Raw genomic sequence first — 72,089 nt, forward strand, 5'->3', positions numbered from 1 at the left:
ACTAACTTATAACAGACAAGTTCTAAAATCTCCTCCACAACATCCAAAGCTAAAATCAAACTTGCAGAAAAGTTGACATTGAGTTTTCCTTTGTTTATGCAGCTTTAATAGATGTGTACATTTTTGCATTGTAATAATACATCCTCTCTCCCTCTGTCTAGCCTCTTATCTTTCCCATTCTACCTCACTACCCCAGTTCTGGCACAAGACCATATTGCCTAGAACTGGGATGATGTGACTGTATTGTTCACATGTGCATGCATACATGTGCACATACAACACACACAAATATGGAGTATTATGTACACAGGTCCTTTATTAACACACATGAAACAGTTTGAACTTACATGTAGTATGTGTGTTCGTGTAAGTGGTTAGAGGAGGGCAGACATCCCAAGCTCTGAGGTCCGTGTAAAATTCAGCTAAATGAATTGCATGCAGGAGAGAAAATATGTGGGGCTGGGGAGATAGCAGAAACTAGGATATGGGGAATAGGTTAAAGGGCAATTTTGTAAAAAAACAAAACAAAAAAACCCCAGAACACTGAATATCACACATCAATGAAGTAAACTAGTAACCTTTGCACCACCTAATTTTCCCACAGTACTACAGGAGAGTTTTTCATCCTCACAATCCCTTGCAAAACTTGCCCAAAGTAGGAATGCCATACTTTCCTGCAGACTTTTGCAATAGGTCAAAAGAGGATTGGTGCATATTTTTCCTCCCATGAACATTCTTGTGCTTCCCACTGCATCCTGTGATTCCCATTTGAAAGGTGGGAATCAGAAGTCAGATAAATAAATAGTAAGGAAATAAATGAATGAATGAATACCACTGCCACCTTTTCAAGCTTTTGCTAAGCATTACTGTCCAAGATTCCAACTTTCTTTTATATTGTACTTACTTTCTTTTATTCATTATTCATTTCCTGCCATTTGCAGCTATTCCTGCAAGGGGCACTAGTTCTCTTTGCCCCTCTCCCCTCCTCCCAAAATCCTTTACACTGGATTCCCCCCACAGATGTTCCATTTCCTTCCTGTTCTGATTCACACTGTTCTCGCTGGGAGGCAAACAGGGCATCTGCAAGGTCTGGTTAAAAAAAAGGCAAGATGGAGTATGCAGCAGCGTGATCAAAGCTTGGCCTCCATCTTGACTTTTTTGACCAGACCTTGCAGATATGTCTGGAGCCAAACAAGAAGAGGAGGCTCATGGGACAGAATGCCTACCGGGCATAGAGCGGCTGTAGATGCACACACAAATGTTGAAGGAGGCAAGAGGAGCTTTGGAGCAGCGTTCTTTGACCTTGGCAACTTCAAGAGGTGTGGATCTCAACTCCCAGAATTCCCCATGCTGGCTGAGCAATTCTGTGACTTGAAGTCCACAGCTCTTAAAGTTACCAAGGTTGAAAAACGCTGCCTTAGAACCAAGACAGATGAGGTTGCCTAACTTAAAGACACAAAGAGGGAAGGGCAGGGAAGCTCTCCCTGTGTGCCATCCCCTCCTGAGAGTTTTTCACCATTCCTGTATTTCCCCCTGCAGAGGAAAAGCCCTTTTCTCTCCATTAACCTTCCTTTCTTTTTGCTTGTTTGCTTTTTTTCCTCCACCACTTTTGTGCTCATTGCAGTCGTGGCCAATACTGGGCAAGATCAGAATCCCCACCTGGGACTTGTACAGGAACTGACACTCCTGGAGAGATCAACCCTAGAAAGAGAGACAAAGCCGTTACAGAGTGCAAAATTCTGAACCCAGGATTTTCAGCTCAGCAACTGTAGGAAACACAGCAAACTGTAGGAAGTTGGGGACAAGAACTGAAACAAGTTGAACAATCCTGTTGCAATAATGTTCCCTGTACACAGACTGCCAAGGCTATTTCAGATTCCTTAAATAAAATACCTCTAGAAAAGGCAACAAAAAGGTTGCTTCTTTAAAGGCTAGAGATTGGCAGAGCCCCAGAGACATTTCTGGCCCCCTGGAATAATGTGTGTTCATTGTGGTTACTACCGTTGCATTCTTAAGAACGATTTAAGAGAATGGGTAGACTGTTTGCATAAAAAATAGACATTTGTAAGAGCCTCAGCTTTTGCAAAACAGAAATACTCTTGCATTGATCCCTATACATGGATACTAGTATAGAAGCAGGCTTTCCACTTAGCTTTCACCACCCAGAGGAGCAGAAAATAACATCAAGATTAACATTAGACCAACAATCATGAAATAAACAATATCCTCAACAAGGAACTGCCAAACAAACTAACAGTAAACAGCCCAGCCGAAGAATCATCATCATTTCCATCAACACTGACAGGGCAAGCCACTAGAATATAAAAAGAAAGCAAAGCCCATTCTTTATTAGCACTGATGATGTTACCAAATTTGGATAATGAAACATCTGCAAGAAAACAACCAAGCTCAGAGGGCACCAAGGCCTCCCACTTAATTTTATCCCCTTTCATTGTCCCCCAAAGATGCTATACTATTACTAGTATAATTTAGTAATGAGTTGAAAACAACATGAAATGGGCAATGCCTGTTGGGATGAAATACTAGCAAATCTGTTTGTAAACATAATTTCTTTCTTTGTCCAATTTCTTTGGCAGATTTTGGCATAGCTTTTTCACTTCTTTTCTTTATTGTCTTTCTTGAGGCTGAAAGTGGCCTTATGGGTCTGTAAAGGAAGACTCTGACACCCAATATGGTAGTTAAAATGGTGCTTGATGAGTAAATATTGCCCTTAATGAAAGAAAAATGAAACTAGCACATCCAATTATTTTTCCATGAGGCTAGAAAGAAGCATCTTCTATTTTGTTTTCAGAAATATTAAATGAAATTCACACAAGTGGACATCTTCTCCCCACCACAGCGTAAGAATTAATTCCCATGTTCTTCACTTGTATTTGCCATGACCATTATAACAGAACAACAGAATAACAGAATTGGAAGGGACCTTGGAAGTTTTCTAATCCAACCCCCTGCTTAAGCAGGAAACCCTACACCACTCCAGACAAATGGTTAGAATAGAATAGAATAACAGAGTTGGAAGGGGACCTTGGAGGTCTTCTAGTCCAACCCCCTGCCCAGGCAGGAAACCCTACTCCACTTCAGACAAATGGTTATCCAATATCTTCTTAAAAATTTCCAGTGTTGGGGCATTCACAACTTCTGCAGGCAAGTTGTTCCACTTATTAATTGTTCTAACTGTCAGGAAATTTCTCCTTAGTTCTAAGTTGCTTCTCTCCTTGATTAGTTTCCACCCATTGCTTCTTGTTCTACCCTCAGGTGCTTTGGAGAATAGCTTGACTCCCTCTTCTTTGTGGCAGCCCCTGAGATATTGGAACACTGCTGTCATGTCACCCCTAGTCCTTCTTTTCATTAAATTAGACATACCCAGTTCCTGCAACCGTTCTTCATATGTTTTAGCCTCCAATCCCCTAATCATCTTTGTTGCTCTTCTCTGCACTCTTTCTAGAGTCTCCACATCTTTTTTACATCATGGCGACCAAAACCGAATGCAGTATTTCAAATGTAACCTTACCAAGGCATTATAAAGTGGTATTAACACTTCATGTGATCTTGATTCTATCCCTCTGTTTATGCAGCTTAGAACTGTGTTGGCTTTTTTGGCAGCTGCTGCACACTGCTGGCTCATATTTAAATGGTTGTCCACTAGGACTCCAAGATCCCTCTCACAATTATGATTGTCTACTTCCTCTTGCCAAGTTTTCCTGATGCCAGTTCTGTTTTTTCCCACCCCAAATGCTCTGCTTCCACCTCACCCTCCCCCAATCCCACTTCCCCTTGTGTCTGGTACATTACCAGTAGAGGTCGCACTGCTGGAGTTCAGACTATGAGAGGAGAGCTGGGAGGGTGTGTATGAATCATAACTTCGCACTGACGGGCTGCCAGGGAGCATGCAGGAATAAGACGATGTCTGGCTGGCAACAGGGGGCACTGCCTGCTAATGAGTACCAGAGAATATGCAACAGAGAAAGAAAAAAGGATATTAATATTGCTGGTGTATCAGCATCGGTCATTTGCAACCCCCACTTGGCACCATTCAAGAATTCTGTTGTTCCTTTTAAGCTCACCTGAATAGGGAGGCTGTTGTTGGCCATGGAGAAGGGAGCTAAAGGTGGGAGAGAACCATAGTTGTTGCTGAGGACACTTTCTGTATGGCCCAGCATAGCACCTGAAAAAAAAGGAAAAGAGATTTGTGATAAAGAAGAGCGGTACCCTCCAGGAAGCAAACTAAGAAATAGTCCAAAAAACATTCAATAGAATGAGGAAGTGTGTTCTTAAAAACAGCTCAGCTGTCTCATCAATTTCTGCAATGAATGAATAACAGGCATTCCTCTCCAAACAGGTGATCTTTTAAATCTAGAATCTAAAAATGTCTCATGGCACCAATGTTTCCAAATGGTGCCTTGATGAATTATGCTGCTTGGGAAGACCCCAGGAATAGGTGGGGAATGAATGAATGAGTTTGTTGGGGAGAGGGTCCTCACCTGACCCTATAGGCTGAGGGAGTGACTGGTAGACAGCACTGCCTACAGTGCCAAAAGTGTTGTTTATGATGAGGTGCCCTCCAGTGCCACCTGCTTGGCGCCTCTGGTTCCGCAGTTTCTCTTCCCGACGCCATTTAGCTCGACGGTTGGAGAACCAGACCTGGAAAAATTAAAAAGAGGAACTCTGTTGCCCAAGAGAACAAGGAGTATAATGGTAGAAAGTCTCTGCTCTTTTGTTTCTTGTTAGATGGCTATAAGATCATCTCGTTTACCTGGATCCGGGCTTCGGGAAGATCAATTTTTGCTGCCAAGCGTTCACGGGCAAAGACATCAGGGTAGTGAGTACGCTCAAATTCTGAAGATTTAAGTTACAACATGTAAAGATATTAAAGACATAGCCTCCTCTTTACCAACACTTACAGTTCTTAACAAAATATATTTTCAAGCACTCATACTCTACATATCACATTAGAGGTACATATTTTCCCTTGTTACTTTGATGTTTGGATTCAAAAGAACAGTTCTTTCATATGTGATCCTTCTCTCCCTCTAGTTCTCCTTTAGTGACCAGCAGTAGAATATGTATTTAAAAAGATAATCTTCCTTCAATATTAGATTATCATCTGGTCACTCCAGTGTCAGACTTCCATAGGCATTCAGCAAGACTGCAAATGTTATGTCCAGTGCTATCCATTTACTGTTCACATCAGTCATCTTCTTTCCTTTTTGTTCTAAGAGCCAGATCTTTTGGAAACTCTACAGTCTTAAAAATCATTGCAATGTTTTTTTCAAATTGAGCCAGTTTAAGATGTGTGGATTTCAACTGGGCCACTTTGAAGAAATTCTAGGTGTTGAAGCTTACACATTTTAAAGTGCCCAGTTGTAAAAACAGATATATAATGTATTCTATGTTTTTTGTACATATATGCATTTTGGTATAATGCATGATTTAAAAATGGCATGTCTTATAATGTTCATGACCCAAAAAAAGCAGCTTTGTGCATAGGCTGCAATATAATTTATGGCCACCAGATGGCCCTGTACGTCTTTTCCAGTCCCCGTCTTTGAAATGGGATTTCCAACTCTGGACTTTAAATAATCAGACATCATTAACAGAATGCCTCTAAGAAGATTAAGTTATTGTTACTTTTTATACTATATAAATTGCTATATAAATTATACCTCTCACAGTTATTACACAGCAATATTCTAAAAAAGAGGTTAGAGGGAGTCTGTGAAATTATTATTTATTTATTTATTTAATTTATGCATAATCCAGTGTACTCCACTTCTTCTAATACAGTGTATAATTTAAAAATGGCATGGCTTATAACATGTGGCAAAAAATGCAGTTTCGTACATAGGTTGCAATACTGTTTATGATTTCTGTGTGGCATGACTGCCATCCTACTGAAAGGATTTCCAATACCTTTGGTTTTGCGTAGTCAATATGCAAAATTCTCAGATTTATTTCCTGATATTTCTAGGTTAGAACTGGAAAAATTCCTATGTGAGCCTTGGAGGGTCACTGCCAGCCATAATTCTAGTTTAGATAGAGTGATAATCTGATGCAATAAAAGGAAATTTCCTGTTTCAGAAATCTTCAGGCAATGTTTCTCAACCTTGGGAATATCAAACTATTTCCTCAGCCAGCATGGAGAGCATTCCCATCTGACTGGAGAATTATGGGAGTTGATGTCCAAACATCTTAAACTTCCCAAGATTGAGAAATGTTGTTTTCAGTCTTCACCTGTCAGGTGGCTTCAAAAATAGAGCAACTATGCAACTGGTTCTCTTGAGCTGTGTGTCTGGGCCTGATGAGTTGTCTACATCTGTGATTAGGGTAATGAGTACCTGGAAAGACTGACTAACTAACTACTAACCTCTTCACACATTTTTTATTAAAGGCAACACGCTAGCAAAGTTTTATGTGTTTGTTTGAATCAGTCCCTTACTGCACTGAGCCTGGTGGCGCAGTGGACTAAGTGCTGTTAAAAGTAACACTTAAGTAGCCCCAGTTGCTTGCAATTACTGCGAGTTCAATTCTCACCAGGCTCAAGGTTGACTCAGCCTTCCATCCTTCCGAGGTAGGTAAAATGAGGACCTGGATTGTGGAGGCAATAAGCTGACTTTGTATAAAAAGAACACCACTTGTGGGGGGGGTCAAAAGCCCTACTAAGCAGGTATATACAAAAGTATGAAAGCTATTGCTTAAAGCATTGTAAGCCACCCTGGGTCTCCGGAGAAGGGCGGCATATAAATCGAACCAATAAATAAATAAATAAATTGCTTAGAATGAAACAAGGTGCATCTACATGCTGGTTATAAAAACACTGACATTCCCCACACGTGTCTCACAACTTCCTGCTCAAATTACCCCAGAAAAGAAATTCCACCCAATGGGCCATCACATCAGACAACATCCCTGCTTCCTCTTTGCCTTACCTTTCTCCAATGCCTCTATTTGTTCCTGTGTAAAAGAAGTTCTGTTTCTTTGCAATTTGCGCTTCAGCTGCAAATGGATTTGGGAGTCATCTAGGTCTTGGTTGCCACCACCTTGAGGGTGCTCAGAATCCAAGCTACTTTCTAGCTGCTGACAGCTATCTGAGGAGATAGAGTGGAGAACAATGGGCAGCATAGAGTTAATAACACTCTTCCCCAAACTGGTGCTTGTCAGAAATGCTTGACAGTGACAGATACATTGACTCTGGAATATGGGAGTTGTAGTCCTCCTGTATGACCATAAATTCTCAAATGGTTTAGAAGCAGGGATGGGAGATCATTTCAACACTGCTATTTTTTGTTATTTATTAGCTTTATAGGTAGTCTTTATTTATACGATTCAAGGTGAAGTAGTAATGACTCTCTTTTTATTTGCTCCACAATAACACAGTGAGACAGATTGGGCTGAAAATGAGAGGTATAAAATAACTTAGTTGGCTTTTTGGCCTAACCATTGCACCAAACTGTTTCTCCAAGCCCCTCAGAAACTGATTTATGGTGGTTATCACCAGCACCAGTCTTTACAGGTAGTCCTCGACTTAACGACTACAATGGTTGTAAATCACAATAGTCATAAAGTGGGTCATCATGTAACTAGATGTAATTTTATTATCTTTTTTGGCAGCAATTGTTAAGTGAGCATCACAGTTGTTAAGTGAATCCATTGTTCACCATGGAGCGTTTTTGCTGCAAACTGAAGTAAATGTTGATTTTTGGCAAAAAAAATTTGACAACCACGATCACATGACTGCTGGATACTGCAAACAGCCATAAATGTGGGCTGGTTGCTGAGTGCCCAAAATGTGATCATGGGGTTGGCATCGAAACTTTAAACTGTCACTAAGTGACCAATCGTAAATCAAGGATTACCTATAAATGCCGCATGACCCAACCAGTGCTTCCTTTTGCTGACCAAGAAGAGAGGAAGAAAATCAGCATCAAACTAATCCCCCACCCCAATTGTGGGTCTGTTTTGTCTGACATCAATATTATAGACAAAGTGTAAAGGCTTAGACTGCTCCCACAAGCACTCCAGAGCTTTGCTGGAGATTTGGATTCAGCATGTTTGATGCTGAACTGCACCTGAGATGGAAATAAATGGACTCAGTGCCACCCTAACTACCTTGAAAAATTGTGCTGATGAGAAGATAGTTAACTTTCTTTGCCATTTTCTCCTATTCCAGGTTACTCCTCTCTCCTGCATAGCAATTTGTTCCAATGTTGAGTTGGGGCACCGTTAACCACTGTTGGCCAAGCTTCATGCACTGACCAGTTTGTACAATATCTGTGAGGAAGTGTCTTGTTTGTAAAAGGTAAAAAGGAAAATGTAGCCACAAGGTGCTGCAAGATTAGGAATTCTTTCAAACTCCTTCCATTTCAAGCCACTACTTCTCTTTCCCAGGCTCCCCTTTCCTTTGTAAGATTAGGGTTCAGTTGAGAAATATCCTCCTCAACTTTTGTTCTTATCTAACTCATCAACTCAGACATGAAAGAAATCGGCATAATTTTGCTCCAACCACAGACCGTGAGATTTTAGTGCAGAATGCAAAGCCTTGCAAAAAAAAAAAAAAAATCATAGACATCTTGCTTGGTGTATTTGAAATTTAAAAGAATGGTCTGTGGAAATTCTTAAAAGAAATATCTACATTCAAGGTTGTTCAGCTCTCCATTAATTCTTTGCATGGTCTAAACCACAAGTAACTGGTCCAGGCCTCCATTTCAACTTCCCACAATGCTCTGCTTCGCAGTCAAAATCAATAGGCATAGCCATTAGTTGCTTTGAGTGTGAGGGAGTTTCAGAGCATTATAGGGAATTAATATGGTGGCTTGAGACAACCACTCAGTGCTGCTTTAGAGCACTGCTGTTGCTGTCCTTTGCCCATAATTAGAAAGTTCAGGCTCACAGAAAGAAGATAGACATTTTTATTTGGAGCACATTTAAACAAGTGCAGGAAGTGCAGATAGGAAGCCTACCAGCCAACTTTCAAACCATCAGCAGATATAGGCTGACCCTCTTCCTCAAAGAGTTACAGAAAGGGGACAAAACAAAAATCAAGCCAAAATCTTACAACCTTACATTGCCTGTAAAGATAATCCCTGACTTTGACATATATGCACTGCAATTCTGTGCTATAGCTATAGCTTTCTTTCTAGCAAATATTATTAATCAGAATTCTGGAACTTCCTCTTCCATTAAATTGTGTTCAGAAATCTGGCATGGGGTCTCTGAACCTCATGTGGTGTCATCCCTGAATGTCATGTGTTGTCTTGCTTTGTCCCCTGATGGAAAATTGACATTCTCCTCTGGCATCTTAGCTTCCCCCACCCCGGGCCTTTTCTTCTTCCTGTCTGTCTCTGTGGTGAGACAACTGTTTATTAATAGTTTATAAAGAGTCACTGAATAATGTGTGTTAAGAAATTGTTAATCCATGACTGCACACTCACAGTAGAGATAGATTCTTCTATCTAGTTCTAATTCATTATGGTGGGGGAAGAAGAACCATCCCTGACACATGGCACACAAAATATAATGCATGCATATTGACTCAAGACCAGAAGGGACAACAAAAGGGAAGACATGAAAACAGTCTCGGTCTCTCTGGCAGAAAAGAGGTGGGAGGAGGCAAATGGAAGAAGACTTCATTCCCAGGATAGCGTGTAGGTTTTTTATATGTGGTGTGTATTGCAGGAATCTTGATCTCTCTGAGACAGGAAGTTTTCTTCCTGGTTGGCTCAAAATAGGGGCTGCAGGGAAACTGGTGACAGCTGCTTGAGGCCTTGGAGCCCATGAGAAAGGGATAATGGATGGGTGGCAACTGAGGGTTTCGGGGAACCCACAAGAGCTTAACCTTTTATCCAAGGGGAGCTCTATCCTGAGCAATGACCTTTCCGTGCTTCTGCGAAACCAAGCACTCAGATCTCCGCAGGCAACGCAAAGCCACTGCATCAGCCAGAGTGCCTTAATGTGAGATGACACGGCCTTCTCCCTCCCCCCCTGATTCTTCTAACTGTTTGCAGACCCTGCAGCAAAGAGATCCAAAATGCCTCGTTGGTGAAGAATATTTCTGCTTGGCCCTGGCCCAGATATAGGGCTGTCAGGGTCTGTCCTCACCCCCCATGTCACTTCAACCAGTCTGCCTCTCTTCCTCCTCCCCCCACCCCATTCTCCCATATCCCCCTCAGTTCTATTTTTTGCTGAGATATCTTTGCAAAATGCAAAGGGAGGAAACACGCTTGCATACACCCGAAGGGGAAATGGGGCAGGAGGGCTGGAGTGGTGAGATGGAGGAGAGAAGGGAAATTGGGGAGGGGGGGAGAGAGAGAGAAGGTCTGAACTGTGTCTGAAATCACCACAAATGGAGAAGTTGGTCAGAAAGAGGACCTCCTGCTTTTGTACTTTGGTAACCACAAAAGCTATGGGTCTCTCTGTGGATGTGGGTTATATAAATGGGATCAAGAACATTAGAATACGATGTGCACATATATCACAGCCTTCCCAAACTTGTCAGTTTCCAAGTGTCTTGAGTAGTTATTCTCAGGATCTTCAAGCTGTATTAGCCCAAGGATTCTAAAACTTCTGGTTCCAGGCTGTCTGAATGTTCCAGGTTGGACAAAACATCTAGAATTAGACCACATCCATGAGGATATCTACCCCAGGTTCCAGGTGGGCTGTACAGTCCATGGGCTGTATTGTCCATGGGCCTCCAGGCCAGATCATACAATACAGGCAATCATCAGGCATGTTTTTTTTTTAAAGATAATTGACTAGTCTAGCTTTTTGGGACACAGGGACGCTCAGGGTGTGTAATACGTATTAGGCTTTTTGTCATCAACTACCTTGGAGGGATATCAGGTAACTGGTAATGTCTGGAAACAGAGGTGAGAGAAACAGGATAAGGTTGGCAGGGGACAGCAAAGTTCATGCTGGGTTTTTTTGTTTGTTTGTTTTGCTGTGTCATGGAGGATAGAGAAGATGCCAGCTCAGCTGTGGGGAAAGTCCCCAGTGAATGGGCAGAAAGCCCAATTAGTACAGCACTACAGCTTTTTATTAATTTTTTTATATATTCAGTTCAGCTGTTGAGTGTTGCTGGTTGAGGAAAAGCAATACCATGTGAGTCAACCGCCTCTTAGCAGTAAGCAACAAGGGTTATTGTGGTTTGAGGTGGCGTGGCAGCACCATTTATGAACTGTCTCGCTATGGAGTCATAAGCAACAGGAGCAACCTATTCAATTTTTTACTACCGGTTCTGTGGGTGTGGCTTGGTGGGTGTGACTTGGTGGGTGTGGCATGGCTTGGGCGTGGCTTGGTGGGCGTGGCAGGGAAAGGTTACTGCAAAATCCCCATTTCCTCCTGATCAGCTGGGACTTGGGAGGCAGAGAATAGATGGGGGGCCAGTCAGAGGTGGTATTTACCAGTTCTCTGAACTACTCAAAATTTCTGCTACTGGTTCTCCAGAACTGGTCAGAACCTGCTGAAACCCACCTCTGAACCTATTGAGGTGGAAAGATTTTGGAATATCAGCAACAAGAGTCTAACGTTAAGGTCCATGCTTATCTTAAAGCAATCCCACATTCTGCCCACCACTTTTCCTATGGATTACTCAAGATATTATTATTTGGAATGGGGGGGGGGGAGATTATGGGTTTTTATATTGTGGAATTTTAGAGTCATCCAGAGTCATTGTGGGAGGGCTGGATGGCCCTATAGGTGTGTTTAATAAATAAGTAAATAATTTTCTCTTTTATATTTCATAAAGATAGGTAAGGTTCTTTCAGAACACAAAAACATCTTTTTGAATCTCAGTGGAGACTATGAAAAAGTGGAATGCAAAGAACTGTTTCTACTGGAATGACTATAAGAGGGAATGGATCAAAAATGTCCAGACACTATAACCACACGATGAAAACCCCCCCCACCCATTTTACCATGTGCAAAAAGGAACAGAACTTCAGTGGCATGATCACGACTGCCATCTTGAATCCTCTGACTCCTTCCATGGTTAATCTTGTCTAAATATTGCAAGGAAGCACAAGGCTCAGTTCTAGTAGGCATATTATCTTATGCAGAAGGATCACACTACCTTCTTATCTTACAGTATATGTGTCAATGCAATGCCATTAGCTTTGATTTTGAAGTCAGCAGCCAAAAAAAATGCTGAGGGAGGATGAGGAAATCTAGTGTTCCATCTAAAGTCACTATCTGGAAATAAATGCTCAAGACGGATGAGAAGGTTCAGTGCCCCTGTATGCTCAACTGTCTCTTGCAATGAGAACTAGCAATATACTTTACTGAAAAGTGAGCTCTGAGGAATTCTTAAGAACCAAATAATAAATGGGCGGACAGGTAAGATACATATTAGGTTACCTCATCCATTGGATAATTAGCCTACATTATTCTAATTGAAAATAATTATTATAAATAATAATTATTTAAGGTTTGAAATATAAGAAAATAAAATGAGTCCTAATTCATGGGTGCTCCAGGCAATCCAGGTAAGCAAGCCATGAAAACATCCATTCTCCATTTTTAACCTTCCCGATTGCCTCCAGAAATGAGAATTCAATGACACACCACCTTTGAAGTTCCATTTTAGCATTAAGATTTGCTTTTAATTTGTGATAACCTCTAATAATAATAATAATAATAATTTTATTTATATACTGCCCTTCTCCTGAAGGATTCGGGGCGGTGTACAGCCAAGATTAAAAACATAAATATATAATATCATAGTTAAAATTAATTAAAATCATTAAATCATTTTGGCCAAATTTTAAAACCCAATAATAAAACCCAATTTAAAATCATTCAGTTAGACAGCCCCGCCTGTCAGAACAGTAGGGTCTTGAGGGCACAGCGAAAGACCCGGAGGTCAGAGATGTTACGAATATCCGGGAGCAATTCATTCCAAAGGGCAGGAGCTCCGACAGAGAAGGCTCTCCTGCTGGGTATCGCCAGCCGACATAACTTGGCCGATGGTACCCTGAGGAGTCCCTCTCTGTGAGAGCGGACTGGTCGGTGGGAGGCTACTGGTGGCAGAAGGCGGTCCCGTAAATATCCTGGTCCTATGCCATGGAGCGCTTTAAAGGTGGTGACCAACACCTTGAATCGCATCCGGAAGACCACTGGGAGCCAGTGCAGCTCGCGCAGGAGAGGTGTTACATGGGCGTAATGAGGCGTGCCCATAACCACCCGCGCGGCCGCATTCTGGACCAGTTGGAGCCTCCGAGTGCTCTTCAAGGGGAGCCCCATGTAGAGAGCATTACAATAGTCCAGACGGGAGGTGATGAGGGCGTGAGTGACCGTGAGCAAGGCTTCCCAGTCCAGAAAGGGACGCAACTGGCGGATCAGGCAAACCTGATAAAAAGCCCCCCTGGCTACGGCTGTCATATGCTCTTCTAAAGACAGCCGTGAGTCCAGGAGGATACCCAGATTGCGAGCCCTCTCTGTGTGGGGCAAAGATTCACCCCCAATAGTCAGCGATGGCACCAGCTGACTATACCGGGATGCCGGAAGCCACAACCACTCAGTCTTGGAAGGGTTGAGCTTGAGCCTATTTCTCCCCATCCAGACCCGCATGGCCTCCAGCAGCGGGACATCACATCAAGGGCATCATTGGGGTGGTTTGGGGTGGAGATGTACAGCTGGGTGTCATCAGCGTACTGATGGACTCTCACCCCAAAACCACAGATGATCTCACCCAGCGGCTTCACATAAATGTTGAACAGAAGGGGCGAGAGGACTGACCCTTGCGGCACCCCCAAGCGAGGCGCCTTGAGGTCGACCTCTGCCCCCCTGCCAACACAAACTGCGAACAGTCGGAGAGGTAGGAGGAGAACCACCGTAACACGGTGCCTCCAATTCCTAACCCCCTCAACCGCTGCAGCATGATACCATGGTCGATGGTATCAAAAGCCGCTGAGAGATCTAATAGGACCAGAACAGAGGAGCAACCTCTGTCCCGAGCCCTCCAGAGATCATCAACCAATGCAACCAATGCCGTTTCTGTGCTGTACCCCCGCCTGAAGCCTGACTGGTACGGGTCCAGATAGACAGCTTCCTCCAGGTACTGGGGTAGCTGTCGTGCCACCACACTCTCGACAACCTTCACCACAAAGCGAAGGTTGGAGACCGGACGATAATTTGCTAATACAGCCGGGTCCAGGGATGGCTTCTTGAGGAGGGGCCTCACCACCGCCTCTTTCAAGGCGGTGGGAATGGCACCCTCACTCAATGAAGCATTTATAATCCCCTGGAGCCAGCCTCGTGTAACCTCCCGGGAGGCCAGTACCAACCAGAAGGGACACGGATCCAATAAACATGTGACAGCACTAAGCCCACCCAGAATCCTGTCCAAGTCCTTGGGAGCCACAGGGTCAAACTCTTCCCAGATAATATTCTCAAGACTCACCCCCATCTCCCTCCCTGGACTCACCCAATCAGAGTCCAAGCCTTCCCGAATCTGAGTGACTTTATCATGCAGGAATTGCACAAAATCCTCAGCTCAACCCTGCAAGGGATCTTCCCGCACTTCCACCTGAAGGAGGGTCACCCTAAACAGAGCGGCTGGGCGGTTCTCAGCAGATGCGATAAGAGCGGAAAAATAGTTAGATTTTGCCGTTTATCGCCACTAGGTAGATCTTGATATAAGACCTCACCTGTGTCCGGTCAGATTTGGATTGATTAGTCCTCCAAACACTTTCTAGGCATCTTTTCCGATGCTTCATCTCTCAGCCCCTCGGAGAACCAAGGAGCCAATTGAGATCGGCATCGGGTCAGAGGCCGCAAAGGCACAACGCGGTCCAAAGCCCCTGTGGCCGCACTATCCCAAGTGGCCACCAGGTCTTCAGTCAAGTCATGTGCCAGAGTCTCAGGAAACAGCCCAAGCTCCATCTGGAACCTTTCGGGATCCATCAGGCGCCTGGGACGGAACCATCTAGTCGGTTCCGTCTCCCTGCGGCGGGGGGAAGCGGCTTGAAAGTCTAAGCAAAGGAGCGAATATCTGTCCATGACAAGGGTTTAATGTCTATGTCCCCTCTACCAAGATCATTCAGCCACTGACCAGAGATAAAAATCAAGTCCAGAGTGTGTCCCCCTGTGTGAGTGGGGCCTTGCACTAACTGGGTCAGGTCCATGGCCATCATGGAATCCATGAACTCCCGAGCCACCTCTGACGTCTCACCGACGGATGGCAGGTTGAAATCCCCCATAACAATAAGTCTGGGGGTATCAACCGCCACCCCAGCAATCACGTCAAGTAGCTCAGGCAGGGTCGCCGTGACGTGGCAGGGAGCCAGGTACGTAGTCAGCAAACCCATCTGCACCCCACAACCCCACTTCACAAAAAGGGACTCACATCCGGCTATCTGAGGAACAGTGGCCTCCCTCGGACAAAGACTTCCTCTAATAATTGCCGCTACTCCCCCACCCCTCCCCTGGGCCCTCGACTGATGAAATGCATGGAAGCCTGGAAGGCACATTTCAACGAGGGGAACCCCCCCTCCTGGCCCAACCAGGTCTCCGTAATCCCAGCCAGGTCTACAACCCCCTCCACAATAAGATCACAAATGAGGGGGGCTTTGTTAATTATCAACCTCATAACACATAACATCAGTCGAGGACCCAGGGCCTGAGACTCTGTGCAACCCAGGACACGAGCCACGCTATGGGGGCCGGAGTGCGCAATCACTCGAAGACAGCGAGTGCGCACCCCCTGAACCTGATATGGCCCCCTGCGCCTGCCATACCTGCCTCTCCCACTTATCACTTTGATGGAACTGCCCTTCCTTTCGCCCCCCGGCGCCCCGGTCAGATTACCCTTCTCCCCTACTCCGCTGCGCCCATCCAACCCACCACCCTGCACAGTGGCTATATGGACCACCCCCCCAGTCCATCTCTACAGCCCCCCACCCTCCCGGGTCCCCTTAAAAGCGTCCCTGCTACCCTTTTTTAAAACCCCTCAACCCCCTCTTTTTCACATGCCCTGAATATTGTGGTGTGGTTGTATGCTCAAGAGCACAAAGGAAGTGACACCAAAAAGTGTAGATCTTCAATTTTGGCAGGTATAAAAGCCATGTTACCTCAAACCAAATATCTGGCCAATCTCATTGGTTATTTCACATGTCAGTCAAGCAAGGCATAAAGTACCCCCCTCCCAGTAAGCTTGGTTTAGAACAGTGAGAAGCCACATATGTCCTAATATCCCCACAGCCATCTCCAGCCCCATTTTCAGAGCCTCCAAGGCATCCAAGGACAGACTCTGCAAATCACATGCTTGGGAATTCAAAGCACTTCTTATCTCATTTGCTCCATCAAACACTCCTTCTAGGGAGTTTGCCCAAAATGTGAACCAAGTTTTCTCATGAGTTCTTTCCTTAGTTGATGGAACAATCAATTAATAATTAGACAGATGTGTCTGTGATGCTGAGTGAAAAAAGTATTTCCCTGGCAGAGAGAGGGTCTGGGAATCCCAGATTTTTTTGGGGTGGAGGGGAGGAGAAATCCAAGGGCATTTCCAGCACTGATATTTTAGATGATTTGTAGGTCTGGACAAATTCCCTTTAGAAGCTTACTTGATCAAGAGGAAGTTGGCGGCAGCACCAGAGCATCAGATGGCAACGCAAGCTACCATTTACATTTCTACAAAAGGAGTTGTGTGGTGGCCTAGAGGTGGAGCTCTCGCCTCACAATCGGGGGGCGGGGGGAGGCTGTGAGTTAGATCCTAGGTAGTGGCAGATGTTTCTCTCTCTGGGCACAAAGAGATAATATCTGCTGCGAACTCTGCATTGGTGACAGGAAGGGCATGTGGCCAGTAAACAAACACTCAGCTCCATTCATTTGCTCCAACTCCATCCCGATGCAAGGGATTACATGGTCATTAGAAAAAGGGAAAAAAAGAGGAGGAAATCATTTCTACAATGCTTTTGTTTGACTCTCCATTAGGGCATTGTGAGCAATTGAAATTGTGGCTCAAAATAGACTCCTGCTGGCCTGAGTCATGAGTTAGCAGTGGTCTGTACCAAGGCATTTTTGTGTCCTGGTGAATACCAAAGAACACCAAGTAGTGGTCCTGGAGGTGAAACAAGTAACTTGATTTAGTTGGAGAAAGCTGTGAGCTGATCTTGCCCCACTCTTGATCTTTGCTGGAGAGGATGAGTAATGAAGAAATTTGCAGAGAATTCTAGAAGGCTAGAAGACTTCCAGGCTGGATAGGCTTTATTTAATATTTCTTACCTATAATGAAGCACAGAATTGTCTATTTGGAAGCTAAAAGAAGACATAACAGAGCCGAGGTGGCACAGTGGTTAGAGTGCAGTACTTCAGGCTACTTCAGCTGACTGCTAGCTGCAGTTCGGCAGTTCAAATCTCACTGGCTCAAGGTTGACTCAGCCTTCCATCCTTCCAAAGTTGGTAAAATGAGGACCCAGATTGTTGGGGGCAATATGCTAACTCTATGCTAAACGTCTTAGAGAGGGCTGTAAAAGCACTATGAAGTGGTATATAAATCTAAGTGCTATTGCTATAACCCAGGAAAAGCAGGTTGGAGCAATAGAAAAAAATCCCTTCTGCTTTGCTTCCTCCCTGCTTTCCCAGACTCAGAGCTGGACACATTGAACTATCTAACTTCTAAGAAACTCAAGGGAAAAGGGAAAACATATCCTGAATATGTTTGCTGTACACATATAAACAGGAGGATTTCATACCAGGGTTGAGTTGTCCTGTCACCAAATTGTCTTGGTACCACTCCTGACGACTACTCCATGTGCTATTTTGTATATTCAGCATTCTGCTCTTCTCATACATGCCATCCACCCCCATGGAATGGGGCTGAAGATCAGAGGGACAGGAAGAAGGCTGGTGGAGTCAATAGAAGCCCCCCCACCTGGAGGGTTGCAAGATGCAGTTGCCCACCCTGCCTTGGATAAACCTGTAAGAAGGAAGGAAGGAAGGAAGGAAGGAAGGAAGGAAGGAAGGAAGGAAGGGGAGGGAGGGAGGGAGAAACAGATGCTGGGTCATATTTTCAAACTCCGGAAGATCCATGCTTTTATCACACAGTGCATATTTGGTCACTAAGAAAATATTACTATTTTTATAGTCCTCCTTCATGTTCGCAGTGGGCCTGTAAGTAACTCTGTGAGCAAGTGAGGATTACTCTGAAGACTCAAAGCACCACTTAAGTATAAAGGTCCTGCACTGGTAAATTAGACTATTTCAGTTTAATAATACCTTACAGTATTGTGTCAATTATATGACTTCTAACAGGAGAAGCATGTGGGCTGCTCTGAACTGTTTGAAAGTCCAAATTGAAAAAGAATGGCAGAAATCAGACCTATATGAACCGACAGATTCAATTTATCTAAGCAGCTTTTGCAGTTACTTAGGAAATAATGGACCCTTTCTGATTTCGGTCTAAAGGTCATAAAGTAAAACAGTAGCATATAAATCCTCTTTCATCCACAATCAGAAGAATTAAAAAAAATATTGAATTGTAATCTTAATTATATCTTTACCACTCATTTCCCTATACTCCCTCTTTATACATGGCTACTATTTATTCTGGTTGGTATGTCTGGAGATTCTCAGTCATCCAGGTTATGACTGTCTGAAAGATGCTTTTTCAAAAGGCAGCTGGACTTGGTTTTTCTTTGGGTTTTCCTTAGTTTTCACTTCTCGTCCTTCAGTCAGAACTGAAGAAATTCTTAAATGAGAAGCAAAAGGTCTTCAAGGAAAAATAAAGTCCAAGTTGCTTTTTGAAAAAGCATCCTTAGGATGTCTAGCTGGTATGTATGTGGCCTCACACAAACAAAATTATACCCGCAATAGTTCCCTCAACCCATGAAGATCTATTTGGGGAATCTTGAAGCCCAAGTAACAGCTGTAGTTAGGTACATGAGTGGGGAATGTTGATGCTTGGTCCTTCATCCTGACAACTCCCACCCCACCCTATGCTATGCTGTGAATGGGCCAACATTCTTGCCTTTGGCAATTCTGAGTGTTAGTCAAAGCACACACAGGCACAGGTGCACGCATACACACACACACGTGCGCGCGCACGCACACACACACACACACACACACACACACAGTTAATATTCAGTGTCTCCCCCCAGTTTCTCAAGTTCTCTGCACATTTGGAGTGGAAGTGTAGGGTGTGAAACTTCAGAAAGAAAGGAAACTGCATACATGGCTGGATAAAATTGGTGGATAAGAAAGAGCAAATAGAACAAAACTGCATATGAATGAAACGTTTGTTAATCATGAATGCAGGAGGCAAACATATATCACATAGGTATTCTGAGATCCTATTAATTTCTCCTGGGCATCCATGTTTACCTACTTAGGCATTGAATAATAACATCTGCAACAATCTTTAAAAACTCCACTGTACTGCAGCACTCTGCCATGATTTTTAAAAACTCCCCGTGTGGGTTTTTTTTTAAATTATTATTATTTCTTAATTTATATTCCTAAATCAAAAACTCTACAGGCAAATGAGAAACTAGTTTGACCTAATGTGAGAACAGAACAACAAATCTGTGTCCTAAAGCAATGCTACATTTGACAATGCCACTTTTACATACCTTTCCAGAAGGGAAACCTCTGGACACTTGGAGTGAATCTATCTTCACTGCCTGAAGACAATCTCAATGTGACGTTAAATGTGTTAATTAAGAAAGGAAAGCAAATGCATAGGCTTATTAAAATAAGCTCTTGGGGGGGGGTCCAATTTTTCAAGGAGCAACAACAAATTCCTGAAACTAACTTCCTGGGGAAGGAAACAGTTTTCATGTTGAGTAATAGCAAAGATTATACCAAAGATGAATTGAGTGGATCTTCCTTCATCCTCCACCCACTAGTTATGCTACAAACTAATTGGCATAGATAGAATAGAATGGGATAAAAATAAATCATATGCATTATAAACCTGATATTAGTGAAAATCAGTTGTGATTCTGCTAACGAGGGAAAAGTAATGAATGATTAGCACTAGGAGACTCTTTTCTGAAACCACTCATTGGAAATTGCCTCCTGCAATTCAGCATATAAATTTAATAAATAAAATATTGACCGGCAGCAGATCGTTAAGGCCTTAGTATTGTCAGATATCATTTCTCCTCCAGTATTTATTTATTATATTTGTATATGTCAGATATAAATGCCTTATTCTCCAATGTGTAAATAGTGTACAGACAGGGTATCAGGGGTTAATTTATTCTTCACTTCTTAATGTATTCATAATTCACCACTCCCACATATAGCTCCACCCATTGTATATATAAGGAGCTACCTACACCATTTCCCTTGCTTCTATCTGTGAATATTCAGTGAATATAGAATGCCTAATGTAAATAAAAGAATATACAGTTAAATCTTTAACTCTTGTTGATCTTATTGAGTCTGATCCTGAAAATATTGCAACAAACTGGTAGCAGAGGATGGTTAATTGACTCAATAAAAAGCCTTAAAATGTCTAAGAAAGATAGGCCCAACACCAGGGCCTACAGCAAAGAAATGGAAACGGAACAAGAAATAATCAACGAATCCACGAATGCAATTTCGAGAGAATCCGAAGAATACACCACTGAAGACGAAGAAATAATTGATGACCAGGAGGAAATCGAAATAGAAAATAACGAACTCAGGTCAGAGATATTAAAACTATTAAAAAGCCAGAAGAATGATGAAAGCCTCATCGCGAACCTCCAAGATATGCTAAAGAACAGCGGAGCAGCGAGAGAGAAAAACATCACCAATGAAAAACCCAGAGAGCCAAAAATAGTGAGTAATATGACTGCGGAGAAAATCATTACAAAGAAGAAAAACGATGATCCCGCGCAAAAATTTGAATGGCAGCCATCTTGGTTTCAACCGGCCTCCAAGATGAACGAAGAAGAGCCAATCAGCAATCTCGATTCAAAATTTCTGGCGCGAAAAATATTACCGGACAACGAAAACGAAAAGGAAGATTCAAACACCTCAGAAGAATCAGAACCAGAAAGCGAGGAAGATCCAACAAAACACCAAATAAAATCAGCGATGAAAACGCTCTTTGCTGCATTTGGGCCAAAACTGAAAATTACTAAAAAGACACTAAAAAAGCGAACGAGCAAGCCAATGCCTCAAGACCTGCCCGCTCCCATCCTGACTACTAGAGCGCTGACGCCGGAACCCAGAGAGCCCTGCCGATACCGCCCTACGCCGCAGACCGAAGCAAGCACCAATGCTTTCAATAGAAGAAGAAGAACAGCCACCGTCGCCAGAACGCCCAAAGTCGAACCAGAGACCGACTCATCTGAAGAGGAGCAGAACGAGCGGGCCGCAATGAGGAGAACCTTCCACGACGACGCCGAAGAAGAAATGGACAACGCGCATGCGCGAAACTACGCTGACGATCCGGGAAGACATGAACAGGAGAGAAGATCATGCAGACTCGTAGCGAGCATCCCCATGCCGTTTTGCAATTTTCTGCATTTACGAGACCACGGACTACCTCAGGTTGTAAGTAATGGACCCAATAATGTCGGAAATTTACCCAGTGACTTCCCAAAACTAAGGGTTGATGGCATTAATTTACAAGAATGGTATCAACAGCTCCAGGTTGTCTTTATGAAGGAAAACTTACTGTTTTTTATCACTAGTCCCCCAAAAAGACCTTGGACACTAAAAATAGATTGCTTACACCATAGAGCTTTTTTCTTAATAATATCTAGTGTGTCTCCTGCAATGTATCACAGCATTAAGCCAAATTTGACTGTTTCAGAAATTATTCAATGCATGTTTAATTTGTTTCACAGTGACAGTGTAGCCACCACCACAAGGATATCTAAAGACTTCTTTTCATCTAGGATAAAACCAGGGGTTTCCATAAGTGAACATTTAATATCTTTGAACAAAATAAGAACTGAACTGCATTTAAGGGGGGAAGTGATTTCAGACCAAACAATGAAAAGTGTCATTATCAACTCACTTGACCCATCATGGGACAATTTCATGTCACATTTAGACACAATCAATCTAGGGTATTTATCCATAGAAAGTCTATCTAACAAATTGATAACAGAAGATAATTCTAGAAGGAATCGTTCTAACTATCACACAGAACATAAACCATATAGGAAAGTAGCTTTTCAAGAAAAATATAGTGGAACATTTAAATGTCATAATTGTGGATCCAGGGAACACAATAGAAGAGATTGCCCAAAAGTCTTAAAAGAAAGATATAGATCAGAATACAGAAACAAACACGATTATAGACAGCCTTCCATAGAAAGGCATAGATATAGGAGCCCACCAAATCACAGAGAGAATAGAGGGGGCAGAGACAATTCAAAGGATAGAAAGTCTGGTTCACTGAATGGATTAAATAAACAAGACAACACTAACACACAACAAAGTGAGAACAATAATTGGCTTATTGATTCTGGAGCAACTAATCACACCACTAATAACAAAAGTATATTGTCTTCATTTGCAGAAGATAAATTTGTAATTAAGGTTGCTAACCAAGAAAAGGTTCAAGTATTAGGTAGAGGAAATGTAACCTTGCCTGGTTTAGGAAAAATAGAGGGGGTATTACTAATACCTGAAATACCTCATAACATATTAAGTGCCATAAAACTAAGCAGAGATTCTGACATTAACATTGTTTTTTCAAAAGGAAAGGCAACTTTGGAAAAGAATAAAATAAATGTAGGCACTGTGGTGACTAAAGGAGGACTACCTTACCTAATAACAAAAGAAAAATGGTTACATAACATTGATTCAAATATGGAAGATTGTATTGAAATAGATGATGAGAATGTTAGCAACAGTGACAATGATGAATGTAAAATATCTCATGATCACACAGATGCACACAACGATAAGAAACCAAAGATAGGTAAACCAATTCATGATGAGTGTGCTCACATATTGCATAGGAAGTTAGGACATGCCAGTTTTCCTGTAGTGCAAAAAATGACTGAACACGCAGAAGGTGTTAAAATAAAGAATTGTGAAAATTATCTGGAATGCTCAGTATGTAAATCTACAAAACTAAAAACTAGTCCCAGGCCAAGAAAATCTACCAGATCAACTAACAAAATTTTTGATTTAGTACACATGGACTTAGTTGGTCCATTAACTCCATCAATCACTTATAGGAAACGTTACTTCCTGACAATAGTGGACGATTATAGCCGCTATGGATTTGTTTACACACTAAAACACAAAGATGAAACATTTCAAAAATTTAAAGAATTTTACAAACGCATAGAAACACAACACAACATCAAAATAAAACAAATTATGACAGACAGAGGATGTGAATTCATGTCTAAAGAATTCTCACAATGGTTAAAAGACAAAGGAATGTTACATTACACATCTAGTCCATTTTCTCCGTTCCAAAACGGGATTGCAGAGAGAAAAAATTCCACATTACAAACCATGATTAGATGCACATTGGAAGATGCTGGCTTAAGCAAACAGTTCTGGTCAGAAGCCTTACATTATTCAAATTACACACAAAATAGAACATGGTCCAGCATTATAAATAAGACACCATATGAAGTGATGTATAATAGAAAACCAAAATTAGCACACATGCATATATTTGGAGTCACAGCAGACGTACACATACCTAAACAATTAAGAAGAAAGGGAGAAAATGTGTCCAGGAGACTCAGATTTATGGGATATGAGACTGGCACTAAAGGATACAGATTCATTGATAGTAACAACAAATTTATAGTCTCCAGAACAGCTGTGTTCCATGAACAAGCTAACTGGTCTAAATTACATCTTAATGAGATATTCCCAAATAAACATGAAGATACAAAATCTCATGAGAAAGGGACTATAGAAAAACAAAATACCAACAAATATAAAAACAAAACCAAAACTTGGACAAATAGCCAACTCAAAATAAAGACAGATACACTAACAAAAAAGGAAGCAAGATATTTGCATGATAACGATAGTAAACCAGAGAAAATCATTAGAAACACCAGAAATCAAATGCCAAATAAATACAAGGATTATGTAATGCACATGAATGGTGAACCAACAACACCCAATACATACGAGGAAGTGTTAAAACTTCCTCACGAAGAAAAAGAAAAATGGGAATTAGCAATGAAGAAAGAGATGGAAAGTTTACAAGGACTAAATGTATTTACACCTGCATCTGCACCTAAAGATAAGACAATTATTGGTACCAGATGGATATACAAAATTAAGAATTTAGAGGGAGGAAATACTCTATACAAAGCTAGATTGGTTGCACAGGGTTATGCACAGAAATATCCAGAGGACTATACTGACACGTATTCCCCCACTGTAAGAACAGAGAGTGTCAAAACAGCTCTAGTGGTAGCTTCAGCACTCAATCTAGATGTATTCCAATATGACATACAGACTGCGTACCTACACGCAAAATTAGATAAAGAAATATACGTGAGAGCACCTCATAGTCCATACACAAACAAAAATGAGACTTGGTTGTTAAACAAGAGTTTATACGGGCTAAAACAATCTGGTAAACGATGGTATGATTGTTTAGTAAAAGTACTTAAGACCATGGACTTCAACGCTACCACTGCTGATAATTGTTTCTTTGTCAAGAGGGGTGATGATTACGTTGAATTTGTATTGATTTATGTGGATGACATTTTATACATAGGAAAACATAAGGAAAGAAGAGAAACTTTTGTAACTAAACTAAATGAACATTTCTCATTGAAATCTTTAGGCAAGGTAAACAAATACCTTGGTGTCCAAATTAATAAGACAAAAGGGGGATTCAAACTTACCCAGAGAGATAAGATCATAGATCTTTTAAATAAATGCAACTTAAACAATGCCAAACCTTGTGATACCCCTATGCAAACTGACTTTCTAAGGAATTCTGATGAATCTTCTCCCGAGTTCAAGGATAATACATTCTATAGATCAATCATAGGTTCACTCCTTTACATATCTAATTGGACTAGACCGGACATCACTTTACCACTCAATTTATTATCTAGGCATGTCAGCAAACCAACAATGTACCACTGGGAAGCTGTTAAAAGAATTTTAAGATATTTAAAAGGTACACTAGACTTTTGTTTAATGTTAGAACCTAATGATATTAAAGAACCAAAGCTTACGTGTTATGCAGATGCAGATTGGGCTGGAGACACCTCGTGCAGAAAAAGCACATCTGGTTATGTATTTCTCTTAAATGACTGTCCAGTCTACTGGTACACTGGTAAACAAGAACTAGTGGCTACTTCAACAACAGAAGCGGAATATGTTTGTTTATCCAAGGCCGCAAATAATCTTGTATGGTTTAATGATTTAATTTCAGATGTTTGGAAAAAACCTGCTCTGCCTTTTGTTATGCATGAAGACAATAAAGCAGCCATTGAAATATCTAGATCTGATGCCATTGGACAAAGGTCCAGACATATAGATATAAAATTTAAACATGTGAGACAATTATCTCAGGATGGATTTATTAAAGCAGTGCATTGTGACACTTCAGAACAATTAGCTGATATATTAACGAAGCCTTTACCTTCTAAACAACATAGATACTTAACCTCTAAGTTGTATGTTTTGTATTGTCCTGAATCTGAATGTAACTGGTGTTGTATAACGAATCGGCATTTAGAGGGGGATTTGTCAGATATAAATGCCTTATTCTCCAATGTGTAAATAGTGTACAGACAGGGTATCAGGGGTTAATTTATTCTTCACTTCTTAATGTATTCATAATTCACCACTCCCACATATAGCTCCACCCATTGTATATATAAGGAGCTACCTACACCATTTCCCTTGCTTCTATCTGTGAATATTCAGTGAATATAGAATGCCTAATGTAAATAAAAGAATATACAGTTAAATCTTTAACTCTTGTTGATCTTATTGAGTCTGATCCTGAAAATATTGCAACAGTATAGCCACCCATCTCACAAGAGATTGATTTGGGGCAGCATGCAGCACTAGATTAAGATGACAATTGGGAAAATATATTCAAGTTTTTGTTTCACATTCTTTTGCTCAACTGGAAAAAAAGCAGATGAGAGCCATCTGAAGATCTGTGCTCTTAATCAGTAAGAGCTCTCTTTTTAGTTGCTCTTAACTTAAAAAAAAACCGGAACTCCAACTCCAACTTCTTAAATAATATTGTAAGTTAGTCACTAGAAATCAAAGGCATTTTAATAAAATTATATATTGGAATTTTGCAGCATGCAGTTGTGAAAAAGCAGTTCAACAAAGCAGAGAAATAGCATGCCTGCCAAGTGGATATGCAAATAATTTAAACCACATCTTTAAAAAAAAGACAAAAGAAATCAGATTAACAAAAAGAGGAACATACATGAATAAGGGACCTTCAATTTTAGCACAATAGTCTGCTCGCTAGCCTTGTAAGAAAATGAAAAACCGCAATCTATGTCCTATTATGAAATATGCTCTACTTCCAAATATCTCAAACAGAATTTTTAAAATGGAAACCATAAATTTTGCAGCACCACGACAAGTAATTTAAATTTCATTATACTGCAAAACTACAAAAATCATGTAAGATCTTTAATTAATTATAAAAACTGTTATTAAAATGTCTTTGGTATCAAACAATGTCCTCTTCTTATTGGCATACAATGTATATGGAGTGCAAAAAATCTGCACAATCATTAGATGGTAAGCAATGATGTTAGCATTAGATGTTAGCATTTTCTAAACTGCTTTTCTGCCACCTAACGATTAACCAAATGTTGGAGTCCAGGTTTGTTATGCTTAGCCTTATATACAACAGCAGCAGTGGTGGGTTGCCCCCAGTTCGGACCGGTTCGCAAGAACCGGTAGTAAAACTGGTGGGAGGCCCCGCCCACAGCCCTGGATGTTGTCATCGGCAATCTGTGCATGCGCAGAAGCTTCTGTGCATGCGCAGAAGCAAGGCGTGCACAAACGAAGCGAGCACGCAAGCGCAATCCCGTTGGAAACCGGTAGTAAAGGTAAGTAGAACCCACCCCTGATAGCAGCCTTGCAAAACATCATTCCAAAGAAAAGATGCAGTGGTGGGATTCAAATAATTTAACAACCGGTTCTCTGCCCTAATGATTTCTTCCAACAGCCCGTTCACTAGCCTGCTCAGAAAGTTAACAACCGGTTCTCCCGAAGTGGTGCGAACTGGCTGAATCCCACCACTGATAAGATGCATATATTCAAATATCATTTGAAGCTGTGTCTTGCTTAATCATGGTTTTCCAAATGAACCACTAATTGACTGCTTCATTAAAATTGCTCTCCCAGAAAGCTGTTTACAAGCCATAAGTGCTTGGTATAATTTGAATAACCACTTGGTAAACCTACCAAATGATATTGTGCTTTAGGGGACTATATAAGAAGCTAAAATACAGAAGTGAGACTCCCAATCTCTGGATTTTATTCTCCCTCCCCAGAAAATAAAATTCATACATTAATCGTTTCACTTTTTGTCCATGTAGTCTGCATCTAACCACTGTTATTTCACAATATTTTATAATACCACCACATATATCTAGCAACTTAGTTTGAAATTTAACACCGTTAATCTTTCAAACCATGTATTTTTTGCCAAATCTATTCAGCTGATGTTAATTTAAACCAGGGGTGTCAAACTCAAGGCCTGTGGACCGGATCCAGCCCGTGGGGTGCTTAGATCTGGCCCGTGGGGCCACCCTGGAAACAGTGGACTGGCCCGAGTGCTGTGCCTCTGCTAGGGAAAATGGGCTCCCAATCCCCATTTTCGGTTGGGATGGCCTCCTGCAACCCTCTGCCAGCAAAAACGGAGCTCTTTCGCTGGCAGAGGGTTGCAGGAGGCCGTCCCAGCCAAAAACAGAAGCCCATTTTGGGATTCTGGGAGCCCATTTTCCCTGGCACAGCACTCAGGCCACCACAGGCACCCCTGACCTGGCCAAGGCCCCCCCCGGCCTCCCGAGGTCAGACACAACCCTGATGTGGCCCTCAATGAAATCGAGTTTGACACCCCTGCTTTAAACCATTTCACTGGATGTCAAAATATCAAAATGCCTCAGTTATTGCCTATCTATGTATACCACCAGCTCAGTGGTGGGTTTCAAGATTTTTTGCTACCGGTTCTGTGGGTGTGGCTTGGTGGGCGTGGCTTGGTGGGTATGGCAAGGGAAGGATACTGTAAAATCTCCATTCCTGTTGAATGATGAATGTTGCTGGTTGAGGAAAAGTAATACCATGTGACTCAACCGCCTCTTAGCAGTAAGCAACAGGGATTATTGTGGTTTGAGGTGGGGTGGCAGCACCATTTATGAACTGTCTCACCATGAAGTCGTAAGCAACAGGAGCAACCTATTCAGTGGTGGGTTTCAAAATTTTTTACTACCAGTTCTGTAGGTGTGGCTTGGTGGGCGTGGCAGGGGGAAGATACTGCAAAATCTCCGTTCCCTCCCCACTCCAGGGGAAGGTTACTGCAAAATCCCCATTTCCTCTCGATCAGCTGGGACTCAGGAGGCACAGAATAGATGGGGGCAGAGCCAGTCAGAGGTGGTATTTACTGGTTCTCTGAACTACTCAAAATTTCCGCTACCGGTTCTCCAGAACTGGTCAAAACCTGCTGAAACCCACCTCTGCACCAGCTGCCAGATACTTCCTTCCTTCCCTGAACTAAGAAAAGCTCAGTATATAGATTTGAAGACCCCGGAAAACATTTTGATGGCCAATAAATTAAGTGACTTGAAAAGCAGATTAGCAAATTCATGTCTAATGAATGAAACAATTATTTGTGAAGTTTGTATGATACCCCCAGGATTCAGAGGAGCTAATGATACTGAACAACAGAACCTGAGTGTAAATCAGGTTTTGCTATCCTGTCTTGTTTTTTGAGCAAATGCTGGACTAAGAGCCCATCCACAAATCCCTTTAGTTGTAATTTGAAGATGCCTTGTTAGTCATCCTTCAAGGACATATTTTCATTACACCGCTTTTGTCAACCCTATGCCATGAAATCACTTATTACAAGATGAGTAGTTAAATAAATTTAATAAACAAACAAAAGTAAACAGATCTTCACTGATGATGGCTAGCAGCTGAATTGAATTCATAAGTACAACCATTGGTCACCTGTGCAGTTTGTGTAGCAGAGATGTTAAATGGGTGTATCAACACATGCCTATAATTCCTCACATACTGGACCAGCTGTAACTTCCTGGAGATCTTTAAGGGCAATAGGTAGTCCTCAACTTACAACTGTTCATTTAACGATCATTCAACATTACGATAGTACTGAAAAAAAGTCATGCATGACTGGTCCTTGGACTTACAATTATCACAACATCCCCATGGTCACATGATCGAAATTGGATTGCTTGCAACTGGCACCTATTTACAATGGTTGCAGCATCCCGGAATCATGTGATTGTCATTTGCAATCTTCCCAAATTGGTTTCTTACAAATAAAGTCAATGGTGAAAGCCAGATTCATATAATGCTGCGTGATTTACTTAACATGTGCAGTTATTCACACAACATCCATGGCAAAAAGGTTTATAAAATTGAGCTGAGCTCACTTAGCAACCACCTTGCTTAGCAATGGAAATTCTGTTCCCAATTCTGGTTCTAAGTTAAGGACTATCTGTAGTTGTTGAGCTAATTGCAGTACTCCACACACAAGATTACCTAAAGAAGGACTTGCAGTCAAGAGACCAGTGTGGTTAGTGCAGTACCATAGATAAGTCTGAGCAAAGGCCCTCCTGGCTAATGCTGCCACCTGCTCTCTGAACAGAAATTGGAGAACTCTCAGATAAGAGGTCTGTCTGGAAAAGAGCTGCCCTGTTAAGAACTAAAGACAGAAAATTCATAGCCCTAGAAAAACTATGAAGACATAGCTCCTCAATGTTGTCAAGGCTGAGCTTAAGCTTGTTGCTGTTACTCAACACTGGACAAGCACTGGCAGCATCACTTGACCTCTACTGATGATACGTGAGTCTGCGAAAAACCTCGCCCAATTACTTCATGTAGTTGTTAAACAGGAGGGGTGAGAATGTCAATCCATGCAGCGACTTATAAATCAACTTGTCTCATGCCAACATCAATGGGGACTGGCCACAGAAAAAATGAGGAGAACCACTGAAACACTGTGCCTCTCATTTCCAGTTCCCACATGCAGTTGAGATGATATCATGGCTGATAGTATCAAAAACTACTGAAAGGTTAAGGAGAACCAGAATGGTTCTACCATCCCTTCCCCATTCCATCAGAGATCATCAACAAGTGTAATCTGTCTGCCTCCATATTATGTGAATAATATGGAGAAACCCAATTAAAAAGATCCAGCTACTTCATTTCCTCCAGGGCCCACAGATATTGCAACATTATCACCTTTTCAACAATCTTTATTAACAAGGAAGGTTGGAGACTGGGCGGAAATTGTTCAGGATTGCTAGCGGTGGCAGTGAAGTCTTCTTCAGAAGAGAATTCACCACATCCTCCTTCAAGGGAAGCAAAACCAACTCCATTCTGAAAGACAAATTCTCCACCAATATGAACTCAGCCATAGTCCTTGACTTACAATTGAGTCCAAAATTTCTGTTGCTAAGCGAGAGAGTTATTAAGTGAATTTTGTCCCATGTTATGACCTTTCTTGCCACAGTTATTAAGTGAATTACTGCAGTTGTTAAGTTAGTTATATGGTTGTTAAGTGAATCTGGCTTCCCCATTGACTTTGCTTGTCAGCAGGCTGCAAAAGGTGATCACATGACCCCAGGACTCTGCAACCATCATAAATGCATGCCAGCTGCCAAACTTCCCATTTCTGATCGCATGACCATGGGGATGCTGCAACAGTTATGTGAAAAACAGTCATAAATCACTTTTTTCAGTGCCATTGTAAATTCGAATGGTCATTAAATGAATAGTTGTAAGTCGAGAACTATCTACTGATATATGTCACTTCCTAGGAAGATTTAACTAGCCAGGAGGGACAGCTAAAAGACAGGTAGCCCAATGAACCTGCCCATCTTCTCATGTTTTGAAGGAATAAAACTTCCTAGCTAAAGATAAGACAAGATTGTGACTAAGTCAATCAACTGGACTTTCCCAATTAGAGTTAATTTCAAGTGGATCTGAGCAACTTTACCCTAATATATTCCTCACAGCATCCTTGAAGATGTTCTCCCTTGCATTGAAACTGTAAAGACAGCACCCTCACCAATCTTCATTGAGGATGGAGATGTATTGTTGGGACAGAGCAAATTGTGCCAGCATTCTTTTAGTTCTGTCTCAAGGACTGTAAGGAAGCATGTTACACTGGCTGTCTGGCTGTGCCCTAACAAGATATCTTAATTTGCTGCTGCCTCCAAAAATGGGAGAATGAAAATATTCCATGAAGATATTTATCACATTTGCACAAGAAAGGACATCACTGACTGCTTCACCCATAAGCACATATTACAAAGTCTAATCAATTAATCTTTCCAAATCAGGACACTCTACCTGGGCTTGAATTAAACCACCAGGCTAGAAACCAGTAAGTCTGTGAGTTCTAGTCCCATTTTAGACAAGTGGCTAGAGAGTGACAACTCTCTCTTAGTCCAACCCGTCTCACAGAGCTGTTGTTGTAGGGGAAATAAGAGGAGGAAGGAGTATTATGTATGTTGGCTACTTGTGTTATTTGAAAAATAATAAAAAATAAATAAATAAATTGCTGTAATTTAAAACCAGCATAACCAAATATTTTTAGCTGGGAATAACTTGATCACAAAAGCAATGTATCTGAGGGACATAGGTTGGGAAATGTTAACTGAAGAAACAGCAGAGAGAAAATATGAATACCCAATAGTCTTATAGTACAATATGTGGTATTCATAAGTTTTGTAGTTCTGCTGTTTTGTTTGGTATTTATACATGGGATGGACAGGAAGGAAAGGAAAAACAAGTAGCCCTCCAGAAATACTTATTGTTGCCATATTTGTTTAATTTGCTATGTCTCCAAGATTTGTGATATCCCAGGCTACATTGTTTGAAGCAAAGTGCATTTTTAGGATGATTTGGAAGGAGGGAAAGAATTGATGTCCCCTAAACTTTGGCACCTGAGGCCAGTGCCTATTCAGCCTTAGATCCATGCCAGGCCCAGTATCCAAGCATTTCAAGCAGAGACGGGCTTCTCAGCCAGTTTCCTACCCAAATAGGCCAACCTGTTTAAATTTAAAAATATATTTCTATCATACACTTTCAGACCAGTTTTGGAATTACCCTTTTCCTGTTTCCTCTGTCCATTGTCCATGTACTTAAAAAAAGGATCTATATATGAGCAGACTCATACCCGATGTGCATAGAAAGCCTCCTGACCTTTCTTTGGTCCCTTTTCAAGGTACAAAAAGGACACAAAACTAATCATTTTTACATATTTGAGGATCTTGCACGCAAGCAAACTCTCATTTTTTAATGCCTCAATGAGTATATTCTGAGTATACTCTGATGCTGAAGCACCTTCAAAGAGAGTCTGGATCAAATGTATTCCTGAATGAACTCATTAGAATGGATAAACCATCTGACTGATAGATTTAAAAAATTGCATTCAAAAATATTGTCTTTTATACTACATATTATATAATACAATATAATGGATATTAAAATATTTATGTTTACCTGCATAGTACCCATCACAAACAGTACCAGATGTTATATAAACACATGTGGATTCAACTCACTCACTTACTCTCTCATAAATGCACAATACCATTACTTACAAGCATAATGTACATGTACCACCACTGCATCTATCTCTTTATAATAAATATAGAATATTATTATTTACAAATACAATCAACATTACCCTGAAACGTGTTAATGCACTGTATGAACTATGCCACATTTTTGAATGTGTATCATGCATTTTTTCCTATAAGAATGTATAAACCATCTAATAGGGCTTTTTTCAGGGGTACATTCGGTGTTGATATGTAGGCAGGAAATTATGCATTTTGTAGTTTAACACTTTTACAGGACATCAGATTAGGGAAAATACATAAAATCATACTGAAAAGGCCCATTGCACACCATGTTCCAATCATGACAATGTTTAAAACAAATATTTTGAAGGTTATTCCTTCAATCTGCCAGCACTAGGACTCTTCCCTCCTCCACAAATCTCAGCAGTCACACTTCATAAGAATACCATAAAACTCCATGTTTTCATGCTTTCTTCAACCTGATAGCCCCATAATTCATTTTGAATTCAGCCATCCCACATACACATAATAAACTAAGTCAAGCACAAGACTGAATACCAGAGAGAGAAGATGCCCCATCACTCTTAAGACGATAAACACCTCAACCCAAAATGGCTGCCTTCCCTGTTTCTACCCAGGAACTCAGGAGTGAGAAATCTTTCACATTTGGGAGAGTAAATTTGGCAGGGAAATCATAACTTATGAGTTGAAAAGAAAAGCAGCAAAGGAGCAGAAGTAAAGATTCAGAAACAATACTATACCAAGTATTTTTAACAAACTGTGGTATTTGAGGTTATATAACATGTAAATTGCACACACATGTATTTGTTCCAAAGAACATATGGATGGTAGTATTTCCCCTGAACAAATTTCCCATAAATTGGTCTTTCTTTTCATTGGCTGGGGTGAATTCTGTTCTCCACAATCAGTTATTTTAATTGAAACCACATCTTACTCCATAATCCAGTAGCCTTTATGTGGGCATATATACAACTGAGGCATACTCAAATTTCACAAAATCTGAGGATGCGTTTGTCTCTTAAGAATGAAAAAAAAACCCCTCACTTGCATTGTTTCATATATCATACATATTAGCAGAATTATTATAATCATAATTACCTGGAATCCTCTGATACTGAAATTTGCAACTGAACAGAGCAGGACAGTACTTGACTAAAAGTGATGCTAAACCAGTAATTGGGTAAATTAGTTATATGTGAAGTAGGTTTGATCCATCTGCAATGATTGAAAATATTATGTTATCCAGGAAGGGAGGAGAAATAGAAAAAAAATATTCTCAAAGAATCCAATGTCATATGCAAATGAGGCTACTTATACGAATATATCAAGATTGCATCCTAATATATTAACCAAAACCTAACATGGGGGAAGGAGGAGGGGAGAGGAGTCAATAAGGAAAACATATATATAAATCCAAAAACATTTGTAATCTAATTATTCATTCAAAACTTTTTGTGCATAAAATACAGTTCTAGAACAATGGATTTCCAATCCCAGTATTGTTCCACACCCATTTCTCCACTTATGTTTTTCTAGGTTCCAAGCTGTGTACCTACCAGTTTACTCGAATCAAGTAGTCTTGTGCCGCATAACTTTTTCAATCCTTTGTTTAGCTTGCTTGCTGCCCAGTTTTAATTTTGCTTCCTTGGTGGCACTTCTTGACGTGCCCTACCTTGGAGTTCCTTTATTCCTTTTCCCAGTTTGTGAATCGCTGTGCTTTTGCCAACCTTCTTTGGATAGCTGATTTCCAACCTCCCTTTCTCTAGGCAATGCCCACCATGTTGTGCCCTGAGAGGTGCCTGGTTTCTCTTGCACATTCACTCAGGGATGCCCAGTTTAGATCCCTGCTCCCATGCTACCTTCACAATCCAATACTATTAACACTTTCACTCTTTAACATCTTACCTTTTCATTCAACAATCCCATTCAAACACATCCTTTTTTGCAGCAGCTTTTTGGAGGTCTTAACATCCCCTCAAGTTTTACCCACTGTCTTCTGGTGCTCACCCAAAATGGGCTCCCCAAAATAGAATTGCTGCCCTTTGCGTGCCTACTGCTCATACCCACTCACTCTTGCTCTGTGCTATGAATGACTTTGGGGCGGCTGTTGTTCAAGAATAAATATCATTTCTGGAAACTGAGATGGGAGGGAGTCTGGGATGCGCTGGGGGGGAAAGGAATACTGCTGTGACATTTGTGCTAAGTTGTCGTGTCAGATTTGAACTTAATTCCCTCCAATGGATCAAGGGTGGGAGGGGGTAGAGCAGGGAGAGATGTCCCCAGTTATACAGCCATGTGTTGTTGCTTACAGAAATCATAGAGAAGGAGCCTGTCAGAGCTGGTCAGGGCTAGAGGGTATGGTGAGGAAAGGGAGGGGGGAAATGGGACAGATGCCACAGACAAGCATGAGATGTACCTTGTACAAATGGCTGCAGGGACAGAAGAGAAAGAGAAACCAGTATGCTTTTTCTAGCCCTTCCCATCTTTCCTTCCCATCTTCTTCCAGCCTTTCCCATCTTTGCCGCTTAGCTCTTGTCCTTAAGCATTATCAGGTCTCTCTCCTTTTAACCAAAGAGGCCCCAAAGGTTCCAAGATCATCTAAAAAAAGCCAAGGAGTCTTCATCCTGAATTCTGCTCAGAACAGCTAAATTCAGAATTCTCACTACAGCAACTCAGATTATTGATTTCCAATGCCTGGCATGTATACTTGCCCAATCTTCCTTTCAGATGTCATAAATGAAACCAGTTTTTATTGTATCTCCTTTGGGATTTCTATTCTCCAAGTCACACTCTCCCACCATAAAGCTGAGAATGGGCATCGTGGTGCCTAAGTGATTTAGGGTAAACAATGAGATGACCTTGATCAGAAGCAATTAAAATGGAGCTTCTTGATATAGGGCAACTCAACCTGAGGGAAATAGAGTAGGTTGTGAATAGATTACAAGCAATTAGCCTGATGGGGGATGCTTTTACACAAGGAGTAGGGGGACAGCTAGCAAGAAGAACCTCCTAATCTACTGAACTTGTTATCAAAATAAATGATGCATTTATCCTCTAGAGCTTTCTTTGCAGCTTTTTATTAAGTTGCTGAATAGGTGAATGGAACATCATTTGCCCTTATTTAGTTCATTTTAGTTCTTGTAAATTCACGTGGGAGAAGTTAGTCCTGTGTGGAAGGTCTATATAAGGCTCCTTGATCTGGGTTGCAAAAAGAAAATCAGCTGATCACTAGATAGCAGTAAAGATATACTGTAATTATTTGCATATCTGCTGCCATCTAGAGATTCTCTAAATTTTTGCAGTTCTGGAGGTAGGAGCCATAGACCGATGAGTGTACTGAACGAAAGCAAGGGAAGGCAAATCAAACTCTGTTCAGACAATAAATGGCTGATTAGATACCTCTGCAAAAACTGTAGTTAAAGTCTAAAGGCAACAGAAATTCCCATTGCAACTGATTTTATTCTTTTTAAATATGGATATTTATAACTTATCAGCCATTGGTTTGCAAAAGAAGAAACAAAACACTGTGTTATTTTTTTCCTTTCTTCCTTTATTTAATGTTAGAAACTATTTTTTCTTCCAAATAATTTTAGGTGGCATACAGGTTATCCTTATAATAATTTTATAAAGTGTTAGCTGAGGACTGACTCCAGGGTTTTGTGTGACTGCATAAATCTGGATCTCACCTATCTAATACAATGTTCTAATCATGAAAACTGGAACAGAATGTACCAACTTGTATGAAAGAAAGCCTATATGGTTAATAGATCCACTAAAAAATCGCCAGGAGACAATCTGGTTTGGTTGGTGGGGTGGGTAGATATAAGTATCATAGAGTGATTCCAAATCACTCCAGAACTTTGTTGGGGTTTTTTTTGTAGTAACCTGAAATGCATCCAGTGAAGCTGAGATTTTAAAAAATGAGTTCATACAGAATTAAATATCTGTACGCAGGAATTGACTCACTGTTCCGGGTCTTAATAAAGCTCATAATTTTCCACTAAAATTCCCAGGTGTCCCAAGCTTACTTTATTACAACAGTTTAATTCTAAGAGGAATGGATATTACTGTACTCTGTTACTGCTGCAATGATTATAAGAGCCGGGAATCAGAAATCCTGGTGGATCTAGGGCAAACCAATCTGAGATCTACTACCGGTGGTTACAAATTTACCTGTGACTTAAATGAAAAAAAAACTAACAAACAAACAATTCTGATGCAGGGCATTGCAGGACAGGGCAATTAAGGGAAAGGGGATGGAGAAGTCCTCTGGACACAACTAAGTGTCTAATGATAGGCATTTTGACAAAATTGTTTTATTAAAACTGTATCCAGAGGTTGTGGATCCAACACAGGTCTTTAAGAGATTGGCAACCATTAGTCTGAAATGGTATAGAATCTCCTGCTTGAGGGGAGGGTTGGATTAGAAGACCTCTAAGGTCCCTTCCAACTGTTATTCTGCTATTCAACTAAGTGTCTACTGATAGATATATTGGCAAAAATTGCCATGTTAAAAGTGTAGAGACGGGGAAATAGGAGTTCTTAGAAAGTCTAGGAGAGGCAGTGGTCTGTACCTTAACTGGGTATATCTTTGTGAAGAGGTAAGAGTATCCAAATGACTTCAGAGGCAGAGAGGCTGAGGCTAAGTACATATTTCTGTTGCTGCCACAGCCATCAATTAAAAATGCAAAGCAGATTGACTCATGTGGAAGGGGGCTTGGGGGGAGCCAGGGAATGTCAGGCTTCATCTATCTGTCCAGCAAGATATGATAGGGAGGGAAGAAGGTGACATGACAAGCGGGGTGATGCCTGTAGGGCTACATAACTGAAGAGGTTGAGCAATGGACCCTGTCCCATTTTTTAAAAGCAAAAGCAAACCTTTGCAGATCCAAGAATGTCAAGACCCTCAGAGAACCCAATATACCCTTCTCTAATCTAGTTATGCATTGGAAGTAAAGCCTTCTTCCGACACTTGTAAAATATATTCCCCATTGTAACACAGAAGCACTGTACTGCACCCCATAGAAAGGGGGCCCTGGCATATCCCTTACCTCAATCCTTGCCCTTCCTTGGTTTGCACTGGCCCCATCTCCTCCCTCTCTTAACCCTACAACAACAATTCAGGTCCATCGCTTCAGATTATTTCTTGCTTCTGACAGTATCATGATTTTGTTAATTGAAACATTAAAGTACTCCCTTTCATAGCCCTGACTTTACCCTGTCTTCAGCGAATGCTTGTCAAAGCTGGGTCAGAAATAGAGGGGGAGGAAATAGTGTGCAGGGCAAGGCACATAAGATTCTCAACTGCATCCCTCGGGGCCTGTGAAAAAGATGGAATTTCAAGAGCAGCCAGTGATTTCATGACCCAGGAATAGTTGGGTAAAGCAGAAGCACAACTAGACAAGATGGGTGTGATAGCCAGGAAGTGAATACATAAAGAGAACCAAAGCAGTGTTGAAGACTGAACAGAGAGGGGGGTGGGGAAAGGGACAATTATAACAAATACTAAGAAAACAATCTCCTTGCACATGGCATAAAAGGTAATGGTAAAGATTCCCCTCACACATATGTGCTAGTCGTTCCCAACTCTAGGGGGCGGTACCTATCTCTGTTTCAAAGCCGAAGAGCCAGCGCTGTCCTGAAGACGTCTCTGTGGTCTTGTGGCCAGCATGACTAAACGCCAAAGGCGCACAGAACACAGTTACCTTCCCACCAAAGGTGGTCCCTATTTTTCTACTTGCATTTTTTATGTGCTTTCGAACTATTAGGTTGGCAGAAGCTGGGACAAGTAACGGGAGCTCAACCCGTTATGTGGCACTAGGGGTTCGAACCGCTGAACTGCCGACCTTTCGATCGACAAGCTCAGCGTCTTAGTCACTGAGCCACCACATCCCTATGTCCCTATGCACATGGCATAGGACCAGGTTATTTGCAGAACCACCTGTTCATAGGATCTCTGTCAGACCCACATATTTCAACAAGTCTCCTCCCTGAAGGAAAGCCAGTTTATGAGAACTTTGAGGTATGCCTTCTTGGTAGTAACCTCTGATTTTTGGAATTATCTGCCCTCCCAATATACAATTGGTACCAACCCTGCAGGTCTTTAGAAAGGCAGTCAAGAGCTGATGTCAGGCCCAAAACCAAGAATGGTATGTGATCAGTCTTCCAAATTGGGTTCTTTTATTATTTCACACCTGTACACAAAATCTTGCCAGACTGAGCCCTCTACTATGTTTCTCTCTCTGAACTGAGTTGCTTCTTACTCCTCTGGAATGCAACTCCTCCCTCCTGGAAATCCACCTCCTTACTACTACATTTTATTACATTGGCTTGTTCACAGCTCTTTGGATGAGAAGAATCCCAGTTGTTGAACTGCAGTATATTTTAGTCTGGTTGCCATATTATGATTTCAGTGGGCTTTTCATTTATTGTGTAGTATACATAGCAATAATAACTAGCTAACCAGATAACCAGCTAAACAAATAAACTAACAATATTCTTTATCTTTTCCTATTTCAAGGAACCAATGAATAAAAACTAAAGCAAATTGGTATCTATAGTTAGTTGTCAAAATGAAAGTTTTGAAAAATGTATTTTTTGCTCTACTAGTCATCTTTACATCTCTCCACATTTATACAATTAGAGATCTTTTCACTTTTTTTCCTCATGAAGTGTCTTCTAAATATAATGGACTGCAACATCTATCAATCTCCTGTAGTCTGGAGAGGTTGTGGATTGCAATTTACCACATCTGGAAAATGTCTGATTCAGGGTGAGCTGTAGCATTATAACTTGATCAACCTCCTTCAGATTTCAACACAGTATTTCTCAATTTACAATCATAATTATGACCAGAATTTTTATCGCTAAGTAAGGTTGTTGCTTAAGGCTGTTAAGTAAGTTGCACCTGAGTTTACAACCTTTTTCATCACAGTTGCTAAGTAAATCACTGCAATTGTTAAATGAATCACTATTGTTAAGTGAATCCAGTTTCTTCTATTGACTTAGCTTGTCAGAAGCTAGCTGGAAAGGTCACAAATGGCGATCACATGACCCTGGCGATCACATTACAATCATAGTTGCAGGATGCTTGCCTATCGCCAAGCACCCAAATTTTTATCACGTGAGACTGTGCAGATCAGTGGTGGGTTTCAATTTTTTTTACTACCGGTTTTATGGGTGTGGCTTGGTGGGCATGGCATGGCTTGGTGGGCATGGCAGGGGAAGGATACTGTAAAATCTCCATTCCCACCGCACTCCAGGGGAAGGTTACTGCAAAATCCCCATTTCCTCCCGATCAGCAGGGACTTGGGAGGCAGAGAATAGATGACGGCGGGGCCAGTCGGAATTTTTACTTCCGGTTCTCCGAACTACTCAAAATTTCCGCTACCGGTTCTCCAGAACTGGTCAGAACCTGCTGAAACCCACCTCTGGTGCAGATGCTCTGACAGTTGTAAGTGTGAGGACCAGTTGTAAGTCACTTTTTTCAATGCTATTGAAACTTCAAATGATCGCTAAACGAATTGTTGTGATGAGTCAGGTCTTCATTGTTCTGGCATGTGCACAAACAGGAAAAAGGAAGAGATGTGTATATGCAGATCCTGCCTAACAAAGATAAAGGAAAGGAAAGTGAGTATATACAAAACTTGCCCAAACCCTAACTGGTCAAAAGTGGATAACAAAAGCCAGATGCCTGGTATACTATATCAGATATAGAGATAAGGTATAGAGTTGATAGAAGGTCAATAGAAGGTCTGCTAGATAGTAACTCAAATTCCTGTAGGGTTAATATAAGGTACAGAGTTGACGTTGAGCCAGTAGAGTGCCTGTTAGATAACTCCTAAAGTGCTTATTAGACAATATTTCTGTATCCTGCCTTGAAAAACTATATAAAAGCTTGCTAAATCCTTTGTTCTAGGTCCTGGCATTTTGTTGGCTGGGACCCCTTTTACTGAAGCACTTCAAAACAGAAAATCAATCCAGCACTTTGTGTCTGGTAGACTTCATTGGCTTTGGTGCCAGTCTCAGACCCAAATTTGGGGACAATAGTTGTAAGTCAAGGACTACCTGCTTACAGTGATTGTAAATCAAAAACTTTATGTAAGGAAAATTGGCCCTCAATTCCTCTGCTCTCTTCTGTTGTTGAATAGACCAGCTCTCATTCTACGCCTTTTCAATGGTCGCCCCACCAATTCACTCCCCACAAAAATTTGGTTCATGCCAAGCAACCTAGTTTCTTTTTTCTTTTCTAGTAAGAACATCCTGCTGAGGCTTCAAGGCATCCCTGCTGCCTAAAAAGGCATGCTTGCATGGGCCAGGTGGAAAATGTAGCTGAAAATAAACACATGTCAGTGGAACAGAAACTCTGTTTTTCCCGTTTGGGATGGATCTCAACAGCCACTGCCAAGGGCCGTTGGGAAAGCTTGCCAAGAACTGCCAGATGGTATATTTGATTTTTCATGGGGATGAAATAAGACTGCAAGGCCAGGTGGAGAAGAGAGCCTGGCCATGGGAGGACTGGAAGTAGGGAAGATGTTTAAACTAAGATGAGAAACTGGATCAGTTAGGAGATAAAACAGGTCTGGGTGATGTGCTACAGATGGAGGGGGGTGCAAGCTGAAGTAGGTATATAAGCAAGCACAGACGGGAATATGGAATATTTGGAAAACAAGGCAGCATGTCCTTGTTTTCCATTTTTTTTGTTTTGTTTTGTTTTGATTTGATTTATATGCCGCCCTTCAGACTCAGGGCGGCTTATATGCCGCCCTTCAGACTCAGGGCGGCTTACAATGCGTTAAGCAATAGCCTTCAGACTTTTGTATATTTATACAAAGTCAGCTTATTGCCCCCACAAACTGGGTCCTCATTTAACCTACCTTAGAAAGGATGGAAGGCTGAGTCAACCTTGAGCCTGGTGAGATTCGAACTTACAGTAATTGCAGACAGCTGGTGTTAATCATAATGCTTTTAATCTGCTGAGCCACCAGGCCCATTTTGCACTAATTTCACACAATACATTAACCTGTAGTTAACTGAGCTATAAATGATTGAATTAGCCCAATTGTTTGGATTTGCAAAACACATTGAACGATACACTGAGCAGACTGGCTGGGTTTGCCCAATATATTGGGCACTTTTTCCATTTCCACATAACCTTGGGAAAATTGCTTGTCCCCAATGACATTGCCTTTAGCTTGTTCTAACCCACAGGTCACACTGGCTCAAGTCATCCTTAGCTGTTCCACTGTTCAAGACGCTTCCTTCCCCCCAAAAAAGTCAAGAGCCACATGATAGCTACAGAAGCTGTTCTATTTTTCACCCATCATAACAGAGGTGACATCAGATTACTAGTAAGGGCTGGGATCAGAAGGATACCTTTTTCTGGCTGAGATGCAAACAGTACAATAATATTTGCATAGTCCTCAATATACAACCACAACTGAGATCAGAATTTCTGTTGCAAAGCAAGACAGTTGTTAAGTGAGTTGTGCCCAATTTTACAACTTTTCCCCCCCAAGATTGATAAGCAGATCACTGCAGTTAAGTAAGTTATTATGTGAATCAAGTTCCCCATTGATTTTGCTTCTCAGAAATCAGCTAAGATTGCAAATGGCGATCACATGACCTGGGACACAGCAACCTTTGTAAATACATGCTGATTGTCAAGCACCCAAATTTTGATCAGATGATCATGAGGAAGCTACAATGGTTGTTAAGTGCGAGGATCGGCTGTAAGTAACTTTTTTTCAACATTGTTGTAACTTTGAAAGGTCACTAAACAAATAGTCGTTAATCAAGGATTACCTGTACAGTTTGAAATCTTGTGGAATTAGCTGATGTTGCCCAGATAGCTTTGGAACATCGTCATGTTTTTAGGCAGAACTACCATCAGAAAAGAAAGTGGAATGCCATGGACAAAACAAGTTCTAAAATCCAAAATTGCTGAAAGGACCACATTGCAATCTTGTGTAGCTACAGAATAAACCTGGGTGATGTGTCAGGTTTCCTCCCTTTAAACTTGCGTGAAGCTTCCCATGTACTTGGCATGGCTTGTAAGCAAGCCTCCTGCAGTGTTCTTGGTGCTCTTGGAGCTTGATTGTCTGCTTGAAGATTTTTCATTACCCAATTAGGCAGCATCATCAGCGTAAGTGAATATGGCCTGTTTATATTCAGTAACTTGCCTGCCAGTGTTGATGGAGGAGGAGTTTTCTCCTTGGAAGCTCCTTGATTAAAATATTATTTTCGGCTTGATTGTTTGTCTGTCTGATGTTGATCTGATCCTGGCTTATGTGAATGTTGGCTGCTGGAGGGAATCCTTTTTATCTATGAAGACTGAAGTCATATTAAACAGTCAATTTCCTCTGAGTTGAACTCAATGCATTTTCACCCACCCTTCCCAAGGAAAATACATTTTGCTCTTCTCAAGCTTACACACGGTGGCAATTAATTACTGACATTTTCAAAAATTTCTTTGGAAACTAAGCCCCAAAGTACCATCCACCTTACTGAGGTGCAAATTAAAAAAAACCCCACAAATACTCCTCTTACCCTACAACTCTGATTTTTGCTTATCTTCTAGAGATCAGCAAAAATATCCATAAATTCCAACTTTTTGCTGCCACATAGCCATTCTCTGCATTTTTGCAGGCCAGATCTCAGAGTTCAATCATGTCCTAAATTCAATCTCTGACATTTTTAGAAATAGTTGGAAAGATTGCTATCTGAACCAAGGGGTGCATTGCAATCCATCCAGCTTGGTGTTTTCCTGAACTGAATGCTAGAATCTGGCTGAATGGACTACAGACTGGCTTAAGAAGATGGTGTTAGTCTGACCTCTTCTGGAAATAAGTGTTACTACAGAGATCAATAGGAAAAGGGGAACTAGCAAGTCAGAGAGTATTCGTAAAAGGTGAGCTGCTGCCTTTGTAAAGCCAACCTGAATATTTGGGAAGAAAACATAAGAAGAGGTAGGACAAGCAATAATGCCAACTCATTTCTAATTCAAAAAATTTAAAATGATATTTCAAAAATCAGAGTGTTCTGCTCACAATCCAGTAGTATCTGCTCCTTGCTGTAAATGCAGGGACACACAAAACATACCAAGAAGACATTCGGCACCTTACCTACTATGATCAGATTCATAGGCATATTAATTAATTAAGACATTTTTGGAGGTTGCACAATTATAAACTGACTATATGATCTGGGACACATAATATGTTATACCACAAAGCCAAACAAATGAAATGCCCCAAGTTAACAACAAAAGTTAGCTTAAATCAGGGGTGTCAAACTTGCGGCATCATGGCGGCATCATGAAATATCGGGACTTTTTCCGCCTTCACTAAACTGGGCATGGGCCAGAGCGTGACACATCTGAGCTATGGCCCGTGAGTTTGACAGCCCTGGTCTAAATGTTTGACCCAATTATGCCTGTTGCAACTATTTTTTTTAAGGTCCAAAATAGTTGACAATTCTGAAGAAACAAGCATCTGTGGGTTATTTGTCAAGATATCAATTTAGGATTAATTTATTTGTAATCTTATTCTTCTAATTTAAGCCCCCCCCCCTAAAAAAAACCCGATGTGGCTTATATACCTATACTAAGAAAAGGAAAACATGTGTTTTCCCACCTCCTTTGTGAGTCTAGCCCTCTCCATATATCTAGAATTGCTGAATGTGTGCATAAAGCTGTAAATCAAAATATAGTTAATACAAGAGGAATATCTGATGGCAGTTGCTGTTAAAAACAAGAATCAAATGGCTACTTTTCTCATGTACTGTAGTGGTACCAAGTTCAAGCACATTGTCAACCATGAAAGCTCTCTGATTGACTTTAGACCAGTGACCTCTCCCCCAACCTTTTTCTTGGAGTTATTGTTATAGCAAAACATTGGCGAGTGTTATGGCAGGCCACCTTCAATTCTGGAATGAAAGACAGAATTTATTTATTTATTTTTTATCCCACTTTTTGTTGAATATGATAATGAGGAGGGAAACCTGGAGCAAAGGTTTCCCTCTGGTCCGCCTGTCAGGCAGGAGAACTGGAGGTTTAAATTGATTGGTTCACACTTAAGGAGGGAAATTCAAGGGATCTCATTGGCTGAGCTGTCAGACAGCTCCCTTTAAAAGAGGGAGCTGCCAGACAGCTCACCGCTTTTCTTTTCTATACCAGCCTACAATAAACAAACTGTTTCTCTTAGCTGCGAGTCCTGCCTCCTCATTTGATCCACACTTAACACCTTTATTATTTTTATAAATAATTCAAGATGGCAAACATACCTTATTTCTTCACAGGGTAGGTTGGGCTGATAAAGGATGACTGGTTCGAAGTCACCTGGCCAGCTTTCATGCCTAAAGTGGAACTAGAATTCAGTTTCTTGGTTTCTAGCCTAGTGCCTTAACCACTAGTTCAAACTGGGTCTATATTTTTATTCTATAAAATATAAATGCTATACATTTCTGTTCTATATTCTTCTATCTAATAGACTAGAATGAATGCATGAATAAGTAAGTACTCAAGGGAATGGTATTTTCCAAAAAATTACCTGTATGGAAAGAAGACCTGGGGAGGACAGGGGAGGCAAGATGGTGATACATCTTATAGAACAAGTTTGCAAAATTTTCTTCTTTTTCAATCAAATGTCTGAGGCTGATGGCTGAATCCCTCTGCGTCTTGTCAGTAAGCAACCCATTTTAATCCCCAAATTATCAATTCAATCCTATTTTCTTTCAAAAAAATGTCTATGTAAGGTTTCCAGTTTTTCAGAAAACTCTATATCCTACTTTATCTGTTCAAACTGGTCAGCCTTTTCTGCAAATTCAGTTAGTCCAATCTTTCTTTTTTTTTTTTTTAATAAATTTTTTATTGTAAACAAACATACACATATAGACATAAACGTTAAAACAAACTAGACATAAACTAACTATACAATGAAATCAAGTCACATAACTTGAATTTTGAATTTTGAAAATAGAGCTACTTCGGTAATTATATATCAATATATCTATATGTATTATCTTTCATCTTGTATCAATGTTTATATAACGATATTTCCTTTTATTTCCTTATTTTTGTATTATTGGGTGGTAATCTCTTATTTCGTGTCTTTTTTGTCTAACCATTTGTACCATTCTTGCCAAATTAAGTAAAAATCTGTATCTTCTTTTCCTTGTATTTCTTTGGTCAATTTGTCAGTTAGTCCAATCTTTCACTTTAGGGATTTCATTACTTTTCTATTTTTTATCTACATGCAATAATTTTGTTACCTTATACAATATGAATTTCTTATATTTGTTTTCTAAAACCTTCTCCATTCCTGGTTTCATCATGGTCTTAGATCACAATATCTTTTGCATCATTGTATAAATTTGCATTTAACATTTTTTGCTTTTCTTCACAAATCTACTATGCATGCTAAAAAGTCCCTTCTTCCTTTTCACACTTCCAACGTTTTGATGTTCCTTTTCACATTTTAGATTATTACCACCAATACACCATTTTGTAAAACTTCTCTCTTAAATAATAACACAATTCAATACCAGTTGCCTATGTTTTTCCCATATGCCCATATTTATATTATGACCAAAGTTTGCAACCTATTTCATTATCATACAGTGTTTTTCAAACTTGAAACTTTAAGATGTGTCGACCTCAGCTCCCAGAGTTCCTACAACTTTGCCAAATTACAATCCCAAGGCAGTCACGGGTTCTGGATTTTGGATACATTCTGTAAGTTAGCCTATTCGAGATACAGGTAAGTCCTTGACTTACAACAGTTCATTTAGTGACTGTTCAAAGTTACAATGGCACTGAAGAAATGACTTATTACCATTTTTCACACTTACGTCCAGTACACCATTCCCATGGTCATGCAATCCAAATTCAGTCTCTTGTCAACTGACTCATGTTTATGACAGACTGCAGTGTCCCAGGTTCGTGTGATCACCTTTTGCGAGGTTCTGACAAGCTAAACCAATGGATAAGCTAGATTCACTTAACAGCCATGTTACTAATTTAACAACTGCAATGATTCACTTAACAACTGTGGCAAGATAGGTCTTAAAATGGAGCAAAGCTCACTTAGCAACAGAAATTTTAGGCTCAATTGTGATTGTAAGTTGAGAACTCTCTGTACATTGATTCAAAAATTGTTGCAATTATATCCCCCATGGCGATAGGCGGCAAATAAACTTAACCAATAAATATTTTGTGCAATTGAAGGTTAAACAGGTTTTAGTAGCATGTAAATATATCACTATTTCACTCACAGGCTGAATGAAATGAAGGCAGGCTGGCAGGAAAAATTCTATTTTCAGGCCATGATGAATCCATGGTCTGTGAGACAGTTTTTTCTAAGTCGTCTTTTCTTAAAGCTAGTATGGGCTCATTCTCTCAGCACTGAATTTAATTCCCCTGGGTTGTACCAGGGCGAGGTGACCTACGTCTTGAGAGCATTACTGAGAGCAGTAATTGAGCAATAAGTTTCAAAAAAGGTGTTTTGGCTCAAGTTTACCACCCAGCGTGGACATCCAAGGGAGAAAATTCAACACGTATTTCACCTCATTAGCAGAAAACAGTACAATAATGATATATTTTATTTTCACTGTTATAACTCTTGAAATCAAAGTCCTCCCAATTGTTAAAGATAGGATAAAGCCAGTTTATTTGTAGATAATTGAGCCATGATTTACTTAGCCGTATTTTTGTGTGTGTTACACAACATACAAAATGATAAAACCACACAGGGCATATTTACATATGGTAAGATGTGATTAAAACACATCAAAAACTTGTGAGAAAGAGAAAGTCGGTGAGTCGACCTCTCCTGAGTCCCTTAAGGAAGCCAGCATTCCTCGGGTATGATGGAAGGGCTTCAAATGCTCCATGGTTACTTGAATGTGGATAGGAGAGAAGAATGTTCCCATCTCCTTATTTGAGCACATTCAGGGAAATAGAAACACTGAATGTCTAAGGAGATTCTCGTCTGCAAAACGTCTTGAAACGTCTTCAAAGAAAAAGCAGAAAGTCCAGTTGCCTCTTGAAAAAAAGCACCTTTGGGTTAGACACACTGAAGTTGGAAAGATGGAAGGCAATTCCCGTATCTAAGATCTCGAATCAAAACTGATAAAATACTTCACACAGCATCTTCCCTTTTCACAATCCTGGGAAGCCACGTGGTTTTAACAGTGCATTTCATTCAATTCTAGCATCAGTGCCAAAAAAGAGGTGGCGGTAGGTTATTGAGACACGCCAGAGAGAGGTGTCCTTCTGTAGTTGGCCGATGCGAAGAGGGGAACAGGGAAGACCCCCCAAAAAGCCCGCCCCCCCGGCCTCGCCTTCTCAAGGCGCTGCGGGAAAACGTGGGAAGTAGGGAATTTTGTGTCAACGTGGCGCAGACGAACCAGTCCCCGAGAGCTCGGCCACGCCCATCATCCCACCGCGGACCCGGATTGGGTATTGCAGAGATGAGGGGCGTGTCCGGGGAGACACAAGCGGAGCGAAGAGATGAACTGGGGCAGCATTCGGAGATTGGGCTTCGTGGGCGCTGCAGCTTCCTTGGGGAAGAGGTAAAAGGCGCGGGGAGACGGGCAGGAAGAATTGATACTGTCCTGGGGAGAATTAATGGAAAGGGGTTATGGATGGGCAGAACAGAGATGAGGTCCTCGTGGCCGTCGGCTGACCGTAGAGAACTTCATCGGGAAAGGCAACCTTTTCCTTTGTTAAGGACGGCAGCATTGGAATTGGGGCCAAGTTGGGATGCTCTTGATTTGACTTATGAATGAAATATGAGTGGTGAGAGGACCTGATTGTCGGGAGTAGATGGAAGCATCCAAAGCAAAGGAGTGCTGAAGTATCTGGCGCTTTGTGGAGGCTATTGCAGCAAGAGTGTTTGTGGTTTAGAATTGGGAGGGGACCGTTTGGTGACTCTAGAAAACGGAGCAACGTGGCCACGTGTGGGATTTTAGGGGCAAACTCCCGGGGGACGTTAAAACCCTCTTTGAAATGGGTAGCAGTAACCACCTCTTACTGAGAAAGTTACTTATTCATGCCAGAGTTGTGCATCCTGCCCCGTTTTTTATTTAATTTGTGTCATCTAGTAGTTTTTATGGTTAGATTTTCTCCATGATATTTTCTGATACGGGATATCACAGCTTTTTTCATTTGCTTCCTAATTGAAAGATGTATTTTCCACCAAAAGCAATTATAGAGATAAAGTGTTTTAGCTCTGAATTCCACAGATTGTGTCTTGTTGGAGCAGGGACTCCTGTGATTCCTTCTAGCTTGAAGTATTTAATTTGTCTTGGCATTTGAAGGCAATCATATGGGGAGAGGGGATAAAATATGCATTTTTTTCCTTGCAAGTAGCTATATTAGTTTGTTTCACCACAATCCAGTATAAAGTCTGTAAATATGGTAAAGACTTCCTAGCCCTAGTTTTTACTATCAGTGTAACAGTATTATTCTGAGTGGGATGGTAAAGAAAGAGATTGAAACGCAGAAAGTGCAAATGCAAAAAGTGAGGGACAACAGTTATCTGAATAACAATGACCATTCATAAAATAATAGTTGAGTGGTTGTGAATACCCAGTGTTAATCAGATCATTATCACTGCCTCCACTGTTTATTCTCAACCTCTTTGTCTACTATTCCCTTTGCCTCTTCAGCTTTTTACTGAAGAAGTTAGTAAATGAAGACTTGCATTTTGGGGGGAGGGATAGGCAACAATATGAAAGTGAGTTGTCATTACTTCTTCCAGAATGTTTTCTCTCTGAGGTCTTGCCTATACCTCTAGCTAGAAATTCTGGTGTTTCTTTATCAAAAGTTCAAACAGGTTAACCAAGCATGGCCCTGTCTAGCCTTTTTTAAAATTAGCCATCAATTAGGCGGTTTCACTTGCTATGACTGAGCAGAAAGGTTTTCACCATAATAGATTTACTATTCTTTAAGAGGTGGAATTCTTAATGTCTGAGCTTGGTTGTTTGCTTGCTGATGTTTCATTACCCAAATTGGTAACATCATCAATATACAGTAACCCAAACAAGAGACACACTGATGATGTTACCTAATTGGGTACTGAAACATAAGCTCAGAGAACACCAAGAACTCCACAGTTCAATCTTGGGCTACACATATTCTCTTCTATTGGTACTCTTCAAAATGCCACAAGACCTAGTTGATTTTTCAGTTTTTATTGTAGTGGAATTACTTGTTAAACTGGCTTTGTGCGGTGGCAGGAGGCTGTTGGGTTTCATTCAGTCCAGGATCTGCCATAGGTCAAGGAACTTGGCAATGGAAGTGTCCTTTTTGTACTACAGCCTCAGATGTAAAGCTGTGTTCCCTTTCCGTGTCACTTTGTTCTTCAGCGGCTTTGTTCTGGACAGAGCAGGAACAGTGTTCATTGAGCTACTTCAGGAATTGAACATTCTGTATTCTGGGCAGCAAACTGAGAACTGGCCTAATTTGCTTCTGCTGCTGTGATCTGCTGATGTTTTCCCCTTGAAAGGTGCAGCCCTTATTACTGATGCCCACCTCCAACAGAGCCTTAGAGAATGATGGAGTTTTGTGTCTGGATGAATGGACTAGGATGAAAGGAAATGGAATGACTAAGTAGAGAATATAGCTGGGAATCGGGAGTTGATGATCTTTGGTATGGAGAGAGGCCCCAGGATAAAACCAAGTGATCGGCAACTGATCTGAGGCATCTGATCTCAATCCTACATGGCAAGACTATGACTGGGAGGTATTGTTTCAAATCTAAAATCAGTGGAGAAAACAAGTAACATGTTGCTGGATTATATGAGACTGGGAGACACTGCATCCAACCTCTTGCTCAGACATGGAGTTCATTTGATAACTGGGCCAATCTTTTTAAAATCAGCTGTTTTACAGAAAGGTAAATTGATGATTCCCTAGAATGGAGTAGAGAACTACCATATAGGTAAAGCGTAAGCATAACATACAATTGTTAGAAAGGGGGAATAAAGCAAATAGAAATATGGAAGCAAGATATTGGGCTCTGGTATCTTGGCAAAGAGAAGAACAAAATTATCATGTTAATGGCATTATTAGAATTTGTAGAATTTTACCAGAACAAGCCCAACTCTAAGGATCTCAGAATATAAAATGTGATTTTAAAAAAAAAGTATGCTGGAAAGGAGGAGGGTTTGGCAAAAAACGATAAGCAGAGCATGATGATATGGACTGAGTGATAGCAGATCAGCTCTCTGATGTCTTAGAGATCCATAATTTCAGACCATGTTATTGTCTAAAACATCTAAAGGGTGCCACTTTGGATATGAGTACAATGGGGCATAATCTGCAGAATGGTACAAGGGTAGCCTTAGAAGAAGGATTTGAAGGAAATTAGAGAGGTGGTATTCTCCAAACAATACTATGAGCATTTACTATGCTCCAAACAGCATAGTAGAATGAATGTCATATTTTTAGGAAGCAGGAGTTCTCAAAAACAGTAGGTGGATGGATAGAAGGAACAAAATTTTCAAACCCTGATGTATCAAGATTTGGCCTTGTATTGTTTAGGGGATGGCTCCTCATACACTACCTCTCAGGTCTCAAAATTTTTTCTAAGAGCCGTAACCATTAGAGGAGAGCGCTGTGGTCCCTCTCAGCCGGGGCTTCCGGTGGCCGGCTATTCGTGATGTTCTTTTCCCTATGTTTTTCTGTAGCTATGCTTGCATTTTGGTCTGTGACCGTAAATAAATTTATTACTATTATTACAAAGACAAAAAATATGTATATAATGTATGTACTACGTGTTTTCCTTATTCAGCATTTTTATTTTTCCAAGAGATATACAATGGCTTGGCAGAACACGCTTTTCTACTATTACCTGTTGACTGTATGCCTCGTCTGGGCCCAGGCCAAGCCACCCCCTGACAAGAAGGATCGTATCCACCATGGTCAAGACCTCAGTGATCACCCCCATGATGACAGTCAAGACTTCCGCTATGATCATGAAGCCTTCTTAGGCAAAGAAGACGCCAAGACATTTGACCAACTAACTCCAGAAGAGAGCAAAGAGAGGCTGGGGTAAAGATGCATTGGTGAAATTGAACAAAGACTTTTGCATTCCAAAACAGGGAGAGGAAGATCAAATGTCTAGTCCTGTAGGGTGCAGGTTTCTTAGAAGACAATGGGTGGATTGTAGGGACTTGCCTTTCCCTACAATTTATAGAGAAACTATAAATTTTGGCAAAAAATAATACAATATATATTGTAGATCTGTTTAATGTATTTGAGCATAGGCAAATTGCAGAAATCAGTTTTTACTTAGAGTGAGCTAATTGAACATCACATCAAAGAACAATTAAACAAGTTGCCTAATTTGCAGAGCTAAAGACATCAAGAAATGTGTTTAACTGATTTAGTTCTTGCCACTGGCTGGTGAAACCAACTGTGAATGGTGGCATATTAAATGCAAGAATTGTAAGTTTATTTCTCTAAGAGGGGATTCTAAGTATGGTGGCTTATTGCGTGCAAATTGGGTTAAGGTGTGGTCAAACTGGTTACAAACATATTTGAAACAGCTAGAGTTTATGAATTCCCTGTCACTTAAGCTTTATACCCATTCCTTGACATGGCCCATTTCAACTACATCACCAAAAGAAAAACCAACCAAAATAATAATGTGATTAAACAAACAAGTCTCATCATATAGCCTTTTTTCTTCAGGAAGCTATTCTCTTGGTCAAATGTAAAGAAAGAATGCTATGAATCCAGAGTCTTTTAAACATAGTATCATCCAGCCATTTAAGAATCATTTCTCCAAAGTTATGTTTCTCAGCCCTCGTAAGATGTACAGGGTTCAATTTCCAGAATTCTGCAGGCTGCCAAGGTTGAAAAACATTGTTCAACAGGCATCAAGTTCTCATTAGAAAACTGATCAGGCAAAGAGGCTTCCCCCCCCCCCCCGGGAACTATTAAGAATGAATAAGGTGTAAAAGGAAGTTTTCTATTTTCTGCCTCAAGTCCCCCTTTATAAAATGGTGGTTGTCCAGAGAAGTGGCCCCCAATCTTTCGGGCACCAAGGACCAGTTCTATGGAGAGAGGATTTTTTCACAGACCAGAGATTTCGCATGCTGCCTGCATCCTGTGGATGGGGTTTCGCTTGTTTGCTCAGCCTGGTTTCTGGCATGCCACAGACTGGGTCTGGTGCTGGGTCCACGGACTGGGACCCCTGGCCTAGAGGATATTGAGAAATAAGGCATATTTCATAGTGACTATCCAGACCTTGCCTGAAGATTTCTAGAGAGAGTGTGAGAGAAAGAGAGACCCTGATTCTCCTATTACTTCTAGGTAATTGGCTTTCTAATCTAACTTCATCATCTTTACTAAGGAAACACGCCTGTGTGTTTCAAATTTTTTTAACTCATGTTAAATCAAGCACATAATTAAGATGGGGCTCTAAACTGGTCTTTGAATCCCTTGGTCTCTTGGATCTTAATACCGGCCCTAAAAATGTGCTGTACATCATCCACTCCCAGTGGTGCCCCCCAGAAACATCACTTCGCTTCTCAGAAAACCTAGCCTCCACTCCCAATGTGTTCCATAAACACATTACAGGTGGTTTGTGACATTCTTTACAGAACACCAGGCTAGAGTTGGGCAGTCCAGGGAGTTTCTGTAAGCCACTCTCCTTGAGTTTTCATGCTTATTTTTGCAGGAAGATTGTGGACCGAATTGACCGAGATGGGGATGGTTTTGTGACTCAGCCTGAATTGAAGGATTGGATCAAGCATACTCAGAACCGTTATATCTATGAGAGTGTAAACAAGAACTGGAAGGACTATGACAAGGATAATGATGGCCAAATCACTTGGAATGAGTTCAAAAAGACCACTTATGGGCACTATGAAGGTAAGAGGGTGAGAGAGAAAGGAGGAAAGAATCATATGTTTATGTGGGAGGGAGAGAGAAGAAATTTTAAGCCAGAACAAAGGAGAGCACGAGATACTGTAGTCACCTAGCCTGAAAAAAAGCAGATTGAAAAGGTAGACAGTATCTTGAGAAGTTAGGTTAATAAGAGTAATTGATAAAATTTGCCTTCTCGATACTTTGCTGTATCTCATCAATAATTTCAAATTGCTCAAAAAATTAGTTTCCTTTAATACAGCAGTTGCTCCAGAAAGGGTCCAAAAATCAGCAGTCATAACGAATGCTTTAATTTCCTAATGACCACATGCCTTATTACACATTGCATTTAATACAGAGAGTGGTTTGGTTATCACTCAGGATATAGGCTCATTCTGATGAACTGTTTCATGGGTATCATCCTTTGTCTGTGAGTGATTATGGTCAACCAACCTGTAGGAAAATAAGTGTTGATTATATGCTCAAGTTTACTGGTGGGCTTCACTGATGCTCATGTCTCTGCTTTCTTCAGGAGAAGAGTTTGATGATCTTGAGGACAAGAATTCATATCGGAAGATGTTGGCCAGGGATGAGCGACGATTCAAAGGTGCTGACAAAAATGGAGATATGAGTGTGACGAAAGAGGAATTCACAGCCTTCCTTCATCCTGAAGAGTTTGACTACATGAAGGACATTATAGTGATGGTGAGGCTGGGCATACTAATACTAAACAGTGCAAAATTACTCTGGTTTATCTGTCTGTATGAATCTAATCATTGTGGCTTAATCAGCAACATGTCATAGCACATTATGTGGACAGTGCCTAGTCAAGGGAGATTTCTACTTCCTACCTAAATTGGTTTCCCATAACTATTCTATGGTTTCATTCTCTGTGGTTGCATAGAATTAGAATTTCAAATTCAAATAGAATCATCTCCATTTCTTTATTTATCATACTTATATGGCTGCAAAAACCAAAACAATGATTATAAAATTCAATAAAAATGAAAATACTAAAATTCATGGGTTATATATCTTATTTACCCTTAACAATGAGTGAACTGGAAAAATTCTATTGAAAACAGAGAACTTATTTATACATGGAATACAAGTAACACTAAATGGTTGCTTAGTGAATTTATATCTGGATCCACATTCTTTGTTTTGCCATAGTTGATTTTAATATAGTTTGACCAGTGTTCTCATTCACATGACGTCTCAACCATAAACCATAATTTTTGAACTCTATAACTCTCAACAAGCTAAGCCAAAACCCAAACCAATTACAGCTTTTAATATAAAGATCAACAAATTTTTCACTTGATGGGTATCACTACATGCTTTTATATAGTATCAGGTGGGCAACAATATTTTAATATATAAGTAATGCATGTATCTTTAAAAAATTAAAATTGCCCACAATGTGAGCATGCAGAGATCTTGTGAGATTTGCTTTATCTTTTTTTTTTTTTCATACATTCAGTGGCTACCAGCTATAGTATTATGGGTTAATCTTCAACTTAACATGTAAATCCAAATACCATATAAAAAACAATGCTTAGTCAGGTGACTAAGAAACTAGAAGATGTGTAGACTTCAGTTACCAGAATTTCCTAGTCAGCAAGCTAGTTGGAGAATTCTGGGAATTGAAATCTACAAATCTTCAAATTATTATGTTTGAGAAACACTAGTCTAGATTCTTGCCAACCAGACTAGTAGCAAGGATCAGAGAAGCTTTGCTTCAAAACCTCTCAAAAATATCAGGTATATAATTATACCAGGACTTTCAAATAGCATGTAGACTTATGAAATTTTGGGGCTTGGGGCTTATCTAGTTGAAACAAAGTTCAAAGACCAAGAATTATCTGAATCAGAATAATTTGATTGCATGCTTCAGAAGAGCACTGTCTTGATCTTCCCAACTAGTGACAGATATATTTGTGACAGCCTCTTGCCATTAAGGAATCCTGTTTTCTGTGATGGATGGTATACATATATTGGATGGGTAGAAAACAAATTTATTACTTAGTATTGGGTGACTCATAAAAGAATTGAGCTGAAACTTCTGTAAGAAATTTTGCACCAGCCCTGGCAGCTGTTCAGGGTTTATTTTATTAAAACTTCTATTCCTGCCTTGCAATTTCCATTTAAACTATATTCTCTTTCTCCCTGTTCATTTAACTGTACCTTACCTCTCTTGTGAAATGTTAGATTTTTCCTTTACAAAATATTTCAAATGATGTAAAGGATCTCTCTGTAAAGGATTTTGTAATTACCAAATTAAGATGTAGCGCTGTTCTAGCATAATCCTCCTGAAAAATCCAGAGCTCATTTTTATATGGTAAAAGGTAGCAATGATCTGTTTTATGCTTGCAATATGATACGCAAGAATGAAATGTGGCTACTGCTATTCAGAAACTGAAATGAGATGCTGATTTAAAATCAGCTCCCTGTTTTTTTAAAAAAGGGACAAAAAAATCCAAACCCTCTAATATTCTGTCTGCTATGTAAACTGTTTTGAGTTTCAGTTGAAAAATTAGTCTTTTCTCCTTAATGCTTAAGAGAGTAGTCCAGTATGCTATGTTTCATTCAGCATCTCCTTTCTCCCAAATGCAAAGCTGAGTATAATCTTGGAGAAGTCCTTCCCAATTTCCTCCAAGATGATAGCACACACAAAACCACAGCTGTGGTTTTGTGTTAGAGCAGCAGCTTTGCAGAAGGGAGAAGGGAGAACTCAGTCCAGAAAAATCTGGGGAAAATCCCATCTGAGACCCTGCAGAACCATTGTTGGTCCTCCTTTGAGTAACCAAGGCCCAAACTTAGAAAGCAATTATGACTTGCCCACATTTCCCATGACTTCCTTGTTCTGCAACAGAAATATACTACCAAGCATCTAGGAACAGAAAATGCCTTTTACTTCAGGCACTATTTCTTGAGATTTTGGTATCTTTTTGGCACAACTCTCTGTGGGAAGATCTACTGTACCATTAAGAGTTACCCTTCTGACTTTTTCAGGAAACCCTGGAGGACATAGATAAGAATGGTGATGGCTTCGTAGAAGTTGATGAATATCTCGGTAAGAATATAAGAATTCTGCCTGAATGACAATGGATGACCCCCTATTAAGAAGTAGGCTGGTTTGGGACAGAGCTGTAAGTCTTTTTTTAGCCCAGAAGGACACTCAATATCACTCTTATCCTATTCCTTCATTGACTTGCCTTGATTAAAAGAAAGGTTCTACTTTAGTCCAGCAGCTAGAGAGGCAGGTTTAACAGATTTTTGGTATCTCACTTATTTTTATTGATCAGGTGACATATACTCCCCTGAAACTGGGGAACCGGAACCTAGCTGGGTGACAAATGAACGTCAACAATTCCTGGAACATCGAGATATCAACAAAGATGGGAAGATGGATCGGGAGGAAATTGGGCACTGGATCCTGCCTCCAGACTATGATCATGCTGAAGTGGAATCCAAGCATCTCCTTGTTCAGTCGGACAAAGATCTGGTAAGAATAATCCATGAGAAAGGAGCTGCAATACTCAGGTTAACGCAGTTGTTGAGATATGTGGATGGTGTGTGACCCACTAGCTTTTTTTTTTTTTTTTTTTTTTTTGACAGAGCCCAAATTGGGCGAGTCCCCAAGAATTAAACTTGACTTGAAGATTTTACTTTAGGGCAATTTTAGCTCCAGGTCTCTTGACCTGGATATGGAAGTAGAAGTAAAAGGTTTTGATCCTCCCTCAAATCATGCTGGGTATCCACGCATTCCTTAAAGACTTCTGTCCTAGTTTGCTTGTAATTGGGGATTATTAGAGTCCAATGCAAATTCATGAAATGAAGAAATAGGTCATTTTTTTTAATTATGAAAGAAAACTATTTTGGGAATGAATAGAATTTAAAACAGAGTCCATTCTTTCCTTACTTTTTCCTCACTTTATCTGATTCAAAAATTGTGCTTGTACTCTACTTTCGAAGAGCTGGTGCAATCAGGTCAAATCTTGGCAGAAGCTACTTTATTTAACCTACAAAGGGAAGGAAACAAAAGCATATAGCAGTTCACCAGACTTTTGTTATAGGCTTGTCTACTAACATTAGGCAGGATCTGACCAGTACTACTATAGTCATCTTAAAATTTAATTCTTGAAGCTCATCTTTATTTATTCATTTGTTCATGTCTTTTTATTTATTAAATTTATATGCAGCCCATATCTATTTGAGGTGACTCTGAATGCCAGCTGCACCTCTCAATGCAACTGAAATCTATCCACAAATGCAGTTTAACACAATCTCAAATGAATACTTGAAAGCTTGCCCTTGACTATCTCATCTCAATTTAAGTGGCACAAGGCTATAAACACATCCAGCTTCTAGGACACCAAATGTATTTTCAGCTCCTCAATATCAGTCAAGACCCAAATTTCTTCCTCAGGGAAGCTTCTTTACAATATTGATCATTAATGAGAGCATTAGACTAAGAATTATACATGCTCTAACAAAAAAATTTAATGTCTGTCCTCTAATGAAAAACTTCCTCTCCTGCCCACAAGAATAGAAAGCTGAGTTTCCAAGGCATGCTTTGTTACTGCTGAATCTCTTAAAAGAAAGCAAACTTCTTTTAAGAATTAAAGCAAAACTGCCACATAAAGGAAGGAGTATGTGTACAATGTTCAGATCCCTTGGATATTTTGTTCAGAATTGTGATCTGTGGTGGCTTTGTGTCACACGGCTGTCAATTTCTAAGATATGCAGCTTCCACTATTTGGCTCCAGTTGTCTATCTTTATGTTTTGAAATAGCAGAATAAAAAGGGAGCAACTTGGAATTTACTATTGTAGATTTTTTTTTTTTTTTTGAAGTCATTCTGGGGGGTAAAATACAACAATCTCTGTGGCATCACTAAGAACTTTAGCCCTCTAAATGAGAAAAAAACATAATATTTAAACTAACTGAATTTAATAGAGGAATTTAAACTTTCCTCTAATGATCTGTTCTCGCATGAACTGTTCTAAGAGACTGGAAGCATTCTTATTTTAAAACAGTGTTCTTTCCCCCTGAAAAATTAACACAAGCGGCTGTAAACTAAAGTTTTATATATAATTTACTAATAACACAATATAAGAATGTTAAAAAATAAATGATTGGGATGTAATTGGGTTATAATTGTGCCCTTCTCTCCTTGCCTTTCTATTTCTCTTCTCCCACTGCTTCACTTCCTCCCCCACATCGCAGGATGATAAAATAACCAAGCAAGAGATTTTGGACAATTGGAACATGTTTGTGGGGAGCCAGGCTACCAACTATGGTGAAGATTTGACAAAGAAGCATGATGAACTGTAATTGGCCTGGGTAGGGGATATACAACAGCGGGTTCTCCCTTACATGGGAGTGGGAGAAACACACTCCAGAAGGAATTGCTGACTATTTATTGTTGGAAGGGCCTGCTTAAACTTTCTTCAAAAAGTAGCGTAGCTGGCAAACTTGAGTGGTTTTCCCTAGGATCCATTCCTGTTCTTCTGCAACTTCCATCTCCCTCAAAGCACTGTGAGCCCTTGTCATGTTATGAAGATCTCCATGTTCCAGAGACGTTTGAGAAGGAGATTAAATACACCTACATGTGCATTTAATCTCTTCTGTAATGTTCTTAATGCGCCTCAGTTCTTCCCTTGCAATCCACACTCGATCTAAGGGAAAGCAAAGATTAGCTCCCTCAAATGCTTCCCTTCTTTTAAGAAGGCAAACATGGCTATTCTCTTTTCAAACACTTGTCTGGGACCTGTTGGGAATAATGAAATAACCACTTGGGTTCAAAATTACCTCCTATTTCTGTTTATGTAGGTAAAAAATGTTGAATGCAGGTTGAATGTATTTTTAAGCATCTTAGTGGTAGCCAATACCTTGGATAAATACTGCTTATCTAGGCTTGTAGTTCTTTCTCTGTACCCCTTCCTTCTCCAGGATAACAGGCTTTCCCAGGATGAAGTCATAGAGTTGATCAAGCACAGCCTTCAAAGCGCCAAAGAGTATAAAAAAACAGTTGAACATCTGGGAGGCCACCAGGAGTTGTGACCTCTTAACTTGTAAAATTTTGGAATACTAATAAAACCATTTCCCAACCTGTCAAGATATTGTGCCATAGATTGGACAACAAAAGCAGCAAAATTTTAGGGCAAAAAGGTTGATCCAACAAAAAAGCATGTCACTTTTTTTTAATAGTAATGAATTTAAAAGATACACTGAGCACAATGTAGTGAGAGATACACTACATTGATTATGTGAACTGCACCCTCTATTTTCTTTTCCAAGGTAGAAAAATTTGACAATTAAATTATGACTCCTAAAAATAAGCTATTGATTACACATTTCCCAAGTTAATAATTCTTTCTTTCAAAAACTTTTAAGTAAGTCTGGTTTACAAAATTACAGGATACTTTGTCTTTCTTTGTATGCAATATTAGCTCTTTTAAGCTAGCAGATGGCAGCCAGCATCAGGTGGAGAATCACCCCTTTCTTTTCCATCTGAATATACTAAGCTTGCATCACAGGCCGAGATTTCTTGGCTTCCAGCTCCACGCCTGACCCTGCAAATCCTGTGCCACCCTGGAAAAAAAGAAAACTCGTAAGGAAAGAGGAATGGCATGGTGAAGTGAAGACCCACCCCTATCCTGTCCTTGATGGTTATGGGGTTTATGTTCTGCTCAGTGCTTGGGCTGGGCAACATTACAACTGAAGCCCAAACTTCTTTCTTGACAGCTATTCTTGGGATGTGTGATTGCCCTGGGAGGAAGAAATTCTCTACAAATATTCAGAAGCATTCAGAGTCAGAATTAGTTCCCTAACCTCAAATTTGCATATCATATTTTGCCCTAAACCTGGATTAACAAAACACGACTGATGCGTTCATGAGACTTGCTATTTTAAAACCTGCCATATCATAGTATACATATGATAGTATATATATGATATGCTTTATAAAACATGCTAATAGTTTTCTACAACATGCTAAACCACAAACATCTGTAGGTGCCCAAGGGGTAACATTCACAATCCAAATAATCCCAGATAAATTATTTCTATAGATATCGGTACAGATTTTTGAAGCACTAGAATGTTTCCAAACATCACACAATACAGAAATTATTTCAAAGCATAGCTGGAGAGATACATGATAGTTATCTTTTACAAATAAAAAAAAAGATAGTAGTCATTGCTTAGAAGGCTAAAGGAAAGCCATCTTACTGAGAAACTTCTCAATATTTAGATCAACATAAAGATGTTAAGATTGATTTTGGATCAGCTCTCTCTCCACCCTTCAAATGTATTGGAACTATACCTACTAAAATTGCCTATTCTGGAAGGCACAGAACATGTGCTTTAATAGTCAATCTCACCCGTTGTAAAACTATGATGTCTTTGTCAGTCAACTTCTCTCCATTCATTGGATCAACCATATCCTTCTTGATAAGTTTTTCCACACATTCCAAAGTCACAACTGAGCCTCTTGGGGAGAAAAAAAAATCATTTACATATTAAATGTAAGACAGATTCCTATGCCTGGATCCAACTAGAGATTTCATCTCATATGTAACCTTTCCTCTCAGAAAACCCCCTTCTCATTACTCACGATGGACGGAGCACAGCACAAGGGACAGAGTTTCCAAGCATGTCCCGTGTGACAGCACACACGTAGCGGTCCTGCCGGTTGATTAGTCCAACGCGATCTACACTAGCATCTACTGGGGTGAAGTGCACTGGGATAAAATCTTTCAGCTTCAGTGGTTTCCTACTCATAGGGCAGTACACACACTTGTCCTAGAAGAAATGACATGAATAAGATAAACTGGGATAAGATAAAATAACCCTAGAAACTGGGGGCTGTGACTTCTAGTCCTCTTGGGCACGAAGTCAGCTGGGTAACGTTGGACCAGTCACTGTTTCATCCTTGAGAAGGAGGCAGTGGCAAACCATTTCTGAAATCCTGCCAAGAAAACTGCAAAGACTTCTCCAAGCAGTCACCAGGAATCAACACTACCCAAAGGCATGCACCATCACACATGGGTTAGATTAGAATAAATATGGAAACATGTATTCTAATCCTGTCTTTAAGCCGTGGTGGCACAGTGGTTAGAATGCAATACTGCAGGGCTAACTCACTGCTCATACCAGGTGTTCAATTCTGAGTGGCTCAAGGTTCACTCAGCCTTCCATTCTTCTAAGGTCAGTACAATGAGGACCCAGATTGTTTGGGGGCAATAGGCTGACTCTGTAAACTGCTTAGAGAGGGCTGTAAAGCACTGTGAAGCAGTATATATTGCTATAAGCAAGCCCTCAAATATTCACAATTCAAATGTTTTATTTATAAGATCTGCTAATGCAGAACATCTATGCAATAAAAAAAACATAACCTGAAATATTTCTCCCCCATAAGTAATCTTTAATCAGCAAATAAGGAACTCGAATATTTTAAAAAGAGTTCCTTCATATATCGGGATCATTTAAACATGGGTGAATTTTTTTAAATATTAGAGGTGAGCAACCATTATGACTAGTTATGGGACCTCTGGTTCAACAGATCTGGACTGGACCAGTTTGGAAAAGGCAGCATAAACTTTTGATACCTTTCAACCAACACCCATGAACAAAGAAAAACAAGATTAACAGAAGGGCTTCTGATTTGGGGAGGAAAAAATTCTAGATCCAATAGAGCTATTAAGTAAATGCATTAAGTAAAATTTAGGACTTTTCCTAAGAACTCTGAAACTAAAAAATTTCACTTTTTAGTTCCAGAAAGGCTTTGTGAATACAGCACCACATTAATCCAAGATTTAAAGGTTGTATAGTTCTTTATAGACATGGCAGATAAGCTGGTTTAGTTTTGTGGCATACACAAACTGCAAGATGTACCTATCCTAACAGAAGGCATTAGGATAGCGGTGTCAAACTCAAGGCCCGGGGGCCAGATCCAGCCCACGGGGTGCTTAGATCTGGCCTGCGGTGCTGCCCTGGAAACAGTGAAGGACTGGCCCACAGTGCTTCTGCCAGTGAAAATGGAGCTCCGTTTTTCCTGGCAGAAGGTTGCAGGAGGCCATCTCAGCCAAAAACAGAGCTCAGGAGCCTGTTTTCTCTGGCAGAGCACTCGGGCCACCACAAGCACCCCCAACACAAGTAACATCGAGCTGGCCACACATACCCTGGGCACGTACACTCTGCCCCCCCACCCCCACCCCGAGGTCAAACACAACCCTGATGCAGCCCTCAATGAAATGGAGTTTGACACCCCTACATTAGGAGAATCTTGAAAAAGAATGACAAAATAAGAACCATATTAATTCAAGCTTAAGAGTTTTGGTTATTCTTTATAGAAACCACGGCAGTTAAGCCAGTTTAGCTTTGTAATGTAGTCAAACGGCAAGAACGGCGAATCTTAAAAAGGAATGACAAAATAGCTCACTGGTTTTGGAATGGCTTTGGTCTTGGCCTCAGGCGTCAGCGAAGGGATCCAAAAACTTGGTAGCTGTTTGGCCTTTTCTCCACTGCTGGGCCCAGCTTGAGGGTCTCCTATAATGCAGAGAACAGAGTTATTAAGATTAATTACTTAATAGTAATTAAGTAATTAATCTTAATAAAGCAGCACTGAAATTCATCTACATGTTCAGGGGGTGCTGTTGTAATATCAAGTGTCCTTGTGCATAATTTTATATGCACTCATGTGCTGCTAAAAACATTTTTTTACTATTCTAGAGGCATACATACACATTCACACATCATTAAAAACAAGTTTTACTTTACAACTGGTGACATATCCCCTCCACCTTTATGAGGTACTTCTGTTTGACATACAATTTACACATGGGTTACAGTGGCTCTGTGCATGCTTAGTCAAGAACATGTAAAAAGATCCAGGAAGTACTTTTCTTGTGCATCCCAAAATGTGTCCCTCATCATTACATAGAGCCAGGTGGTGCAGTGGTTAGAATGCAGTACTGCAGGCTACTTCTGCTGTCTTGCCAGCTGCCAGCAGTTTGGCAGATTGAATCTCACCAGGCTTAAGGTTGACTCAGCCTTCCATCCTTCCCAGGTGGATAAAATGAGGACCCAGATTGTTGGGGGCAATATGCTGACTCTGTAAACCACTTAGAGAGGGCTGTAAAAAGCACTGTGAAGCAGTATATAAGTCTAAGTGCTATTGCTATCATTACTTTAGCGCTACCAAGCTCAACAAAGATGGGAATAGCACAAGCATTGTTACTCCATGCTCGAAGAGAGGGTTCATTTTTGTAGCAACTGCCTGCATTTTTCCTGGGTGACTCATTTCCCACTGATGCAAAGAGAATGATAGCAGGAGAGCTAACTTGAAAAGAGGTGATTGTGGGGAGACAGTGAAACTGAAAAATGGAATGAAGGTAGGGAAAAAATTTAAGAGAAAAAGACAGAAACAGTATGTAAGGACTTTACAGTATGTAAGGACTGATAAAAAGTCACCTCCCCAAGTTTAGTTTATAATGGGATATTTTAATTTAAAAACCCCAGAAAATATCAGCCCTTTTATTACTTGTATTTACTTCTCCACATAATTTACATTTGAAACACACTTCTTCCAACAATGGATAAACTTATTAAAGCTGTTATGAAAGAGCTCCACAAATTGAAGTTTATCTCTTCAACTTCACAATCTCCTCTTGAGTGGTTTACAAAGTGTGAGGCCCAGACTTGTCATGTTGCAGGAAATAACTTATTTCTGCTTTCAAACTCACCTTAATCATTTGTTGACTGCTGCAATTAAGTGTTGCACACATATACATAGAACTCATCTCAAGGCTCATCTGGAGCCTCATTTTTTATTCAACCCTTGTAAGAGACTGTCTCCCCCAACAACCCTGGTTTCTAAGGTTGCTCAAGCCACTGCACCATGAATTACAAACATTGCCAAAAGGCAGAGAAAAATGAATAGGAGCTTTGTGAATACTCTGCTTCTGCAAGGCAAGCAGCACCAGAACAGGGAAAATGGGAGCAATTCTTATCAAGTTTGGCAGCATCTTTAAAATTTACACGAGACCAGGCACAGCAGTAGGAGGAATCCATTCTTGTTATACATGTACACAGAAGGTATATAAGGTATTTCCCCCTTCCACCACCAGTTGCTTAGACATTGCTTGCATTCCTGATTTACCTGACTGACGATCAAAGGGATTCAGGGGTTTGCTCACAATGCTCAATTCTTTGTCAAGGAAACTCTTCACCTGGGATTCTTTAGCAGCCTTGCTCAACTCTGCCATTTCTGCCTTCTTTTCATTCTTCTGTTTTTCATAGGCCTGCAGATGCCAAAAAGGAAGCATTTACTAAGGAACCATTCACTGTTGCTCTACTTTTCAGCATTTCAATTGTAAAGCAAATGCTTCTGTTCTATATAAGAGATGTAGGGCAAACATGTAGTGGGGATAACTGTGCTCATTAAAAGCAAAAATAAAGTTTAAAAAAGCTGTTGGCTTCATAATTTCTTTTAAATGAGAAAAGTTTGACCAAAAACCGAAAAGCTTGATGGCAATTAGATGAAGAAACTAGACTGCAGCTATGGAATGCCCAGCCAACAGCAGCACTAACAGAGTAAATACATTTGATGGATCCCAATATCCCAGCCTTATAACAACAGCACTGAGGAGTTAAGATACTAGATACCCAAACAAGTAACTGAGAGATAAACATAAAACAGAGTGTGGCTTCTAGCTTAGTAGAGATATAGTCTTGCTAAAAAGTGCTGATTTTTTTGATCTACATTCCTCTAATGTAGCAATATCACCTGAAAAGGGAAAAAGAAGAGTCATTCCCATGACTCTTCTCTAGCCTCCAGAATGGGATTTGAAGATATGGCAACTAAAATATACAAGAATCATTGTGTGCCCTTTTTATTTTTTGATACTCTGAATCCAAGACTGACCAAAAGACAGGATGCCTCTGTTAACACTTAAATCTCTTTTTAAGTCAGGAATCGATGGCCAATAAGGTCCATATCAACTTTTACTAAAGAAACTTAGTTCAGACATTCCCTATTTTATAAATTTATCTTCCAGTTCTAGGAAGAGAATGTATTTATTTATTTGTATCTCACAAATAACTCAAGGCAGCAAGCATATCCAGCACACTTTCCTCCTTATCTTTTCCCCACAAGAACCACATCTGAGGAGAAATGGGCTGGGAGAGTGATTGGCCCAAATCACCGAGCTGGTTTCCACAACTAAGGTGGAACTTGAACTCCTGCTTTCTAGCCTGGTACATTAAAATCGCCAGGACAAAGCAAAAGAAACAAAATTTGGTCACAGCTATGGAGTTCATCTGCAGTTTTCAGTCAAATCCTAAATATATTGTTATATAATGTTTATATATTAATTCTAGAAGAAATTTCTCAAAGATGTTTATAGAGCAAAACTGAATAACCACTAAAAATCTTTCTTGTTTCTACATCTATTTCCGCATCCTTTCTTGAACAGACTGTTTCTTAAGTCTTGCAGCCTCATTGGTCAGATAATATCAGCCCTTCCTGGCCATTAATCAATGATTGTCAGAGACTTTGAACATTTTTTTGCCTCAAACTGAGCCTACAGTGAATCACTGACAGAGGATAAAGGCTTTTGATCTGGATAAATGCTACTGAATATCAGGCCTATGAAAAGAAGACTAAAATAATTCATGTGAATTGTTACAAAGATAAAGTATCATCTAAGTCCAGTGGTGGATTTCTACCAGTTTGCCCTGGTTTGGGCAAACCGATAGTGGCAGCAGCAGGAGGCTCTGGCCACCTGCCCGGATGTCATAATGGACGCTCTGCGCATGCGCAGAAGCGCCACAAGCAAGCAAAGCAAGCGCGCATGCGCGCCCACTCACAGTTCTGAACTGGTAGCTAAGGTGGAACCCACTACTAAGTCCTTATAAAAATGCAGAATGCCCACTAAAGAAACCATACTAAACTCACTTCAGCTAAGTCACATTTACTGGGTTAATTTTCATGTTCTATAGCATAGATTAGTGATGGCAAACCTTTTCAGCAACGCGTGTTGAAAAGGTTGCATGAAATATTGTGTGTGTGCACGCATGCTTGTCAGGGCCGCACTCCGGAAAAGCCAAACTTCTGGGTCCTAGCCTGCATGCGCACCTAACAATCAACTGGCCGGTGTGCATGTACACACCGGTTTTCTGCACTGCTAGCCTCGTGAAGGACAGCTGATCATTACACACGCATGCACACCAGAAACCTGGAAGACAAACAGGCAAGGCCACGCATGCCGGGCCACATGACTTCATGTGCCACTTTGGCCACGCGTGCCATAGGTTCGCCATCATGGCCATAGATATTATATGTTGCTGGGATTCAGTTATTTTCTGCATCTTCTTTCATTTGCTAGCTTTTTAAGGCACAGTCTTCCAATATATCTATTAAAATTGACAATTACGTATGAACCCAGCCATCTTTGTAGCTCTCTATATTGGCATACCTTCATTTGTCGTGCAATTTCCTTTTTCTGATGTAGGATATACTCCAGGATAGCTTCTTTTTCATAGAGGTATCCATCAGGGCTGGAAAAGGGGGGGAGGGGAGCAAGATAAATATCACTTTTAAACCCAGCATAACCCAAGTCCTAAAGCCCCCATGCCTCTTTGACTACAGTGAGAATTTCAGAGCATAATCATATTCAGTTATTGGTTCCTGTATTCTAAGATACATCTGAAAAGTCATAACATATATAACTGAATGGCAAGATAGGGCATGTTTTTAATGTCCAGAATGACCCTTAACCCTTTTGAGACAGTTACAGAGAAGAAGCAAATGGTTAGGGCTATAGAGTTCTTTTTTTTTTTTTTTTTTGAGATTGGGGCAGGAAGTTGGAAGGGTTTTTTAATTTTTAATTACACTAAGCCTATTTTGAGATACTTTTTAATTTGTGTGACAAAATGTCAAGAAACCATGCCATTACAATTAGAGGGAGCTTTATGGGCTTCAAAAAAGTGGCTCAGGAAACACATGGTAAAGTTTCAGGGTCAGGGAGGAGAGAGATGAAACCAACAGAATTCAAGAAGTCTAGTATCTTGGACTTCCGGTTTGCAAGCTTCGGCGACGGCGGTGTTTTTTTAAAGACCGCCAGCCCCGCCGCCTGTAGAGCCGCCCCGCGAACGAGGAGCGGCTCGAAAACTCCGAAATCTTGAAGATTGTAGGAGCAGAGACAGCAGGGCACAGGTTGAGCCCCTGTAACCCCCCAGGGAATTGTTTCTGGGGGAAAAACAGGCGCGGCTCCCTCCCAACCTGCGGAGACTCCGGGCGGCGTGGGACGATTCTGCCTTCAGCAGAACAAGCCGGCAGCAGCAAACTTTTAAAGTGAAAGGAACTAACCCTAACAAACAGTGGAAATACCAACTTGAATCCAGAAACTTGAAAATTGCAAGTATTAGTGCTTTGTTGACTTTTTAATTCAAAAGAGAAAGCGAGTGAGTGAAAGTGATTTGAAAAAATATGGCGCCCAGCATTTGAGTTAACGAGCTAGTGAAAGTGGATTTGTGAAGCCTTTCTGCTTTGCTATAAAGCTACAAAGCTGCTACAAAGTTACTTTACCTAAAGAAAAAATTTCTTTTTCTAAAAATTTGATTTTGTTTTACTTCAGTTTTATTTGACTAAATCTGGGGGACTTTTTTAGAAGTCTTTGTGCAGGAGGGAAAGGAAAAGGAACTTCCCTCTTCAGAAAAACTAGCTTACGTGGCAGGATGGCCTCAAAGAAGCAGGAAGGGAAGGCAACAGGGGGGGGATCCCCCACACACAAACATGAAACGCAGCTTCCCCCTGCTCAACAGTTACAGACTCAGAAAAAAGAATTTGATGTGGGAGATTTAAAAGAATTTATTTCTAAAACTTTGGATGATAAATTTCAAAAATCTCTACAGGAGATAGATGATAAACTTCAAAAATCACATCAGGAGATAGATGATAAACTTCAAAAATCACATCAGGAGTTTATGCAAGAAATTAATGAAGTTAAAGATATGGTGAAACAGAATCAAAACAAGGTGACCAAAAAAATATCAGAAGTGGCATCTGGCCTGGCAGAATTTATTGGGAAAGTTGATTATAAAGTTGAAGAACTTAAATCAGAAGTTAATGTTAAGATGAAAGACAATGATTATAAAATTGCTGATGCTGATAATAAAATGCAAAGAGTTGAAAACGAGATTGTCATGATACAATTCAGGGCAATGGAGTTTGCTATACGGCTTCGAGGAATTCGAGAGGAGGAAAGACAGGATTTGAGACAAGTTTGTTCTGAGGCCCTGGCTAAGATTTTACAAGTCAATCCAGATGTGGTTTTTCACAAAATAGATAAAATTTACAGAGTGAACTCTTGGGTGGCCAGACAAAGACAATTACCTAGAGATGTGGTCATATACTTTACAGAAAGAGAAATAAGAAACGATATCCTGCAAAAATCCTTTTACACTTCTGTACAAGTGGGGGGCTCACGAATTGGAATTTATAAAGAATTACCTCCTAAAATGCTGAAAGCTAGAAAAGAATTTGGGTTTCTTGTTAAGGAATTGCAAAATTTACAGATACCTTTCCGGTGGGACGCACCAGTCAGCATAATTTTCAGATACAAGGGAGAAAGATACCGTTTGAATACCGTGGAGAAGGCACAGCACTTCTACACTACTATTCTTAAGGAAAGAACACCATCTCCACGTACATCTACAGTTTTGGAGATTAAAGAGAGTGAAGAGAAGCAACCTCAACGAGAACTGCAAGAACAGTCTAAGCAGGAATTAGAAGAAGTGCAAGGTGCAGAAGGAGGTTTTCTGGATGAGCCCTTGCTGGAATCTTCTCCAATCTTGGACTCGGTTCGGATGATTGAAGTTAAGGATCAATGTATAACTCGAGCTCAAGCTAAGTTACTTAAACAAAAGCAACAACAACAACAGGAAAGACAAGACAAGGAGGCAGATAAGAGTACTGCACAAGAGATTGGAGCTATGGGAGGAGCGAGATCGAAGCTTTTGGATGATCTTCAATTATTTTGCTCTTTGCTCCAGAAAGAGGCTGATGATGTTTAAGTGCTTATCCTGGAATGTTAATGGGTTGAATTCAGCACAGAAAAGGAAGAAATTATTTACATATTTGAAACAATTTAATAATGATATAATTTGTTTACAAGAAACGCATATCACAACTCAAGATCAAAAATATTTGATAAACTCCAAACTAGGAATACATTTTATATCTTCAACTTCGCAAAAAAAGAATGGTGTGGTAATTTATGTAAATAAAAAGTTAACAGCTAAAGTTATAGAAACAGATGAAGATGGTAGGTTTGTAGCAATTGAATTGTCTACAGCAAATGGCCAAATTCTTCTGATTGGGATTTATGCTCCCAATCAACAACAGGACTATTTCTATAAGATGTTACATACTAAAATATTGCAATGGGATTACAGATCTATTTTAATTATGGGAGACTGGAATGGAGTAATTGATTCTAAATTAGATAAAAAGAGTTTGGCAAAGTCTAGAATCAGATTACCACAGACCTTTTTTGACATGAAAGAAGATATGGAACTAAAAGATATTTGGAGAATACATAATCCAAAAGAATTGGACTATACTTTTTTTTCTGACAGACACAGATCCTTCTCTAGGATTGATTTTATTTTGTTGACAGATGATTTACTTGTTAAGACAAAAAGAACAAAGATTTTTCCAAGAACTTTGACTGACCATAGCCCAGTATGGATAGAAATGGAGATGGATAAGGTTGAGAGACGTTCTTGGAGATTAAATGAGAATTTGTTTAGATATGAAAAAAATACAACAGAACTTAAAAAGCATCTGAAAGAATTTTTTGAAATAATTTGAATAAAGGTACCCCAATTGAAATTGTGTGGGATGCAAGTAAAGCTTATATGAGAGGGGTACTTATCTACATGAACTCTAAACATAGACTGTTCCGACAAAAGAAAAGATCTGAATTGGAAATAGAAATAAAGAATAAAGAACAGCTACTTATTAAAAATCCAACAGATGAAAGAATACGTAGTGCTATAAAACTTTTGAAAGACCAATTTCAAATGCTTATGGCGGAACAAGTTGCAACAAATTTACAATATGCGAAGCATAACACATTTTGTAATGCTAATAAACCGGGCAGATGGTTGGCTTACACATTGAGGAAAAAACAAAGTATACGGACTATTGATAGTATTGATATTGGAGGGAAAGAAATTTTTCAACAAAAATTAATTAAAGAAGCTTTTGTGGACTATTATACTAAATTATATGCTAAAGAGGAGGTGCAGAATGGACTTATAGAAAAATATCTAAACGATAAAAGAGTTACAAAAATTACTGATCAACAAAAGGAAAGAATGAATTATCCTATAACAGAGGAGGAGATAATAGTAGCAATTAAACAGTTAAAAACAGCCAAAGCTCCTGGCACGGACGGCTTGACTGCAGTGTACTACAAAACTTTGCAAGCTGAAATGGTGGAACAACTTAGAGATTTATTTTGCAATATTCAGCAAGGGGGTAAAATACCCCCATCATGGACAACAGCTTACATATCTTTGATACCAAAAGAACAAATTGGTCCTAAAAAACCAGAGAACTATAGACCAATATCTCTTTTGAATACAGATTATAAAATTTTTGCGAAAGTACTAGCCAACAGGTTGATGCCAGTAATTCAAAAGGTGATTCATGATGATCAAGCGGGATTTATCGAGGGCAGATATATGAAGGATAATGTAAGGCAAGTAATAGATTTATTGGAATATCTTGAGAAGAATAAACAGATCCCTGCAGTGCTGGTCTTTTTGGATGCAGAGAAGGCCTTTGATAGAGTGGATTGGAATTTTCTATTAAAGACTTTGAAAAAGATGGACTTTGGGGATCAATTTATACAGGCGATTTCGGCAATTTACCAAGAGCAAAAGGCACAGATCATAATTAATGGAAGTCTGACAACAGAGTTTAAAATTGAAAAAGGAACAAGACAGGGATGTCCGTTGTCCCCACTTTTATTTATTTTAACACTAGAAGTCTTGCTAAATACAATACGGGACTCTAATATTTTGAAAGGTATAAAGATCAGGCAAGAGGATTACAGAATAAAGGCATTTGCAGATGATCTGGTTGTTACCCTATCACAACCAATGGAATCAATAATCTTGATGAAGGACATTATACAAGACTATGGTAAAGTTTCAGGTTTTAGATTGAATCCAAAAAAGACTAAAATGATAGCTAAAAACATGACACAAGATCGTAAACATGAGCTTGAAAGGAGGGCAGGTTTTGAGACTGTACCTAAGGTAAAATATCTAGGAGTTCAGGTTGCAGAATCAAATATGAAATTGTTTCAAAATAACTATGAGGTGTTGTGGCGAGAGGTGCAGAAAGATATGGAGACTTGGAAAAAACTGCAGCTGTCTCTACTTGGAAGAATA

General features: G+C 40.2%; 3 protein-coding genes across 6 annotated transcripts in view; 1 reads left to right on the top strand and 2 right to left on the bottom strand.

The window, feature by feature from the left end:
- Positions 1-295: 295 nt before the first annotated feature.
- LOC117664461 (paired box protein Pax-6-like) lies at positions 296-35,045 on the bottom strand. 2 transcript variants are annotated; one of them, XM_087892024.1, is made up of 9 exons: positions 34,295-35,045; positions 33,837-33,953; positions 17,706-17,929; positions 6,948-7,106; positions 4,775-4,857; positions 4,503-4,662; positions 4,086-4,186; positions 3,814-3,952; positions 296-1,701 (listed from the first exon to the last, which is right to left on the bottom strand). In XM_087892024.1, the coding sequence occupies exons 3-9, from the start codon at positions 17,818-17,820 to the stop codon at positions 1,616-1,618; spliced, it is 843 nt and encodes a 280-aa protein (XP_087748150.1). In that variant the 5' UTR covers positions 17,821-17,929; positions 33,837-33,953; positions 34,295-35,045; the 3' UTR covers positions 296-1,615. The 2 variants fall into 2 exon arrangements, with proteins under 2 accessions (XP_087748150.1, XP_034271259.2); XM_034415368.3 differs by lacking the exons at positions 33,837-33,953; positions 34,295-35,045 and having other exon boundaries at positions 3,814-3,955.
- A 13,142-nt stretch (positions 35,046-48,187) lies between these two features.
- On the top strand, positions 48,188-59,736 carry RCN3 (reticulocalbin 3). Of its 2 annotated transcripts, none has more exons than XM_087892025.1 (7): positions 48,188-48,308; positions 51,551-51,792; positions 53,426-53,619; positions 54,146-54,318; positions 56,629-56,689; positions 56,922-57,121; positions 58,845-59,736. In XM_087892025.1, the coding sequence occupies exons 1-7, from the start codon at positions 48,207-48,209 to the stop codon at positions 58,950-58,952; spliced, it is 1,080 nt and encodes a 359-aa protein (XP_087748151.1). In that variant the 5' UTR covers positions 48,188-48,206; the 3' UTR covers positions 58,953-59,736. The 2 variants fall into 2 exon arrangements, with proteins under 2 accessions (XP_087748151.1, XP_034271263.2); XM_034415372.3 differs by having other exon boundaries at positions 48,215-48,308; positions 51,533-51,792.
- A 70-nt stretch (positions 59,737-59,806) lies between these two features.
- The window catches only part of NOSIP (nitric oxide synthase interacting protein), a 17,603-nt gene continuing 5,320 nt past the window's right edge, over positions 59,807-72,089 (bottom strand). For both annotated transcript variants that reach the window (XM_034415375.3, XM_034415377.3), the window contains exons 4-9: positions 67,100-67,181; positions 64,783-64,924; positions 63,064-63,170; positions 61,237-61,424; positions 61,004-61,112; positions 59,807-60,212 (exon numbers count right to left, since the gene is read on the bottom strand). In XM_034415375.3, the coding sequence (XP_034271266.1) occupies positions 60,141-60,212; positions 61,004-61,112; positions 61,237-61,424; positions 63,064-63,170; positions 64,783-64,924; positions 67,100-67,181 (700 nt within the window). In that variant the 3' untranslated portion in view covers positions 59,807-60,140. The remainder of the gene's footprint in view (positions 60,213-61,003; positions 61,113-61,236; positions 61,425-63,063; positions 63,171-64,782; positions 64,925-67,099; positions 67,182-72,089) is intronic.

The sequence above is a fragment of the Pantherophis guttatus genome, chromosome 4 (assembly GCF_059756535.1).
Source record: "Pantherophis guttatus breed Tessera chromosome 4, ASM5975653v1, whole genome shotgun sequence".
Classification (NCBI taxonomy): Eukaryota; Metazoa; Chordata; class Lepidosauria; order Squamata; family Colubridae; genus Pantherophis; species Pantherophis guttatus.

Coding starts and splice junctions, on each gene's coding strand:
- LOC117664461 (XM_034415368.3), bottom strand. CDS start 17,820: ATGGGGGTGGATGGCATGTATGAGAAGAGCAGAATGCTGAATATACAA. Junction 4,858..6,947: donor AATAGAGGCATTGGAGAAAG/GTAAGGCAAAGA, acceptor TTAAATCTTCAG/AATTTGAGCGTACTCACTAC. Junction 4,663..4,774: donor TTCCCGAAGCCCGGATCCAG/GTAAACGAGATG, acceptor TAATTTTTCCAG/GTCTGGTTCTCCAACCGTCG.
- RCN3 (XM_087892025.1), top strand. CDS start 48,207: ATGAGGGGCGTGTCCGGGGAGACACAAGCGGAGCGAAGAGATGAACTG. Junction 51,793..53,425: donor GAGAGCAAAGAGAGGCTGGG/GTAAAGATGCAT, acceptor TTATTTTTGCAG/GAAGATTGTGGACCGAATTG. Junction 54,319..56,628: donor TGAAGGACATTATAGTGATG/GTGAGGCTGGGC, acceptor TGACTTTTTCAG/GAAACCCTGGAGGACATAGA.